This window comes from Centroberyx affinis, unplaced genomic scaffold, assembly GCF_046629955.1.
Source record: "Centroberyx affinis isolate AG114_WGS23_722 - 3 ecotype Tasmania unplaced genomic scaffold, CSIRO-AGI_Caff_v1 ptg000382l_1, whole genome shotgun sequence".
Lineage (NCBI taxonomy): Eukaryota > Metazoa > Chordata > Actinopteri > Beryciformes > Berycidae > Centroberyx > Centroberyx affinis.
The window spans coordinates 53,952-124,149 of NW_027279051.1; the positions used below are offsets into that span (position 1 = coordinate 53,952).

The window sequence follows — 70,198 nt, forward strand, 5'->3', positions numbered from 1 at the left end:
ACAAAACCAAACAAACCTGGGTCATTTTCACAATCCAACCCCAAATCAATGGTGTCCCTGTCTCCTATCGGTGCTCCTCCTCCTCCTGCATGAACACCCCCCACCTTCCCCTCCCCCTCCTCCTGGTCACACCTTCACTACCCAAGCAGAAGAAAGTGTGTATTGCCTTTTTTTGGAGCACCAACACTGACAATACAGTCTGAATATGATGCATGAAGTCCAGCGCTACTCAGAAAACAAACTCAAATTCCAAACCTATATATTTTTTTTCCAGTTTCTTTTTAATCTCACAAAACACATGAATCTGAAACATGAGTTCATTTTCCTTCTGTGCAGCTAACAATCTCACCATTTTTAAAAACAGGGGAGAAGAAAATAATTTACACATCTCTTTTTTTTTTCATCATATCTACAAAAATAAAATCAAAGACAAAGACTAAGGCTTTACAGAAAAAAAACAAAAAATTAACATATATAAAACAAGGGGGGCGTGATCTCTCTATATTACATGAGTGAACAAGATTAAAAAAAAAAAAAAAAAAGACAATGAGATGATAGTTAAAGACGTGTGTATGCATACAGTAGTTTGCACCGTGCGGGGAGTTTCTCTGTGCAACATCTTACAAAAGGAATCGTTTTAGCTTCTTCAGAGCCAGTTAGGACCACGACTTAGATGTCATTATATAAAGATAAATGTATGAAAAAAAAGGAAACATTTAAGAGTATAAAGAAATTGAAGTGTAGAGGTAGAAATCGGAGATGAAAAATGCTGTATTCAGGTAGGAGGAATGGGGGGAGGGCAGATAAATGGAAAAGAAAAAGAAAAACAGCTCGAATTCTCCAACCATCTCAGACTGAGCGCGCCCATCTAGGATTACGAACTGTCTTTAAACGCATCTGAGTGTCTAATTTTGTATTACACTTGAACACAACATGTGTTTAAGGTGTGTGTTGAGACATGTTGACATATGACGCACTGTCTGAGATGCTTGATAATCAGCAGCCAAGGCTTAAAGAAAAAAAAGAAAACGAAATTAACTGTGTTCCCTTCAATGCTCTTGGAAGAGATATTTCACTTTGGTAGAAACATTTTGACATTTTAGTGGAAATACCTCTCGGAAGTTCACACATGGTGCAACAGGAATATTGTCTGTCCTGGGGATCAGTAACACTGCTCTCGTTTTCCACTTGGGATAAACCTAGTCTGCATTTCTTTTTCACTCCTATACACGACTGGACAAACCCAGGTGGAGTCATACTTCTCTTAGGGGGGTAAAAAAAAAACCCCACCTGGACCCCAGAGGCAGATACAGTCAGAGGGTTCAGGACTCCTTAATACCGCTGAGGGCGTGTTGGCTAAAGGGGGAAAACGTTCCTCCAGCGAGTGAAACATCACTTGAATGGTAGAATCAGTTTTTGGGTTCAGTTGTGTGTGTGTGTGTGTGTGTGTGTGTGTGTGTGCGGGGGCAAAATTAGCGCTGATTGTGTTTCAAATGTTAAGGAGCTCTCGGATCGGCTTGGTTTGGTAGTTTCTGTTAAAGAGCCTGGGGAACTCAGTAAAGCGCTCCTCTATTAGTGTTAATAATATTTGAAACCAGTTCAAATAAAAGAGGCAGTCCAGTGTGCTTCTGCCCAGATAGATATGAGACAATGAGGTGCTCAGGACATATACACTATTAAAAAAAAAAAGCAAAAATATATTAAAACCGGTCTAAAAAAAAAAGAAGAACTTCTCAACAAGCAAACATCGAAAAATGACTTCCAAAACTTCTTTTGATGTTTTCTTAGCGAGTAGAAAGTCATTTCTTAAGGTTTTCTGGATAACAAGTTCTCTTCTTGCAACAGTTGAAACATATTTTGCCTAGCTCTAGTGTGGATTATATTAAATCAAAGCGATGACCTTTGAAAGAAAAAATAAAAATAAATCACTCAGCTTTAGTGTCTGGTTCCACAAACCTCAACAAAGGCTTTACTAAAGGGTTACACAACTTTTTCAAAATAAAGCACATTAAATTACACTCCTATATACTTTACAGCAGCAGTTAAAAGAAATTGCCCTTCACCTAACCATGCTGCGATCAAGAGAACAGGAGCATATAATGTGTTGTTATTTTCCCCCGACTCGGACCGTGTGTGTGCACTTAAATCTTTCAAATTAGATTTTTTTTTTTTTTTTACAGAGCTTTTCTTTTCTCCCAATAAATATAAGTTATTCTGTGCAGAGAGGGGAAGGGGGAAGGGGGAAAAGGGGGGAGGGGGCGCTAAAGATGCTACTTGGTAAAGAGCGTAGTCCCTTCATGGCTTTGGAGGGGGGGGGGCTAGAAGAATATAAACACTATGGTATTACCAGTGGGTGGGGGTGGGGGTGGTGGTGGTGGGGGGGTGTCGGTTCACAGTATTTACACACACAATACAGCGGAGAGAGGCCTAAACGATTCACAGGCAATTTTTTAAAAGCGATGTCGACAGGCAATGTTACCAGCGATTTTTTTTTTTTTTTTTTTTGGCAGCAATTTGATTGTGTGATAAATAAGTTTTCACTGAATATTCAAGTTTCAACGTTTCAATCCGTACTCCCCGCCCCCCACCTTTATTTCCCCCCCTACTGTTGTCGTCCTCGTTGCCGGCAACATTGCCCGTCTTGAACCTCGCTCCAAAACACGCCCTGCGTCGGTCGCCGCCTCGGCGAAACCCGAAACGCGACGCCGCGATCAGAGGAGCTGTGCGTCTCCACTGAGCGCGCTCCGTCGTCACGGCGATCCCTGTACGTCTCTAGAGCAGCGCTGATGACAAGAAAAAAAAAAAAAAAACAGACAGCGCTTCAGTAGTAAACAGCGCAGTAGTGTTTCTATAACTTAGGCAAAGTTTTATGAACAATCTATGATCAATATGAACCATATGATGATCGATAATGTTGCATTGATGGTTCCAAACAGCCATCCCATAGCTTAGGAGAAGTAGACATACGAGTCGGCATGGCTGCCCCTGTGGTGTTCCCAAAAATAGCACAAAAAACGTCAACAACTAGTGTTTCTCCAGTAGTGGGGGGATATGAACGCGTTACATGAATGAAACGGTTGAAGTGATGTTGAACTTGGGTTGTGGGGCTTCCTGGACATGAGAAAACCCCAAAATTGGCGATTCTCTGTTATCTGTTGCTCCGGTAGAGATGACTGGAGAATTGTGTATTTTTTTCTCTCTCCATTCACTGCCATTGTATTGCGCAACAGGTCCGAAAACCACACTTCTAGCACACAAACGAATGCAAACAAAGCAGATTCTGACAACATATAAAAAAAAAAACTAGTCATGCTGCTGAATTGTGTTTAAGTGAATCGCTTTCTCTGTGTTATTAAACCTTCCAGTTTGAACAAGTGTAACACTGAAATCCGGGCACTTAACCACACATGTACAGTACTAGTATTTTTATGCATTGTCAGAATCTGCTTTGTTCACATTTGTTTCCTCCATACAATGGCAGTGAATGGAGAGGAAAAATAAACACAATTCTCCAGTCGTCTCTACCGGAGCAACAGATAACAGAGAATCACCGGTTTTGGGGTTTTATCATGTCCAGGAAGCTACACAACCCAAGGTACTAGCAAAGCTCAACATCACTTTAAATGGTGTGTGTGTGAGATATTGGTATCCTTACTGACAACCCAGTGCAAATAACCTGAATTATATAGACACAGTCCTTCGGCCTTGGTGGCAGGTGAACTCAGTGTAAAGCATGAAGCGATGAAGGGGGGAAAACCCCCCGGAGGCCATGTTGGCTTCCGCTGCGTGTGCAGCATCGGCCCGTAGTAAAGCCAGTGGCGTCTGCAGTCCCTGACCTGTCCACTGTGGAGGACGTACGTACGTATGCATGACAGTGGGATGCATTGTGGGTAAAGTGCTGGGGTGACGGGTCCCTCGGATATTTCCTTAAAATCGACAGTTCAACACTTTTCTGCTCCCTTCCTTCAACCAGCTCTCCAAACCAAAATATACAACAACTCAGTCCTTCGAAACGCAGCCGAACAAATCCCCACCTTGGTCGGTTTTTTTTTTCTACTTTCCGGTTCGAATTCTTCCAACTTTTCCTCTCTTTGCTTCTTCACGCCATCCTTCCTTCACTCTTTCAACGTTTTACTTGTCTTCCGCCTTTTTTTTTTTTTGTTCCTTCATAGTTTTTTTTTTCCTCTCTTCCCCTGGACTCCCTCCTGCTCCGGAGGAGGTCAGAGGTCGCGCCGACCTCAGCGTTCCTGGGGCGTCCTTAGCGGTCCGTCCAGCTTCCTGGTATCCCGGGGGCAACAGAAACAGTAACGTCTACGGTCCTTCCTGGGTTCTGCTCCATTGGCCAGTGCATGCAGGGATTGGGGTGCGAGGGGAGGCGGGGCTAGGGTGCCCGAGTCTGATAGTGGGTGCATATGGGTGCGTCTGTATGCCAACAGTCAAAGAGTGTGTGTCTATCAGTAAATCCACTCTGAGCTGATATCAGAATCCAGTAGACTGGATCTTGGGTTCTGCTGGACTTCCCTCCTTGCCTGGATGGGAGAAAAAAAAGAGAGATTTATAACTTAAGTGTGTAAAGCAATTGACATCAAAACGTTGTCACTGTTGAATGTTGGTACATCACAGAAGACAAACATGGAAGTGATCACTTTGACCTTTGAACCCCCCCCACTGAACTTTTGACCCCTCTCGCTCACCGTCTCCTGAGCCGCGGTCCAGAGATGGCGTCCTGGAGACGGTTGCCGGGTGACACGACTGGTCCTCTGACTCCTGACTGACAGAAGGCTCTCTGAGGGTTTTCAGAAGCTCATGATGGGCCTTCTCTATGTCCTGTGGATGGGTGAAGAGACACAATTAATTGCAGCCTCTGCGATTTGGAAATTGCATAAGTTCATATTGTGATTTTGATTTTTTTTTCCGATTAATTGTTCAGCTGGACACCCCAACACGACTCACCTTCAGCTGGTGCAACTTGCTCATCAACCCCTCGATGGTGTGGAAAATCTCATCCACGTTTTTGATCACGTGACTCTGGTGCCCGGTCTGCGATTGGCCCGTTTCCTCTTCCTGTTCCGGTTGCATAGCCTCTGATTGGTCGGGCGTTTCCTCCTCCGGCTGTGCCTGCGGTGACATCACTTCCTCCAGAGGCTGAGGGAAGTGGGTGGCGGTGGGGGTAGGAGGGTCGTTGAGGTCATCGGTGACGCTCTCTCCTTGCTCGGTAGGCATCACCAAGTAGAATGTGTTCCCTATAGCAGAGAGACGTGAGTATGAACGTGGCATAATGACACTTAACTCACCACTGATGCATACAAACTAATTGGTGTGTGTGTGTGTGTGTGTAATTCACCAGTAAACTGGGGCAGAACTCTGTAAAATTCTGCGGCTAATTCTCCCTCAGAACAACAAACACAAGAAAGGAACGCTACATGTTGCCTACAAATAGATAACAAGACCCAGATCCATAATTTACTTGAGAAGCAGATTTTCAATTTTTGTGTAAGCAACAGATAAAGCGCATATTACATGAGCAGGAGAGATCTGGATCAAACAGAATTTGCTCCTTTGATATGCTTATCTCACGATACGATTCGATACGCGTTATGGGCTTCCTGATGTGATACAACCACAATACGATGTAATAAATAAAACCTCAATGACAACAAAGTCTGACGGTCTGAAATGATGTTTACTTCTGAGCCATAAATCTTTCTAGCAATGGCATTGGCTTGCTAGAGTGTAAACAACAATTTAAAAATGCCATTACAAAGTGCAAATAATATAATTTCAATGGAGAGCTTGAGAAATTGTGATGGGCAACTACAGCAGAATAAAATGTAGCTAATATTGTGATTCATTTTTCCGCCCCACGATACATATTGTCACATTTTTCCCAAGGTTTGGTAGAGTATAGAAAGACATGAATCAAACACATAAAGACAAGGACGTGCTTGTGTGATGAAAACTACGGCACTGGGCCCACTAGGACTACTTGTCATTACCCTGCGTAGTGGCCTCGCCACTCGGCTCGGACGATTGGTCGGAGGGGAGGGTGACATCATCAGTGATGTCATCAGGGATAGAAGGAGAGCCCGCAACCACAGCTATGCACAGAGGACAGATGTGTGACGAAGAATTGTGTGTGTGTGTGTGTGTGTGTGTGTGTGTGTAACCAGAAATGGGAGGTGTTTGAATGCATGTGAAAGAGAAGTGTGAGGCAGTGAGGGAGGAGGAGTTGAGATACAAGACCAAGTGTAGCGTGAGTGTGTGTCGTCGTGTTGTGAGGAGCAGGCAGAAAAGGAAAAGGAGCAGAAGAAGTGTGTGAGAAACAAAATAAACGAATCACAGAGAGCAGAGAATACATGCGGAGGAAGGCAGCCAATGCAGATACCCAGATTTTACCCACAAACAGATAGAAACCACATTCAGGGTGAATTCACTTTCACTTCAATCAATTAGGAACATGAACTCCAGCTGCAGCAATTGAGCATTTACGCCTGATTACTTTATTTTACTTTGGAAAATAACGTTTTAAAATTTCCTTGAATTGACTGAATTGAGAGGGAATAGCCGACCCTGCCGGAGACTTAAAGATGATTATTTGATGACGGGTCTCTTTCTGAACGATTACCTTTCCTCACAACATGAACACTGGACTGCTCTGCGTCCGAGGGCGGGGCTTCCTCTGGCTCAGCCTCCCACTGGTCGGTGCTGAAATTGAGGACGGTCTCCAGGGACTCTGGCCTCTGCCTTTCGGTGAACGAGCTCCTCTCATTGGCCGTCTCGTTGGTGGGCGTGTCATCTGAATCGTGGCTCCACCCGTCCTCTTCCAAGTCTCGGAATATCAGCTGCCTTAGTGCTTCAACTGTGAAGACACAAGAACAAGCACGACACATGAAGCAGAGGATTTCTGAGAGGCTGATTACTAAGCAGAGAAAAACGCCAATAACAATTACTTGGCTACTTTTTTTTCTTTTTATAATTACAGGCTTACACTTAATGAAATCTAAAACACACTCACTTTGGAAATTTAGATTTAGATTGAATTAAACGCATGACATAAAATAAGACAAAAAAACTAGCAGTGAATTAGCAGTGAGGTTATAGTAGGCCTACTAATCAAGCTAGGAATAAGCGATTATTGCTTCCTTCTCACCGTCTTGCAGAGCCGCCTCTGCCACTCCAACTGCCTGTCTGTCACCAGAGAGGAAAGCTTCTGATTGGTCTGTAGGTGTGGTGGGCGTGAGCGCGTCGTCGTTGTTAGAGGAATTTGTCTCCATGGAAACTGACCCCTCCGTCATAGAGTCGTCTGGGAGATTTGAAACAGTCGGAGGGAACAACAACTCACCGAGTCAGATACAGAGATCAAACGTGATTTTTGGATCGTTTCACATAAATATATACACACATAGCGGATGGTGACAGATTCATATTTGTGGATAATGATTACATGGTGCATCTCACCTGACTGGTAGACATGTCTGCCAGTTGAGACTGGGGAAGCGTTACCTAGACTCGGAGAACTGTAGGTGACAAAAGCACAGAAACACAAAGCTCACATAGGCTGTCACCAAGTTAAATGAAGTTAAATTACTAAATTAAGACTTTTCAAGACCCTTCAAATTCCACTTAGAATGAAATATAAGAAGAATTGAAATTAAGTGAAATAAACGTGAAAATTAAAACACTCAGAATATAGTTGATTTCTCAGTGGAAAAAAAAAGTTCCACAATATTTTTAAACTTAGGCTTAAAATGCTATATTTAGTTGTATGCAAAATCTTTTAAGGCCTTGAGTTTAGATATTTTAAAACGTTTTCAGGACCTACAGACACACTGTCACACAAATAAAGGCTTTTATGACTTAAATATTAGTAGGAATTTCAATTTCATTAAAATCAGTCAAAAGTAGACCTATAAGAGGCTCCACCACACAGTCAATAGCTGAGATGTGAGAGAAAAATATAGAAGTCACAGAGGCATAAAAGAGGGATGTATACTGTAACATTTTATTCATAGACGGAGTCACTCACGATATAGGTGTGGATCCGTAATTGGTCTGGGGTGACGAGCCACCAGCCAATGAGATGGTCTTTTCAAGTAAGTCTTTCCAGCTGGAAAACAGAAAAATCCAACATCAGCACCTACAGCAAGTGTACATCACGGCAAAATAGATGTTACTGTATGCTGAAAAAGAGCTTGTGTGCTCAGCAAACCCCTCTGGAGGTAAATACAGGTTTAAAAAACAAAAAAAAACAAAAAAAACCCTACAATATCCAGGATTGCTTACGTGTTTTTCTCTGATGAAGTCCCGGCCACCAGTTCGTAGATCTGCCTCTCTGTGGTGCTGATGACGTAGAGGGCCTTGTTGTCTGGGGAGAAATCACAAGACACAGGGATGTGATCAGAGACACAGCAGGGAAACAGAAATGAATGGGAGTTAGCGGGAGCTTGTCTTGCTACAAGGTTTTACCCCGCTGAGTAACCTGTGTATACCTCATGGTCACATTACATCGTTACCAGCATCATCATCTTACTACAAAACATACTGTGGCCACATTAGGATCATCATATTACATGAAGGCCCTGAGTCTCTATGTGTTTTCCATTTCAAAATATGATGCTTTTCCCCAGATCTGAATGACTTCTCATTATTAATAATACTAATAATAATGTGATGCTTTATTGATCCTTGTAGGGAAATTATCTTTTCATCTGATAGCCAGCAGTTCCTCATGCTTGGAAAGCCTAGCATAACAAAACGAAGTGAGGGCAAACTGCAGTGTGGAGTGATGCTCATATTGACCTATTTTGTTCTGGTATAAAAACCAGAGAAGGTAAATTACAGTAGAGAGCGCAGACAAGTCCAACATGCTTAGATACAGTTACAGGGACTGAAATCATATTTTTTTTACTCTCTTAGCCGCAGGAATCTCTAACCTCACAGACTGGCAGATTACCAGACGTCTGTCCAATAACGAGTTACTTCTGAGTTCATGTGACTATTGTTTACAAGCCCTAGCTCACTTGTAATTGGGCAGTGTGAACCTAAACAAACCAAATACAACAATGAAAAAAAACCCTTTCTTTTATGGTTCAGACCAAAGAAGACGTTCTGTACATGTGATTGCACCCTCACCTGTGGCAACAGGGCGGACCAGCAGTGAGTCGAGCCTCACCAGGGGGCTGAAGGAGGTCTTGGTGTCTCCGCTGCCCCCTCCGCCCCCACCCAGCCAGCGGGACGGACAGCGCAGCAGCAGCCGGTCGTCTGGGCCCCTCTGGAGCAGGACCAGGCAGTCTGACAGCAGCAGCGCCTGGATCTCTGATGGTGGGGATTAACAGAATCAGAATTCACTTTATTTGCCAAGTACAATAAATGTGCTGGAATTAGTCTGGGCACAATATTCAGATTTCATTTCCAAAACACAAAATGTATCCATTCTGGGGGAAAAAAATAAATAATTATCTGAAGTTCATCATTTGATATAACATAAAAAGGAACCAGTGTGTCAAAAATTATTTATTTTGTCTATAAGATAGTAAATTACCTATCATAATTTAAGAAAGCACACTAATCTGTCTGTACATTTTGTACTATGAATCATGTTGTAAGAGGAGAAAAAGATCACTTTTTCTAATTTCTTTCAATTTTTTTCTAATTTTGGAACAAATTCAATATCTTTATTGTCCCAAAGGGAAATTGGTTAACATTTCTTCATATCAACAGCTAGTACAGGGACAGTGAAAGACTTTTAAAAGCTTAAAATAGACACAAGGTCAGAACACACGATAACATAACAACAGTAATCTCATGAACTCTATTCAATCTGAATTGTACTCAGTTCTCTACTGACTGAGCTGACATGACGTGGGTCAAGTGCGGGAACTGTCCAAGCTTTGAGCGATGATGTTTGGTGACTACCACGGATTAGATTTAGAGGAAATGACCATGAGTTTAAGGAAAAAAGGAAAGGAAGCCTAATGAGTCTAGCCTAATGTCCTGGAATTTGTTTTGGTGTTATTGGTGCAGGAACACGTTGACAACATAAGCACATAAATGGCTAAATACTGAATACATACCTAACGTCTTATCTTTGCTGACTTTCCAGGTGAGGGGACCTTCATGAATCATTCTCTTCGTGGTCAGGTCCAGACTCTATGAGAGAGAGCAGTAACACAAAGCACCATTACACAGGAGTGAGATCAGGGACACCACAGAGCAGGAAAACCTTCTATTAGAAATGAATGTCAGCGCTGCAAAAACCCCAACGAGCAACGAGAAAAATGAGTGAGGAAAGGAAGGAAGAGGAAAGATGGAAAGAACAGATTAAAGAGCATAAACAAAGCGGTCACCTTGAACTGAGGGGCGGCGTCCAGCCTGCGCTGGTATTGGCTGAGGTGTTGCCGGTGTTCCGTTTCCCTGACGACCTCGTTGACAGCCTGCAGTATCCTGCGGCAACAAGCCTGGGCGCGCTGGAGCGGAGGGAGGTCCGATGAGCCGGCTGTAGGAAGACAGAGAAAATCGCTCTTAAAATCACATCATAGCAGAAACAAAGAAAATTTTATCATCCAAGATTAAATAAATATTTGTGTGTGTATCAGTCAGCATCCGTGTGTGTGTGTCGTCCTTCCTCACCCTCTGTGTGTTTGATGATATTGTCCAGCAGCAGAGGGTACTTGGTGAGTCTCTGCATCTCTGACACCAGCAGGTCTTTGAGCTGCAGCCTCCTACAGTGGGGACTGGCCTCACACTCCTAGAAATCAACACATCAACAGGTAAAGAACATGACAGTATATGAGGTGAATGATAGACCAGACTCAAGAAACAATGTACGTGAAATCAGGCACAAAACCTATTTGCATGGCCCTTCACATCCTAACCACCCCATGGGAGGGATTCAACTTTTTAATCCACCAGCTAAATTGAATAATGGATTTCAAATTCACCAACCATTTTGTTCATTTATATTGAATTTAGCCAATGCTTTTATTCAAAGTAGGGCTGCACAATTAATCATAGTTACTTGTATAACCAATTTTATGTTTCCACTGTTGTGTAATTAAGAGATATTGAAGTGTTTGTTGTTCCTAAAAGTGGATCACTGTCATTTCATTTGAACCAGATATTGAACAAGTACAGATTCTGTGCAAAGTTTGCATTATGGTTGTAGTTGCACCCTGAAGTAATATACATAGTAATTATTTATTATTTGAATTTTGAAGGACCACAATAAGAGTAAGACAGCAACAGTGAAAACAAGCAGTTGCTGCTTCTTTGAGAAATTCTGCACTGAAAAAAGTGAAAAAGTGCAAATATACAGTACACAAGAGAAAGTTTCTTGATATTGAGGAATCATCGTAATCACAATATTTTGCTACATAATCAGTATTAGCATTTCTGCCATAACCATGCAGCCCCAATCCAGAGCAGCTTGCAGTGAGTGAACACGTAGCAGTTCAGTGTCTTGCTCAGACTAAGTGTGTATCGGTGTGTTAAATGGCTGCGGTGTGCGTGTTACCTGGATGTTAAGTATGTTTGTGTGTGACTCCGGGTTTTACGAGGATGTGTGTGTGTGTGTGTGTGTGTGTGTGTGTGTGTGTACCTGGATGATGTGGGCGAAGCGGGGGTCTTTGCGCTGCTTGTTCTTGATGAGCTCCAGAGCCTGAGACTGTTGGCTGCACAGCTGGGACGCCTGTTCCTGGAACTCCTCCCCAGCCACACCTTCAAACTGACACACACACACACACACACACACACACCCCACTGTTAGCACACTGTACATACTTCACATAAAAATAGCTTTCACATTGTAACAAATTTGAAGGGATGACATGAAAATAAAAGGATGGAGAACAGAACTGATGGCAGGGGTTTTTAAACTCACCCTGGCCAGCATAATGTCCCCGATGTCCTGAACGATGGGAGATTCTCTTCGCTTCTTCATCGCCTCACACAGACTTGCTGCAACACAGTGATATGAAAACAACATTGAGGCACTGAAGGACCTCGCTCAGGGAAAATAACTAAATTGCTCTGCCACAGCGGCAACTCCAAAAATCTCACTTGTTACTCTCAATTTCTACTTTCTACCCAAAACGTTTGGATACAGCAGATGTTCCATAGACCTCCAACACAATCACCAAGTGGCTGGTGGAACTGACCAATCAACCATCAGCCAAAATTAATTGTTTTTCAAACACTACCTAAGATTGTCCGTGAAACTGTCTACTAAAAGAAAAAGGAAAAAAAGACACTTAAAGCTGAATTAATTGGCACAAGTCACGACTATTCTTCTAGTCTAGTGGGGTAATTAACTGACACCATATGTCTCCAAATTAAAGCCTAGAATACATATTGACATGGCAGAGCTGCAGGCAGAGATTAGCCTTTACAAGCCATGACCTTCTTACTTACTTACCATTCCTTATTATTATTATTGACCTTGCCATTTACAGCCCTGAATACATATTGACTCAAATTACAACTCACTTCATTGTGCAAACAGAAACACTGGCAGAACAATAAAAAACACACACACTGAGCGATACACAGATTCAAGAGAGACACAGAGCAGCGTTCCTATAATTTTCCATTTCGCAATTCCATACTCTTTCCACACCTGAATTTCTTAATTTAATTTCAATATTTTGGTCAGCAGCTAATAAAATGTATCATTATAATGGCATTATAATGTTCCAGAATTACATGTGTAGTCAAATGTGTGTCATAGACTAAGCAGCATATTTCCCATGTTTATCCATTGGATTTTATGGAGGTTATGGTCTCAGTACCTAATTTCACTTCTTCTAATGTTTGTCCTTATGGCGATTTTCATAATAATCATGTCATCAACGGGATATAACAGTTATGAAACGGGGTTGTTTTCCTAGTGATTGACAGATTGCCTGCCCAGTGATCGACAGGTCATCGATTATGGGCCAATAGGCGTGTAATAGGCCAGTAGGGGGCGCTGCGGCTCTGCAGACAACCCACAACTCACTTTGGCTGCACTGGCTTCAAAAAATATCAACATGGCAGCAAACAATCTCCAGGCTTCAAAACGGCCCTTCAGAAACCTATGGGTGACAGTCTTTGATTTCGAATACATATTCTACAGTACACATAGATTTTCAGACTCTCCATACCTGCGTAGGAACCGTGATTCACACTTGCACGCACACATAGACACAGACACACACACAGACACACACACACACACAGAGGAAGACTGACCGTGGAATTCGTAGACTTGGGGCAGGTTGGGGAAGATGCAGGCCAGCTCATCAGAGCTCAGCACAGACCTCATCTTCTGGAAGAAGACCTGGTCCAGGACCCTCAGGGTCCGCAGGTGGGACGCCTCGGTGGTGAAAAGCTCTGAGAGAGGAGAGAGGGAGGAGGAGGAGGCAGAGAGGGGCAAAAAGAGAGGAGGAGAATGAATTACACCGTTTAATACTTTATAACCTATAACGAGCCTCCGATTCAGTCCTGAAGTATCCTGGTTCCAGACTCCTGAATGACTGACTGTCAGTCACTAGTGATTGGTTCAGGGAAAATCAATCCCCCCTTATATTGACTTTTTTCCAGCTGTGTGTGTGTGTGTGTGTGTGTGTGGTGAATTTGAACTGTACCGTAGATGACGGCCTGTCTGTCCACCTCCCTGGGGCTGAGCGTGGCGAGGAGCTGAGGAGGCACCGTCTCCTGCCAGTTCTGACCGTCGCACACCTCCTCCTCCAGGGCCGCGGCGTCCGGCAGCAGGGCCAACGGGGACTCCACACTCCTACGCATTCACGTTTCGCCAGCACGCACACACACACACACACACACACACACACACACACACACACACACAGACACAGACAGATGAATGAACAGTCACAGGAAAGGTACACACACACACACACACACACACACACACACACACACGTATGGACAGAGAGACAGACAAACAGAAAGACAAACCGTATGAGTGTGAATTTATACTAAACTGTTTCCAATGGTAACTGGATTATTGTAATTGAATTATGATCTTTATCATCAATCAACAACATTCTACAGTGATACCCACTTTTGTAGCTTATTCTACAAAAAATAATTAATTAAAAAAAGAAAATAAAGAAGGTGCAATAAGGTTGGGCAATACTTGTCAACCAATCGGCCCATCATACAGACCCACACGCATACACACACATTGTGCGCGGTGTAAGCACTTGAATTGAAATGTAGCTTTTAAATGCACAAGGAAGGGGCATTGTTACATTTTAAAGTACAGTATAAGTTCTTGTGGTCAAAAAAAAAAAGCTCAACAACTATCCGTTTGCGGTGCATTCGCAATAGGAAGCAGTAGCACAAGACTCTCAAATGTGGAAGTGCACACAGAGACAAAACCAGCTCGACCCGAGGACGGCTCTGGGAAATGTCGGGTGTGTTTTCACTGCCTTCTGTTGGCGCTAAATACATTTTAAATGACCAAACTTCAACGTAATATAAATTGGCAGCAAATCGGCAAGGGAGTTTCCGCCACAGATCCCTGATGCGTTCGTCCAATTGCCCAACCTTAATGTGCAGCTTGAGAAACAAAGCGGGAATGAGCATTTTCAATTATTTTCAGAGATCGTGCGGTTATTGTTTTCCCCCTGTGCACCTACCCATTTCCGTTTCAGAGCACGTTGGCCCCTTGGGAAAGATGTCAACATAGAGCTTTGTATCAATCAATCTCTGATCAATCAATCATCATCTATGCGGGGGGTGACGTGGGAACTCACCTGCGTCTAGACCGAGGGGTGTATGGGGGTGTAGGGTTCTCTAGGGACCTGAGTATGAGAGAGAGTGGAGAGAGAGATGATATGAAGTGAAACCCTACGGCGATCCCCTGCAACACACTGTGTATTCCAGGGGTGTTGTGTACGAGAGATATTTGGGGTGTAACATTTTATGAAAGGGAAGGTTCAGGATTCTTAGAAGCTTATTTCATTGAGGACTATTAGCCCCCTCAGAAGGATGCCACAACAGTTTTCGCACCCGAGTTTCATCTCTGAGAAATTAGCACAACTCTCCTGCTGGCATTGGTTAGAAACACTAGTGCAAGTCAAAGGGATATGAAAGCTTTGAAAGCTTTCTCAGAGGCAAAGACTCTGGTGTGGAAAAGTCCTGAGGGGGGCTTGGTTAGTGAAACACTTCTAAAAACCTTACTTTTAATGAATGAGTAGTGAGATTTACTCTGTGTGCATTGCATCCGTACCGTGCAGAGCTGCTGGACGCAGATGACGAGGCGCTGTGCTGCAGCGGCCTGAGGCTTGGCCCCTCCCTCTCCTCCCCGCAGTCCTCCATGTCCACGTCGCTACGGGAACGGGGGACAGACTCCGCCCCCGCGGCCCCGCCTCGCCGACGCCCCTCCCCCTGAGCCTTCAGCGACTCGCTACGAGCCAGACGCACTGAGACCGTAGGGCTGAGGGCGGGAGGGAGGGAGAGAGAGAGAGGGGGAGGGGGAGAGTGAGAGAGTGAAAGAGAGAGTGAAAGAGAGAGTGAGAGAGAGGTTGAAAGAGTGAATGAGAGATATAAAGAGAACAGAATTTAAAATGCTTTGTAGGATTTCATCACTAATATATCACTGTGAACCTAGTTGCAATGACATATTTCAAATACTCGCAATTGAAGGCATTCATTGCTGTTACAAGCAGAAGCCCCAATGATCTGCTCTGTATTTTTATTTGGTCCATTCTTTAAACAATCTACCAAAGAACAACAATGAAGAACAAGATATAATAAAATCTGAGAAAAAGTGAGCAGCTCAAATAAAACCTGGTGCAAAACACTGAAGCATCACATCACATCTACCTGTCCATGCTCTCTTCTCCCAGGCTGCTGGAGGAGAGTCTCTGGGGGTCGGCAGCGTCGGCCCCCTCCTCCCCCGGGATCTCCGTGTGGTTCTCAAACTGCTGAATGATGTTCCTCACACTGCCGGGACGGACTGCAGGGAACACACACACACACAGATTACTTCATTGTACAGTAGAATAAAACAGCACACAAGCGGGCTGACACGGGGGGGAAAAAAAAACATTTCCATTGTACATAAAATTAAAGTGGAACTCAAAATAAACCTCACACACAAACTACGTATAGTCTCCGAAGAACAGCTTAGGTGGGAATGTTTGTTGAGTAACAAAATTGAACTAAGGAAAAAACAAAAGGAAAAGAAGAAAATATGTACCTTCGGTAGGCGACAACGGGACATGGAATGCTACAAAACAAAAATGAACCAAAAAGAAACAATGGAATCAGAAAAAACAAGAAACCAACAAAATGTTTATAAATAAATTAATTAATTAATTAATTAATTAATTAATTAATAAACCTGCAATAAATCTTCTTACAGAAATCAATAAAAGGGGCAAGCAAAGGATGGGGAGAAACCAATATTGTTGGACAAATACGATGAATGAGTGCATTGTGTGTTGGAGCCCCACAACATATCAGTGTGCTGATATTGTCAACTGATACTGACCTTTCACAGATACATTGGAATTTACATTTCTGACACTGATAATGTACTAGAAAGACCAGTGTCAAAACAACTTTGAGAACAAACAATTTGAAACAAAATCTGTGAGCAAGTGTGAGCATGTTTTAGCATTTTAGCATTCTGGTCATGACTTTGGTCTAGATATGAGGTTATGATCATGAATTATGTTTTTCTTTCTTCCCCAATTATTGTCATTGAATGGAAAAATCATGGCTATTGTATGCGGGTGTGTGTGTGCATGTGTGTGTGTGTGTGTGTGTGTGTGTGTGTGTGTGTGTGTGTGTGTGTGTGTGTGTGTATGTATTTACTGGACTGGGAGGTGCTCCGGGGTTTGCCAATGTACTTCAGGATGGGATTCCTCTTTCTATCCTCTCCATCTTTCTCTTTCTTGCTGCTGCTCAGCTGTAAAGATAGGAACCATTAAGCTGAGTCATGTCAAATACAGTATATTCAGAAAATGTTACTCAGTCATTTATCAGTAAAGTGCATTGGGAAAAAAAGTGTTTAGCTGTCAAGCTTCATCAGGTGTCATGCACACTGCAGGCCACACACAGTGCACAGGACACCTGCAACTTCTTAGCATCAATATTCACTAGTGCTTTTAACAAAACAGGTTTGTCACAAAGTGCAAAAACTACCAGTTGTATGGACTCGGTTTTGCCTTTTAAATGGATATATGCAAAGATGATTATGAGTAGAATTTACGAATAACAGATCAAAGATGAGTGAATAACCAGTTTGTACCAGTTTGAGAGAAATGATAATCCAAAACGGTAGAAAATGATACACTACCAGTCAAAAGTTTGGACACACCACATTTTTCTGTATTTTTACTATTTTCCACATTTTAGAACAATAGTAAAGGCATCAAAATTATGAAATAAAACAAAAAAAAAACAACTTCACTGTTTATATTTGTCTAAGAAACAAGTTTCAAGCATTTAAGCATAAGCCTTTACATCAGAATGGCCTTAAGATAATGAAAAACATAGTGCATTCAATAAGGTGTGTCCAAACTTTTGTCTGGTAGTGTAGGTGAAAAACAAAATTGGAAAATGAATGGGAGTGTTGATGAGTATGAGCTAATCTGGAGTTTCACAACATTGACACAAAAATGCAGGCTATCTTAAATTTGTTCTCGTAAAGTGTCGTCAATTTCTCTATACTGTTCTGTAGGGCTGGGTTTAAAAAAACGATTTTCCGATTCAAATCAATCTTCATTTGAATGATCCGATATCGATTCATAAAATCGAGAGATCGATCTTTTAATATATGCCCAATATATGCCTGTAGAGTCTGTAGAGTTGCACAACTTGTACTATATTGTGTTGACTGCTATAGTGTGTTGGTCATGTTGCGTGCATTAATATAACGTTCTCGTGCATTAATATAACTGCTTAGGGGTCAGTTCTTAATGTAAACATTAATATTTTTAATAATGCACCAGGTTAGAGGGTTCCTTGTACAATTTACAGCATTAGTTCTCTGAGAATCTCTTTCATATCCAAGCAACATTGATATTGTAACTGAAATATCCCTAACCGAATCGATATTGAATCGAATCGGGACCGTGTGAATCGGAATTGAATCGATTCGGGAAATCAGTGGCGATACCCAGCCCTACTGTTCCGCACAAAGGAAAAACAATGTAAGGGCGAAAAATCAGATGCCCATACTTGAATGAAAGATTTTCTTCCACATTTAACTCGATTTGTAGGCCTGGTGTTCCCACACAACAGCAGAAAACATTGTCACGGTCACCAGCAACAACTTCCCCACCCATAGGAATAAAATCACAGTCGTCAATACAGACAGAGTTGGGGTTTTTTTTTGACAGCCCTGGAGGGCGGCTGCCGCTCTTACCTTCTTTGTCTTGGGGAAGAAAGCCAACCACTTCTCCTTTTCCGTGCTCAGACCTGGGAAAACCTTGGAGTCTCTCAGCTTGATACCGGAATGACGTAGGTAGAGCAGCACCGCCGACGCCAGAGGAGAACTGGGTGGGAAGAGGAGTGAAGGGGAGGAGAGAAATGGAGAGAGACAGAGAAAGAGAGAGAGAGAGCAAGCGTGATGGGTAAACATGCAAAAAAAGAAAAAAAGTCAGGAGGATAGAATGGGAAAGAAGGGGAAAGGTGGGAAAGAAAGAGAGACAAAGAGAAGGTGTTGAGGCAGAGAAGCGAACGCTCAAACCGGTATTGCTGTTAAATCATATTCCACCTCCACAGACAAGACACTTCCTTTACCTTCTGTCCTCTTCGTGCTTTGATCTGGTGCGGGAGCGGAAAAGAGAGACATAAAAAAGGCTGTTAATTCCCTCCACAACCAAACAGCAGGCTTTGAAAGAGATCTCCAGTTTGCTTCCTTAAAAGTTAAATCCAGTTCATTCAGGTGCAAACACTGGTGTGAGAAACCGAGATTGTTGAGTACAGCAGTCATGTGATGGGTGTCAGCCTCTGTGTCTGTGTGTGTGTGTGTGTGAAGTCGATGGAGTAAATGTCATGTGGCTGCCTGGGTTCGCGGTTGTGGCAATGACCTTTGGTATGGTAGCTTAGGTGCGCTCCCTCCGCCGCTTTGTAATAACATTTTTATTGGTCTGCTAACATCTGACCCTGTCGCTAGGCAACACTGGTTCACCAGTCTGAGTGTGTGTGTGTGTTCCAGTTATGATGTTACTATTTAAGTCCCTGTCAGGGCCATATACGCAAGTAAACCCATGTATAATTGGCTAACAGGTGGTTTCAGGCCCGGGGCAGGTAACTAACTTTTTTGTCCACCAGCTCTAGTGGCTGGTGTATCCCAGAATCCACCTGCCACTTTCACTATTTTACCATCTCACTATTTTAGAGAATTGGAACCTGGACCCATTTTTATGAAGCTTCTCAGAGCAGGAAATCAGTCGTAACCACCCCCAAATAAAAACTAACGCACACACACACACTGAGAGAAGCTACAGACTCACAGTATCTCCCAGAGGGCGGTGACCTGTCTGTCCACCACCTGTCTCTCTTTCGCCGGGTCTCCGTCCAGCTGCTGCAGGTCTCCTTCTCCAAACAGAGAGCCAAGGCCCATCATCTGCTTGTTCCTATGACACACACACACACACACACACACACACACACACACACACAAACAGGTCAGCATGGCCTCTTAAAAAGGGCGGTGATAAAAAACAGCACTCGGTTAACTTTTCCTGGATAAATAAGGTTAAACAAACCAAACACAACAGCAGCAGCAAACAGGAGTACAGTACCTGTAGTCCTGTATCTGGTCCTGGATGTCTGGCAGCACCAGCTGCTGCAGCTCAGACAGAGGCCCTCTGATGTCCTCCTGGGCATGAAGACGACTCTCTGGAGGGACGACGAACAGAGAACATTGTGTCAATGAATGACAACAGAAAACACAGTTTCCCACATACGGGACAGCCACCACGCTCCCTCTTTGGTGTAAACCGGTTACAGCAATTAAAATTTTCAATGTGAGAGACTTATTGGACATATGGGGCATAACAGGTCTTCGATGAGATGCATGTGTGTGTAATATATACTGCAAAGAATGTCGTCCACAATGAGTCTTACCTATATCTGTGAGGTACTCCTCTCGTACTTTGATTTTCAAGGGCTAAAAGAAAAAAAAAAACGATGAACCTGAAATTAATCGCTGCCATCGCAGGAGGTTACAGTAACGAGATGAGATGCTGTGCAGGGTTCATACACAAATTTCATTTTAAAAATCCATACTTTTTCCAGACCATAATTTCTTGACTAGATCTGAAGATTTTTGTCAGTGTTCAACAAGCTAATAATGGCTAGGCACAACGACTAAACTAGGCCATATTATTCCAAAACTGAGGATTATTCTTCACAACAACCAAAATCTAATCTTCACTTCCAACAAAGATTAAATAGTGATTAAGCAACTTTTCTTTTGGTCAAATTTAAGTTTGGCTGAGTCCTTCCAGTTCCCTGCTTGGTGCCTATTAATTTATGTAGGAAATATATAAATATAATCTATTAGACACTTGAAAATGAACATTCATGCAATACTATTTAACAGATCAGTTTTTATTGCATAAATGCTGAAATGTTCCAACCTCTTGTTGGAACAAAATCAAAATCACTTTGGCAACATCAAGAAGAAAGTTTACAGTTGCGGTTGACTGACATCCTGTGATGCCAACCGGTATTTCTCTTTTTTTTTTTCCCGGCCACAATGTGAACACAGCATGAATGCCACCACACCGCAGCAATGGGATACAAAAGATATATGTATAAGGGATATAATCATGTAAGCATGTTGGTACATACAGCATCTGGGTCCAGGAAGTGGGAGCAGATCTGAGGGGCGAGGGAGCGGGCGTCTTTGGGGCTGGAACCCAGGTAGGCCTCCACTGACAGGTAAAACAGCTATCACACACACACACACACACACACACACACCATATGAGATGACACATATATATACACACATTAGGCAATGTTCAAACAAATTAAGCAAAGCCTCACAGACCTTTATGCATAAGTAATGCTCTTATCTAGAGTGACTTAAGGAGTTCAACAGTACAATATGTTTAAATTCCTAGATGACCTACATGACAAGCAATCAACAGAGATCAGCAGAGAGACAGGCAGCTAGACTGAGCTAAAAAGAATAGAAGAAGGATAGAAGATGTAGAGAAAAACTCCAGCACTTAGTTTCATTCCACTTGTCTTCTATAAACAAGAAAAACCCAGCGGCAGTTTAAGCAGGGAGTTAAACTGACCAGAGGGTTGGGGTCCAGCAGCTGGGTGAAGACGTATCTCATGAACACCGTCATGTGGGCCGGCCGAGACTTCAGCAGCTCTATGTCCTGGAATGGACCGTCCATCTGGGAGAGAGAGTGAGAGAGGGAGGTAGGATAGAGAAACAGAGAGAGAGAGAGAGAGAGAGAGATAATATATGGATGGAAAGATGGAGAGTAGGAAAGAAAGGAAATACAGAGGAGACAAAGGGAAGACAGCTACAAATTAGATACACGCATCGGCAGGATGAGCGTAGATTGATGAATGATTAGACTGATCGGGATGCAATAAAAAAGTCTTTCTCACCTCATTGAATGCATAGCCGTCATCTTCTTCATCCTCTTCCTCGGGGCCAATAATCTGGGGCTTTCCACCCTTCACACACACACACACACACACACACACACACACACACACACACAAAGATGTTAGGAACATTTGGTTGTAATACAAAGTGAGCGAACAAGTGATATGAGGGACACAAGAATAGGGCTTAGTATCCAAAAATAATGTAATAACCATGTAATAACACCTAGGTATTGAAAAGAAAGAATAAGAAAAAAATCAAATCTGGCCATTCTAGAAAATGCTGCTGTCATGTGAAAACCTTGTAACTTTTGGTGATTTTCATGTTTTCACTTCAACTGAAGGATTTCATGGTCTTCTATGGGTTGAGAAAATTCATTGTTGGGTTTATAAAATCTTTACAAACCCAATTGGATAAATTCAACAACGAAAGGCGGTCAAGCTAAAAACAAAAGAAAGAAAGAAATTTACTCTATGACATAATGAAATGTGCTTGCATTTAACAAAAAGGTAGTGAAAAAAGTACTGGAAGTATTGGAATCGTGGGAGTTATTGATACTGAAAAATTTAAAACAATACTCAGCTCTACATAAGGGGGCTAGCAACTATGTGTGTTTTTACATTGTGTCTGATTGTGTGTATTTGCTTTTGACAGTTATGTGTGTGTGTGTGTGTGTGTGTGTGTCTCCATCTCACCGAATCAGAGAAGGCGCGAGTGTCGGAGCCCTGCCGTCGGTGTTGGGGGGTCCTGAAGGAGGAGGATGAGGGGGAGGAGTGGGGGCTCTCAAAGGCCTGGGGGGGGAGGAGGAGGAGGAGGGGGGGAAGGAGGAGGGGGGCGGGATGAGTGGGACCATCACATACACAAACACACAAACACACACAATCTCACCAGTTTATGAAAAGACGAATTGTACAGCCTACCTCCATGTCTCCTTCGCTGGAGTCCACTGATAATCGACCTGCACAAAGCAATTATAATAGTAGTAATGTAATATTGTATGCCACTTGATGCATGTTGTTATCCAACATACTTTAAATACAGTATCAGAAATGTGTACACTTTCAGTTTATGTGGCCCCAGCGGGAACCAAATCGCTAACCTTAGCGCGCTACAGCAAAACCATATCAAACCAGATTAGATTAATATTGAACTTTAATTATTCCCCTTGGGGAACCTGGCTGGCCTGGGCTCAGGTTGCAATGGGATACATAGGATATAAATAAGAATAGAGCAATTGGGGTTTTACATATATGTGTAACACGCAAAAAAGAAAATCTTTTGGAGTTTAAAGAAAACTCTTTTTGGCATTAACATCGCTGTGATATCATAATATCATACTGGTCTAGGGGCAGGAGTATCAAAAGGTATCAAAACGCTTACAAATGCAGGATTCTTCTTACTATGAGATCTTTTTACAATTTCTGTGAGTTTTCACCCAAAAAGTACACTGAGCAGAGCATGATTCTATTTTGAAAAGAACATGACATAAACAAAATATAACAGAAACTAATTTAATCCCGAAATATGCTTCCTCATATTATTATACTTCACATATATATATATATATTTAACACAGAAAGGCAAAGTTAATGTTTAGAAACGGTATTGAATTTAAAGTATAAAGGTAATGGCATACAAACCTTCTCCTGCTATGAGATAGTTGGTGACAGATTCTGATCGGGTTCCCTCCTGCAGAAGCACAACAAAGCATCAGTGACATTACAGCACCAACTGCGAAGGTAAAGTAGACCTAAAAGAGCTGCAGTTCCCCAACAACAGATGTAACAAAATATTCCTGTGACCCTGGAGTGACTATATATGATGGAGAAGTGCTAGGTAAAGAAATAAGAGCTGAGGAGAAAAGGTAGATTCAAAACAAGAGCATATTAGTAAGCAGAGGAGGGGAGGATTCAGTGGAGAATGTTTTTTAGAGTGTTTCTGAATAGTGCTGAGCTGTGATCAGTTTGCCTCCAACTTCATAATTAAGTCATTTCGTCATATGACCTGACCAGTGATCTTGGATCAGTGCTTGAAGTTTTTTAGGTTTTTAATAATTATGTGTCCTGATGTCAGATGTGAGGCTCCTACATTTATTTTGCTGATCAAATTCCATGAATTCTTTTTTTATCCAATATTTGTTGGCTGTAATTTTATTAATGTATGCATGTATGTGAAAGCATGTGTAGCTATACATTTATGTTCTTAACGTGGACCCCAGGAAGAGTAGCTGTTACCTTGGTAACAACTAATGGGGATCCAAATAAACAAATAAAAAATTTGTTGGCATCTCTGCTCAAGCGTTGCATCGCTGTTTTGGCGACAACTAAGGTTTGATACTCATGTACTCAGGAAATCTAATATTTTGTTTGTTATCCCTTCAAATTGAACTAGCTCTACTAGCAGCGAAGCTTGACATTAGACACTTCATTAAAAAAAATTAAGGAACAAATTTCCAGGACGTTTCTAAAATGTTTTCAACAGAAAACCTTTCAATGCCTGTAAAACACAAGTTTAAAATTCCATGAGTTTGATGTTTTCCATGACAGTAGGAAGCCTGTGGATGAGTAAAAAGGCACGGCCTCCTCACCAGATCTTGCTGAATCTTGACCCTGACTTGGTGAGTTCTCCTCTTGGCACTTTCAATCCGCTCCTCCAGAGACGGCGAGGGGTTCCGCGACAGCTCCTCTATCAAGTCCTGCCGGTTGGTCGGTGTTATTCAGGGTTAATCACATGAGTGATTGGCCACAAAGACAATTCAGATGAAAAAATCGTTTATCCTAACTGGTTAAGCGACAGCATGATGTCCCAAAGGGGTCAGTGTCTAGCTCGAGGACACTTCAGCAAGCACTTTATGAAAACAAAGTGACAGCTTGTGTGTGTGTGTGTGTGTGTGTGTACCTGGAGCTCGGCCTCTCCCTGCTGCAGCATTTTCCTGAGGATCTGACTGGCATGTTTCTGTACTTCTGGGTCCTAAAAAACACATTTACAGCAGAGAGAAAGGTCATCTTGATTTTTCCTGTATTTTAAGATTTTACATGATGATTTTGCATAATGCATGCTGATAGTGGCTGGGAAATTAGGTAATATCAATCAACAGCTAAAGATTACTCTTTAGCTACTTTTGGTCCAATTCTAAAAACTGTCTTGAAAATGTTCCAGACTTGAAAGACCTTCACATAAACCCTGGGGGGGTGTATGTTTGTGTGTGTTGTTTGTGTCTGTTTCAATCACCTGTAGTGGTTTGGGTCCAGTGATTCTTTGGGAAGGGGTGCTGCTCAGTCCAGAGGGCAGCGGTGGAGGGGGAGGGGGCGGGGCCTCCCCACCCAGAGACGTCCTTTGATTGGGCAAGAGGTCTGTGGGGAGGGGCTCTAGGGGTAGAGAGGCGGCCGAAGGGGGCGGTCCTTGTAGCGTGAGGGCGACGTACGTCCCAGCTATGGGGTGACAGAGAGATGGAGATGGAAGGGAACAGAAAGCATACCGAATGTATTAAAACAATGTAATAACATCAGCGGAAGAAAAGCACGAAGAGCGCATCAGGATATCACCCAACTTCACAGGTGCTCATGGGTTAGGAGAAACTATATCACAAATTAAACAAAGGGAAATATACTTCTGGAGTGTGCAGACTATATGAATCCAGGCACAACTGTGAGTCACGTATAAATCGCCTTTATTTCCGAGGGCAAAGGTGATAAAAACACACTCCTACATGTTTCAGTCTTCCTGCCTGGATTCATATACTCTACATTCCAAAGTGCTACAGAAATAGTTCATAATTTTTTTATTGATTTTCTTTTTTTAACATTAATTATTGCGGGGGACTTATTTCACAAGTTGTTTGTACTCACATTTGATGAGCTTTACCACCTCTTGATGGGACATGGCGGACACCAGCGAGCCGTTCACCTGAGAGAGAGAGAGAGAGAGAGAGAGAGAGAGAGAGAGAAAGAGAGAGAGAGAGAGAGAGAGAGAGAGAGAGAGAGAGAGAGAGAGAGAGAGAGAGAGAGAGAGAGAGAGAGAGCAAGCGATTGAGAGAAGGATGGAGGAAGTACACAGACTATTTGACCCAGGTGTATAATAATAATAACCTTTATGATTCGGTCCCCTTCATGGACTCCTGCCTTCACTGCCGCACCACCTGTAAAGGGAAACACAGGTGTATACAAAAGTCAACACCAAGAAAAACAAAAACTTTTCCATTCTTTAACAGACATTTTGTGCAATTACCCAAACTTTGCAAATTTTTAAATTAAATTTCCATACTGCACATGAACCACAAGCACAGTCCATATCCATGTACTATCAGTTAAACTTGTCGATCTGAATATCTGTTCTCATGAAAAAAATCATGAGAAATTATTGTTCATGGCATTTGTAAGCTAGAGTCATGATGAACGTTTTTTATTCCTACCATAATAACAGGACAAGTAGGACTATAAGTTCACATGAACACACAAACTGTGTGTGTGATGTGTGTGTGTGTGTGTGTGCGTCTCACCCGGTCGGACATTCTGCACCAGCTTGACCCTCTCACCACACACTGTGAAGCCGAAACCGAGCTGGTCCTTCTGCACGACCACGCACCTCTGGACAAGACCAGGACCTGGGAGGGTGGAGAAGAAGAGGAGGAGGATGAGCGAGAGGAGGGGGAGGGAGAGAAAGAGAGACAGAGTGAGATATTAAATGATTTTAAAATTCCATTAAATGTTGACTTGCAATAGGCAATCCCAGCCTTTCATACAAAACCAAAGATTTAAGCATCGTTGTAGCATTGTTTATTAAACACTGTTCATTTACTATTGGATTTGGGATAAAATACATGAATTGATGATTCCTGTAATTCTATTGTTTGATTGTTGATAATTTAAAACGTGTTACTGATGTACTGATCTTGAATATGATGGTCATGTTTTTTTTCTATGACTCCCTTCTCCTAACACCGGACCCTAATTGATGCATTTGGAGGAACAGGCCTATATAAGATCAGTGTCACTGTCACAGCCTGTAACCTGATGAAACCCATTGTGGGCGAAACGTTGTTGTTTGGTGTGGAATAATTTAAGAACGGGAAATCAATATTCTGTGTGCCGGCACTTTTTGGCTTTAATGAAATACAGTTGTGAATGATTAAAAACATCTCAACTTAATAGAACAATTAAACAAACTAACGAATGAGGACAAATCAAGATGACAAGCAAAGACACCAGTGAAACACATCAAGGAGCAGCGACAAAAGATTTAAAGTAGGGAACAAGCTGAGGGAAAAGAAATAAACTGTAACAGCCCTGATACAGGAAATGAAACAGAGTTGGAATCTCGTTTTCCACCTACCGGTGCTCTCAGCGGGGACGTCAACCGTCGGTTCCCTCTGCTGGGCGGCGGAGGACTTGCGCTCCGAGTCCCCTATGGTCAGGCTGCTGAGCCTGGGGCGGGGGGGTGAGAGACAGAGGCCGAGCATGAGACGCTAATAAACGAAAGGCTGCAGAACAAGAACAAGCTGTGGGAGGGCTGGTTGCATTGGGAGAGGGGAGATGGAGCAGGCCAGAGAGAAAAGTGGAGAAGCTTAGAGGGGAGAAGTATATAGGGACAGAGATATGGGGAAGGAGGGAGGGTGATCAGGGAGAGAGAGTCAAGGGAGATGCATGGTCAGATATGTAGGGTAGAGACTAGAGAGCGAGAGATTGAGAGAGGGAGAGATCGTCTGAATAGCTTGAGAAGCAGTCAGAAAGCAGTCGATAGGAAAACTCACCAAGCAGCAAAAGGGCTGAAAGCGTGGCATGACAGAAAAGCAGGGGGAAAAACACAGACAGAGGGCAAAAGGGACCAAGGAAAAGAGAGAGAAGAAATTAAGAACGAAGACCAGCCTCGAAGCAAAAAGAATATAGAGACACTGACCGAGAGAACAAATAGAAATGCAAATCCAAGATCAAATCAACCCCACACCCTTTACACTCTTACAGATTGTCCACACTGAGAGCAGCCACACACAGGACTTTCCAAAGAATATATTTATTTAAGGGCGTATAAAGAAAGGTCATACAGTGTAAACACTGAAATGATTTGATAGTGTTCTTGAGGCCCAATGACTGGCCGGCTTAAAACTGAGAAATGCGCTGCTGCAGCTGCACAATCTGTAGGCGTAACGACCCTCCCACCCTGACAAGAGCGCTCACTGGACAGCTGTCCTACCTGAACAGGTGGGGGTTTTTCTTATTGGCTGCCCTGCTGTCACATGACACACACACAGACACAGGGAAGTAGTGGGCACGTGCACAAGGACACAGAAAAAAGTTGACGGCAGGAGAAACAGGAAAGGCACATGATCAAGACAAACAGACATCAGGACAGACGATCACAGCAACAGAAACACAGTGCGGGGGCTACATGGTCGGTGTGACGGCGATGACCGACAGCGACGCACAGAATGAACTACGTCAAACGCTTCACAGCAGGCCAGGGCGCTGAATTACACACAGCAGCTGAAGAGTCACAACATTCAAGAAACAAATGGACATCAAAACTTACAAATAACAGAAATCTCAACATCACACTGAAGTCTTTCGCTTAAAATTTGGTTCAAGTAAAACTACTCAGAAGGCCACTTTTGTCATGTAATCTTTTCCCCGTCTCCCCATCCGAAGGCAGTTTTACTACCTTCCAGACAGCAGCTTGCCTGACTAGTTCTTCCAGTGGCCGGACTGAGTGATGGGACCTTGCTCAGATAATGAAACATTGATAGGCTGTGCTGGGAGAGCTACATTTTTGGGCAAGGTGCTAAAAAGCACCGTTATGCAGAGACACTTGTGGTAGTAAATCAAAACGCAAAGTGCATCTTATTGCCACACAATCACTAAAGATGAGCCCTTTTTCACATGACACCCTGCCCCTTAAATCTAAAGTTGAATGTGCTGTGGCTTCTTTTGGTACATATTAAAAGATGAGTCATAATGTAATGCAAAATAAATGTATTTATTCTTATGTTTTGCACTGATATTTTAGGTGCATTATTGGTGGAATGTACACCATACTGATATATGTGAATGGCCAATATCGAGCTATCAGTATCATAAAAATCTGAAGATTTAGCAGACAATAACAAGAGCACAAGACAGGCCAACATTTACCAGCACTGCACCTTTTCTCCCTTGCTCTTATTTCTTTATCCAGCACCTCATGATCATTCTGGGGACACAGAAATATTGTCTGCGGTGGCTTTGAGGCTTGTACCTGTCCAGTGTGGAGGTGGGTTGGCGGAGACTCATGTCTGCAGCCTGCGGCGCTCCTCTGCTTACTGGTGCGGGATCTCCACAGGTCCAACTCTGTCACTGGACCACCGTCATCGTCATCATCATCATCATCATCATCTCTTTCCTCTTCCAAGTTTTCTCAGTCCACACAATGGGGCTCTTGGCTGTGCTTTGATAGGCCTTAGTCTGAATCTTCAAGTTATGTGCGTCAGCTACTGGGAAGCTGGTTCAGATCAGAGAGGCCACTGAGGATGCTCCTCATGTTTTCATCCAGCCTACTGGTTCAGGTTGGGTGTCAGTAGGTTGTAGACGACAGACCAAGTGCTGCCTGGTAAAATAATGTTTAAACTATTACACAAGTCTGACTCTCTCCCCTCACTACCCTTCTTCACTACGTTATATTGATGTATATGCAGATACTTGGTTTAAAAATAAACATTAAAACTAAGGAAATTGTTAGTGTTAGCAGCTTGATGTAGTGGGTTAGTTGCAGTCGAAACTGGATAAAGGACAGCTTGCTTTTTCAGAGGTCATCAATTATGAATGAGTGGCGGATGCCTTGCTATGCTCCAAGAGGTCAACAACTTCCATGCCGTTTACTGTCTATGAACGTAAACCTAATCAATTGAAGACAAATTCAAACTGATAGCTTTAGATCACAGTTCACCGACATACAAATATCACCACAGCATTATCCAGAATGCCTGCAATGTGACTAGGAAATAAGAACCTTGCCTTATCTGACAAAGCATCCAGACCGGTTTACTTGTGTGTCTTGTCCCATGTAGGCACGACTCTAGCTCGCTTGTTTTGTCAGTCATATGCTTGCATAGATCACATCAAAACCTAACATTAGTGCCTAAGATTCGTTTGATAGCGTTATCAGCTGGACTAACTGAATATGCAATGCAATTTAATAAAAATAACGTCAGCTACTTGATTAAGAAGTCCAATACCATACCACTCAAACACGCTTGCAAGCTAACTGTAACTAGTAGCAGTTTGCAAGCTAACGTACTGTAAACAACAACCTAGCCAGCTGCGGCCGTTGGCTTTGCATTACTCGCTGACCAACGAAGTGGGCTAGCTAGCAGGTTAACCGGTATTAGTTTTGCTGTGGGGCTTATCAAAATGAAAGCACTACGCAAAACAAATGTTTAAGGTGCAGCTTCTCGACTTTGAGTTGTGACTTATCTAGCTAAGAGTGGCTAATTAGTTAACTAGCAAATGATAACGACCATCTAAAGAGGCCTGCTAGGTCTAGCTAACGTTAGCTAGCTGTAGTTAGCTCTACGGCTGGGCCAGTGTCAGTCCGCGGCATGGCTTGGCTACAAAGGCCGACCTAAAGCTCTGTGGTGTCGGCTTTGACCTGCGCTACCGAGTCGGTCCTGTTTGAAGGGACTATCGAGCTAGCTAGCCAGCTATGCATACAAAATGAAAGTCAGCATGTCTTTCGTCTGCATGCGAATATATGATTGTTGAAGCAGTCGAGATGATCGATGTCCAGTCAGATTCCAACTCGGATATGTTGACGACAAACCCAATGTCCTGTTTTGGTGCAATACCAACCTAAAGAAAATAAAGCTACACGTTAGCGAACTAGCAAGTATGCAGTACGATTCCAGCAGAGCTCCTCCTTGGGTCTTCTTCAAAACAACTCACAGTGGTGCATTTAGGATTTGTTTGCCCTTCTCTTGATCTGCCGCAAGACTCAAATGTCAGTTCTAGTCCTCATTGCACGCCATCATTATTATTATTTAGTTCCAGTTGATGAAATAATGATCTCTGCTGTGTTATTATCCTGCTGTCTGGTCTGGCTGCTGATCACCATGTCCTCAAAGATCACACAAACACAGCGCAACATCGCCCTCATCTGGATGGACTTCGGTACGGCAGACAGATCTGCCCGACCACATTCACAGTAATGCATCCAGTAAATTAGTGCGACAGACCTTTAAGACTTTCTCTAACTTTCGCTTTAAGTGCCTTGAGAAGGGAAAACATCATTGTTTTATGTAATTTGTATTGGGGGTTAGAGTCGAGCTAGAGTCCATTTGAGTGATTCATCCATTGATCATTATGGGCCTCTACAATTACAAAACCCTTTTATCATATATCTAATTATGAGAGAGAGAGAGAGAGAGAGAGAGAGAGAGAGAGAGATGGCCCTAAACATTAGTAAACAGCTATTTGACCAGACTGTCCCAACCTTGGGATGTGCGTATAAAATGTATGATAGATTTAATAGATTTTTATCCTTCCTTTGAAATTTTATCATGCATACTATCATATAGTAAACACAAGGCTGCATAGTTAAAGACAAATAATTCATTGTTGGGGTCAGTTTTCCATGCTCAATATGGTGTCACTTGCCATATAAGCATGGGAAGCCCTATATTAGATTGAGGCTATAGTGATATCAAGTCACTCATGTCGATGGATATGGAGGCTTTACTTTCTAGACTCATGTTCAACAATCATACAGGGAGAAATCCATCGTAGAAGAGGCAGAGATATGTTTTGTTTTTTTTATGGGAAGCTTTAATCTCTTGTCCAACATAATTATTAGTTGAGTAAAATGTGGGAGAAAGAACTAGAGACTGAATCTGTGTGGTCTGATGTTACTGAGATGGCACAAAAAACCTTTACCAGTAAGAGGCTCAGAGAGACTCACTACAGGATTCTCCACAGGCTACAACTTCTTTCTTGAATGAAATAAAATGAATGAAAATGAATAAAAATGAAGTGTGAAGTGCCAAAGGAAGTGGGAACATATTTCTGGCCAATGTCCGTTAGAACACAATACAAAACAGCGTAGTGCCGTGCGGAAATTAAAACTCAAGGACTCCTTCTGCTGGGGCTCAGTTTGGGCTTAATTGATTATTCATTTAGTCTATAAAATGTCAAAAATAATACCAGAGCCCAAAGCGATTCTTCAAATTGCTTAGTCTGACCAGCAGCAGCAAAAAAAAAAAAAAACAAGTAGCCTATTAATTTTATAATATGAAACAACATCAGCAAATCTTAGCATTTGTGAAGCCTTTATTCAGCAAATGTTTGGTAGTTTTACTTGACAAATGACTAAAACTCAAAATTATGAATAATCTCTCTGTCGATCAACTTAATTAATCGACTAATCGTTTCAGCCTAGTGTCAGTGCCATCGTAAAAGGTGTTGACAGTCTGTTTTATGAAGTATGGCATCCTTTGTTGGTTTACTTACCTTGATATCTTGTGGGCTTGCTGCTGACTCGTACCAGTCTTGAATGGCAGCATCCTTGCAGCTGATGGTGTTATAATGTGGTGGCAAACCTTGATACTCAGCTCTTGTTGGAATTTGAATGTGGCAGACAGTGTTGCTTTTTCCCCCCGTCTTATGGGACCCAGTGTGTAAAGTGTGCTGCTATGTCGGTGGATGTTTGTGTGCTGTCGTGTCATTTCTTTTGTTATGTTTAAATTTGAGAAAATTAATAAAATGTCAAAGGAAGAGATATGAATTTCTTCATACACAGTAGCTTCAATAGACCAGAATGCAAGTACGTTGTGACTGAAACACTGCGCTTCGCTACACTTCAAACCACATCCATTACAAAGTACAGATATTCTAGGCTCTATACATTGCAATTGAAACCGGCCACTTGGACAAATGTGGAGCCATTAGCAGTAAACGGTCAATCAGCAGAGAGGAGTAATCTAGTTTTACTTTGTTTCTGCACTCAAAGTAAAGGTTTTTAATCCAATTAAAACAATCTGGAGTCAACTCTGTCCTCTCATCCTTTTTAGAATTGCATGGAAAGATGTTCCAGTGTTCTCTTTTGTAAAACAAGCAAATAAACAGACAAAAACTCAGAGCACATTGTAAATTACAGCCTACTTTTTTACTTTTACTCAGGTAGATTTTTACACCAATCATTTTATTTCTGCTAAGGTACAAATTCAGCAAAGTAACAGTACTTCTACTTCTTTTAATACTCTTTCCACCCCTAATTCTGGGAAATGTAGGAAGTCACCAACTGAAGTAGGCCTTCACAACCAGTCAAAAGTTTGGACACACATGTTTTTTCTTTATTTTTTACTATTTTCCACACTTTAGAATAAGAGGAAAGACATCAGAACTATGAAATAACACAAATGGAATTATGCACAGTGACCAAAAAGGTGTTAAACAAATCAAAACTATCTTATATTTTAGATTATTTGAAGTAGCCGCCCTTTGCCTTGATGGAAAGACGAAGGCTTTGTAAAGAAATTCATACATAGGCATCAACTTCATTATTTATTTGTCTGAGAAACAAATTTCAAGCATTTAAGCATAAGACCTTTAGATCAAAATGGCTTCAAGATGATATAAAACATAGTACATTGAATCAGGTGTGTCCAAACGTTTGACTGGCAGTGCGGATGAGGCATGACTGAGGGAAAAGTGGGCACCCCAAAAAGTAAATGATAGCCTAACACTTCATCACAAAATAACTCCTCCATGGAATGCATTGAACAGCACAGAATGATAATATCTGACAGCCTGATAGGATTTTTGGACTCACTCTCTGTAGGCCTACTGTATATGACATGAATAGGTTTGAGATCCCTCTGCCCTAGGTAACATGTAAGAGGGATTGCCCAACTGAGGCTTGAAGAAGGTTTCAACACATTACCAAATATGGTCCGTGCGGGGCGTGGGATAGAATCTACTGTGCGTTCTTGGTGGATGAAAAGTGGATGCGCCCGGCGCGTCAAGTAGCCTACGCACGGTGTGACATGAACTTTGAAAGCGCATACAAACATGAACGATAACCCGGTAAGAGCAACCTTCAGTTTAGCGATTTTTTTTTAGCATGAGTTTATTTAGCATGAACCAGTCGGGATTTATCATGTTTCTATTTTTGGAGCGGTGAGAATGCCTCGGATAAGAGCTGACCATTATGGCACAGCACTGGGCGCGGTATGTCCGCTATTCGGGACGGAAAAACTCTTAAATACTCCTATAATATTACTACAGGGACTTACAGTATCTGTGTTACTCAGCACTGAGTTTATAATGGCCTTATTGAACTTTTTGGTACTTTGTAAAATCTCCTATGGTATCACTATATCCGAGTATTCCTATAGACCTGCAGTTTTGCTGTGATATGTAGATTGTCCTAAAATGTATTGATTTACCATAGTTCTGTTTAGTAAGAGTGCTTCTCTCTCTTTACTCTTTATCCAGACTCTCCTCCTGATCGAAGATTATCCCAATAAGAGCGATATATTATATCAGCTGTAACATTTTTCCTGACAGTTTTTCAAATTGTCCCATTTCATTTCTTATGACGATTTAGCCGATTCTCCGAGGTTTGTGTCGCCTATTCTAAGAACCGATATTCTTCGAGGCATGCATGATATGAGTAGCCAAATATCAAACCAGAAAAGCGTGGTTTCCTGTCAGCTAGCAAAAGCAAGATGAGGTTGCATACACCGCTGTTCACCATGGGCAACCACATCCTGTCAACCGCCACGCCAGTAATGTCAGAGTTTATTTTTCTCGTACTGTTTTTCTCCGACACAAACGCGCATCCACCTCGAAAACCAGCATGACCTACAGTATATGCTTAAAACAGATACAGGATGCAGGGACTTAATTTGGGTGATTGGATTGAATATGGTGTTTGCAGATGTATCGATGGAGATCTCCGTCTAAAAGTAGGTAGGCCTATAGGTCTAACACTAGGCTATATTCCCATCATGGCTGAGAAAGTGTGTAAGAGTGCTTGTTTGTAGGCTAGGGTGTCTTGTTGTTGTTAGTATGGGTTCCTGTGGACGTGCCATTAGACCATTAGCGCCGCTTCCTGTGTATGAGTCCCAGAAAGGGAAGTGTTGAAATGAATGCCTAATAGACTGTGTAATGAAGCATTTATCGGGGTAGGTCAGCGTGGAAGATAAAGAATTAAAGCTTATATTTGCATTTACATTTTTGGGAATTAGACTGACACTTTAATCCATAGCGATTTTCAGTGTGTGCAATAGTAGAAATGAGTAAACATGTTGTTTCCCTCAAATGATACCAGCATCTTTTTGACCAGTCAGACAAGATACATCATCCCTCCAAGTTTAAGCAAAGATGGACTGGCGGTGTAGCCGTGACAGCCATTCAAAGTTAGACATTTTGACATTCAATTATAGCGCCCTCAGGCCCATCAGTGTAATATTTTAAATACCAGAACTTTGTGCCAAAATGCATCATCCCTACAAGTTATGACAGAGTCGGGCCAGTGATGTCTGGGCATATCCCTGGTGGCAAAATGAACAACTCTGTAACTTTTTTTCCTGAGAGTTTACAATAAATTCTATCTGTCTCATGTGCCAAAAAAAAGCCTAAAGGCACCTTTTCAGCATACACGAAACTCCTCTCTCCCTCAGTTATCTCCGAGTTAATTATATAACCTGTGGGAATGTGCACGTTGTAACCTGGACACTGGAGGGCACCAGTGTTCAGCTATGTGTAACCAGGAGTTAGACATGTACAACTCTGACTTCCCTCTTATTTTGAGGGACTTTCCAAGCCCTTGCAGCCAATCTAGCCACATTTCCACGGCCTGAGCACAGGTCACAGCAGGAACTGCTAGCCAAGGTTCCTCATCCATGCCTCAGTCTTGACACATGTTCAGTTTGAGCCTGGACACGCTCAGTCAGGGAGGGGCAACTTCCCAAAGTCAATTCAAGAGGACTGGAAGGTGTGTGTGTGTGTTAGAGCACGTACTATTGTCAAATTAAAAACTCAACGACCAAGTAGAAAGCCTGCAATAATCAGAACAATAGTCAGGATAATAAATTTGGCACCTAAGATCTCGTACATTCATGAAAGAGAAGATTTAATATAACATTTCCCTGATATATCAAGCCTTCATTAGCCTATAATAAGCCATAAGGCCTTCAAAAGCCCTTGGATAGTGTTCAGTAAATCATTTGAGGCCAGTAATGTATGATTTGTGACAGTTGAGTCTTTAAAACAATTGGAAACACCACAAAAAACACTAACGCGTCAACATGGCTATACCTGCTATACTTGATGGTTATACACATACCTGCTTTAAAGCATTAGGGCCCAGGAGATATCCCACAATGGTGTCTAAAATATGTTCACATGCATGGAGTAACCCGGCTACTGGCCATTTTCAAGCTGTACATGAAGCTTTGATACCCTACAACTGAGTATCCCTGTTGCCATGAATAAACAAATTAAAAGCATATTCCGGTCAACCTGCATTGTCCTGCCCACAGACAGAACAGTCCAACCTCAAAACAGTATGGAAAGCTGCAGCTGCCAAACCTTCCCCCTGGGTTACTTCTAAAATATGGGAAAGAAATAATTATCCCAATAGTAATCTTCTTGATGCTGACAAAAAACCTGAGGTCACAGGCAATTATACTTTCATGACATATTTTTAAGTTACATGCCCAAAAAAGGAAAAAAGTCTGAAATATATGTAAATATATACAGTATATAGTGACCTATAGATTGGAGAACACTAAGCAGTTGCACATTACAGACTACTAAGCGTACATTAATTAATAAGGACTATGACTTTTTTTTAAGCAATGAAGAATAAGCTGAAGGACATGTGTCTCTGAGTGAACCAGTGTAATAAGTAAGCTGAAATCTCAGTTCCCTCAGAAATGAAACCCACACAGAGGCCCATATAAAGTGTCTGACTGAAAAAGTTATTCCTTTTTTGCATTTTGCATCTAGAGTCCAAACACATACCATTGTTTTTGGTTTCATTTTGACTAAACTTTGCTCTAATTTTACACTCTCTTTATTTCCCCTCTCTGCAGAATATGTGACAAACATCAACAGAGTATGTGACAAGCGGCCAATATATGACCACCTCACATATATAACTTAAAGACTCATCTTGACCAGTCAACCCCCTCTCTGGACTACACAAGCCACTTTCAGCTGCTGACTGACTGACATCCCATCATGCCACTGGTTGTGCTGCCCACTTCCCAGTTGCTCTGGGTGCGTGTAGCTGCCCTGCTGTTCAGCTGCGTGGCCTTCAGTGTGGCGGTGCACGGAGCCGAAGTTCATGGAGGCATGGCTGACTGGTGCATCTTCTGCTGGGCGTTCAGCTTCGCCGGCACCCTGCTGGTTCTGCTGGTGGAGCAATTCGGCCTCCAGGCCAGAGCCCCGGTCTCCTGGTCCAACTTCCCCATCACTATGGCCTGCTACGCTGCCCTCCTCTGCCTCTCCGCCTCTGTCATCTTCCCACTCTTTTTCCTCAAGGAACAGAGGAGCTACGGCGAGGCCCGTGACCATCGCATCGCCTCCACAGTCTTCTCCTGTCTAGCAGCGGTAGCCTACGTGGGGGAGGTGAGCCTGTCCAAAGCGAGGCCGGGAGAGGTGGCGGGTTACATGGCTACGGCTCCGGGCCTGCTGAAGGTGTGCCAGACCTTTGTGGCCTGTGTTATCTTTATCCTGGTCAGCAACCCCGTGTCGTATGACCAGCATCCGGCGCTGAAGTGGTGCATGGCGGTGTACTGCATCTGCTTCATCCTCTCCATGGCTGTGGTGGTGCTGTGTGTGGCCGAGTGCACCGGCTGTCTCCCGATCCCGTTCTCCAAGTTCCTGTCAGCGTACGGCCTCCTGGCGGTTATCATGTACTTAACCGCTACCATCATCTGGCCCGTGTTCCAGTTTGACAAGAGATACCAGGGGAGAAGCCAGGCGCCGCCAAAACTGATTGCCGTGGCGGTGCTCACCGCGCTCAACTTCCTGCTTTACCTTGCTGACCTGGTCTACTCTGCCAGACTGGTGTTTGTCAGTGTTTGAGAGGCAGGAAATGAAGGAGCGAGGAGGTAGACAGAATAAATGAGGAAGAACATGGACATAAAGGGGCCAAGAGCTTCAGTAGCAATGTAGTGAAGCTGAGTTACTGATTTGCTGTCAAAGAAATCACTCACTTTTTCTTTTTTGTCATAGTTTTAAAACGCTGAAATGATGTACTGCTGAAAGATGCCATTTAACCTCTAGTGTGACGTGACCTTTGTTGACTGTGCAACACAAAGTATAGTGTGGAAGATCCTAAATTATAAATAATAAACACCATATATGTATATGGTTGTGACCGCACACTCGAGGCCCAGGACTAGGATTTAATGTAAAAGAGGATCTTAATTGAAGACCGTCATGAGCTACGCATACACAACCACATACATATGTGGTATTTTTTATTTATAATTTAGGATCTTCTTGCAGTCTCCAGCACCTCCTGACCCTAACTAGATGCTGTGCACAAAGCTTTTTGTTTTTCATTATAGTGTGAAAGATCTCAAAGTAAAAATATAGCCGCTAGCAGCGATGGCTGGGTTCATGCCAGTACAGCAGCCCGAGCTGAAACGTGGAATTAAGCTTACTGTCAGTTTTACCACATGAGGGTGTTGAGCCATCAGGCCCCAAGCTATGAAGTTCTGATACTGAAGAATGTAATAGCAAGTTAAAATGTATCAATATCCAACTTGGTATTGGCTTTACTGTGTTTAGCTGTACACTCAACATGCTGCTGTTGGGCAAAATCTGAAAAAAAAAAAATGTCATAGACCACACCCACTTTCACTAATGATGACCAAACTTCAGAGTTTGACTAGGACATGGTCCTAGAGCATGTGTATGGAATTCTATGCAATTTCACCAATTGAATTTCTGGCCTATGTGGCCTTTGGTCAATCTTTGAATGGCTTTGCACACTTGTTCATTTATTATATGTGAAGATGTTGTCCAAGTTTCATGATGATTGGACCATCTATCACAAAGTTAACACAATTGAGCTATAGGCCACGCCTCCTCACAGTCCTCACTAGAGTTAATATCTTCAAAATGAAAGTCGATATCAAAAATCTGTGACAACAATTTAATGAGCTTGGTCCATAGATGCTACTGACCGATTTTGGTGGCAATTGGTCAAACGGTGTGGGACGAGATGTTAAAAATGTGTTTTTCAAAAAATTCCAAATATCTCAAAAGTTTTCCAGGCAGACCTTGAGGGTCTTTGAGGCAAATTTGTAGAGCAAGGATAGCTGGACATGTGTAGCAACTTTCGTCTATATAGCGCCCCCCATCTGGCTGATGGGGGTGATATTTCTTGTGGGCCTAAATAAAGCCATACTAGACCATGGTGCAAAGTTTGATGGCTCTAGCATTTACCATCTCACGGGAAATTGAGCCAATGGAGAAAAACAATAAAAATAAAGTACCAGTACAAAAAGATGAATGAAAGAGTTTACATGATAGAGTGACAACAAAAAAGTAAGGGTGAAAGCTTGGTAAAATCCACTGAAATCAAAGCAAAAAGCAAAAATCTACATTAATTCCAGTATAGCAACTTTTGAAAGAATGATATTTGAGTAAATAAAGTTTTTTCTTACACCATGACATCTTTTGTTATGTAGCATCTATGATGGAACATTGTTTATGATTGATGGTGCTTATACTGCAGTATAATGAGGCCAGCATAATACAGAAACAAGTGCAAAATGCTTGTCTCGTTCTCCCACCATGCAGCCAGTAATGAGGTCAAACAGGTATCACACACAAAAGAAGACAGAAAGACAACAGGAAATATAAACCCAGTTAGGTCGTCTAGTAGATCTGAATAACTGTCACTCTGCACTGTTCTCTTTTCTGACAACATGGACGGTGAGTTAAGGTTTCTTCTTTCAGTCATAATCTGTTTAGCACATTGAGCACTACAATTACTCTGACACATGCAGAATAGAATAGACATTTTGGTTCAAATCACATTTTTTGACCCTTTAGCTGCTACACTTAAGATGGCTGCGGTATAATTTTTGTTGACATTTCTGTGAATAGTGATGCTCTCAAAACCCATAGCTGATAAGTAAATTATCCTCAATGTTATTTTCCACTATGAATCACTTTTGAAACATATTTTTATTGTTGGGAGCTAAGGTCAGGCATTAGGTTTATCCAGTTAAGACTGAGCTTTTCTCTTCCTTAGGAGACCTGGCCAAGACTGCAGTGGTACATTTATTTAGACAACAATAAAAACATGTCATACTAAGTAACAAACTAAAGAGAAAGTGAGAGAAACCGAAGCAGAAACAGAACTGTTTTAAACATTTTAATAGCACAGATACCTCTGGATACTGATATTTTGAGTGGTGAATGGTCTATGGGTCATGCTGATGCCTGATGAACCTTTTATAGTTGTTTTAATAGATAAGGTTTTCATTCCAACCAGAGACTACAGCAGGTTATTTTTTCACTGATTAGCACCTTCAACCAGAGAGGAGGAACTAATCAGTGAAACCAGCCGCTGTGGACTTTGGTTAGAATGAAAACCTGACTCTCGGCCCTCCATGGTTTTCAGTAACACTTTACAATAAGGGTCACTAAGTTAAGGGTTAGTTAATGCTTAATAAGCATTAACTAACTAATGTGTCTGGTAATCATTTACTAATGGTGTTCATGTTAACTAAGGTATTACTTTATACATTATTTAATAGTCATCTTTATAAACTATTAAATAATGTATACATTAATACCTTAGTTAACATGAACACCATTAGTAAATTACACATTAGTTAACTGTTAATTAAGGGTTAGTTAATGCCCTTAACTTAGTGACCCTTATTGTAAAGTGTTACCTGGTTTTCTATCCCTGCTCTACAATATACTTTACAATATACTAGATACTGTGGATCACACTATTCTTCCTGCTGGATTGAAAACTGTCTGGTAACAGCTCTCAATCTGTTTGTACCTTATCTGAAAAGTCAAGCTTTCAAAACTGGTCAATAACCAAAAGCTACTCCAATCAACTGCTTGATGGAAATTTGGTAATTTCACTGCATGAGGCTCAGAAAGCTGATTAATTATCATAGTAAAGGCATCAGTGCTCATTTCCATGACCATATCATCAGAGCCTATGGCAGCCATCTTAGATATACTGAAAGAGAGTGTGTCATTTCTGGTCACTGAAACTGTGAGAGTGGGAAAGAGAGAAACCTCAGTTGAGAAGTATATAGAAGTGGTACTGTAGTTTTAGGAAGTGTTATTATCATTTTCTTCCTATTTTCGCTGGTTTTATCAAACAAACGTGTGATTCATTTTTCAATTCAAACATTCCTGTCTCTTAAGTAGGAGGCCCCTAAGGGAAAAAATAGTGAAGGACAGTGCATAAAGGCTAATAGCCAAGCTAAACGTACCTACGGAGAAGTGTCACTGGTTTCCAGTCTTGCTTTGCGAGAACTTTCTCCCGCTGAAGGTTACATGTCCCACAATAACAAGTGAAGAGGGAGGTAGCCAGTTTACTAGTTTAACAAGTTTACTTGCTCGCTTCATTGATTCTGCCATTATGAGAATTTTTTTCAGGAATGGGAGGGGGAGAGGGCCACTTTTAAACTGCGAGGAGACTAGAGACTAGATTCTACCTTTAAATCCTGTTTGATTCACAACATAACGGCAGTGGTGGAACAAGGGTTTTGTCTCGGGGTATGGCGGGGCAATAATACTCAAGGGGCCCCACAAAAGTATTTTATATTTTACAATAGGGATAATAATCAAAAGAGTTTACAACATTATTTCGTTTGTCAAGTGCACACAAGGCGATATTACACTAAGCATGTAGGTTTGAAGCGGAAGACCTAGAACTTTCACATACCGGAGACACATCAAAATAATTTCAATATTCCCTCAAAAGTGGCTCAACTTCCTCCTGCTAGAGGAAACATGACATGATAAAAAGGTCAGCCCTCAAAATATCATCCATTAATATTTACAGTATTATACAAATGCCTGGGTGAATACTTATGGATCCCCTAAGGGGACATGGGGGAGAAAAAACACTAGATGGAAGAAAAAAAAAATGTAGGGGGAGGAAAAAAAAAATAGATAACATAGTCTTGCGTTCTCTTGCAAAAGTATTATGTTCTCCCAAGAAACATTTAGTGTGGAAAAAAATTGTGTGGCCAAAAAAAAACGAGGATTGTAAATACATTTAATGCACCATGTTAAGACTTGCTTACAAACTGAATATCATTGTGTACATGGGTACCAGTTAGGAGATGGCCATCACTTTTATGGCATCAACAGCTTTATCAAAACCAGGAATATACTTATTTTAGCTTTATTAACTTTCTTCACCATCTAATCACCTGAGCTCCGCTGGCCTGTCTCCTGTCATCTGAGGCTACCCCTCCTGCCTCCATTTGGCTGTTAAATAGAGTTGTGCATGTATTTAGAAATTACAAGACTGATAACTGTCTTTTTAAATGACTATATTCAGATTAACTGAAAGATAATGCATGATACACCACTGCAACATATATATATTCCATATATATATTCCTTCACTCTCTGGTAGCAAAATTTACACTATTACACTACTATTTCAGTTACAAAGATGGATCATGTGAAAATGACAATAATATTTCTGTTTACAAGTTAATTGCACTTGAACACCTTGTTTTATCACTCATATTGGGAAGAAAATAAGCCAGAATGCCATTTGTTTAATGTGGCTTCCTTGTTGGGTGGAGTTTTCTGTTTTTAAGCACTGTGATTGGCCCGAAGGTCCGAACACCACCCAGTCGGCAAACCTTGGTGTAAAAACAAACTGAACCAGTTGTTTAAGTGCCCAAAACATGTACAACCACGGTACTGCTCCTCCAGAACCGGAACACACGTTCGGTCGTCAAATTCACTCCTGGAACTCACCTATGCGCCCCTCACACGTTCCTAAGTCTTTTGATCAGACAAGGGCTGATTATCAAAACCAAGGACGCCAAGTCGATTTGTGTCCTTGTGGAGAACGTTCTTCCCAAATTGTCTTGGAGAGAACGATCTTCTCATGAAAGTAAGCACAGAGAAGCGTCCTCACAGTTTGAGATGGACTGATTGATTTAATTTTCCCAGCTGTTAACCGGCTCTGTACTGTGGACTACAGTGCTGCTTGGTCGCAATGAATCTTGGGGCTTTCAATTTGTTCTTGTCGGTCAAGTCACCATCCGATGCATCCTCGATATTTTGAGGTTGGCAAGGAAACTTCTATCCGTCCTCCGTCCTGTCGTTCTTTTGTTTTGGAATCATGCTTCGATGGTTAGATATTACGTAAAATGTGTCATGGAGGACACAAGAACGCACAAGAACGCGTATTGATAATCAACTAAGATCAGGGTATCAGGGGGCACCGGGTTGCCCCCCTGCCCCCCCTCCTGCTCCACAACACTACTTGCAAGCGATACACTGAGCAACCAATTACATGTCGGGATAGCTCGAGATGCAAACCAGGCTAGCGAGGAGGTGAAATAGTTGAGCTCAAGTCAATAAAATGCAAATAAGCTAGATAGATAGTAATCGTCACAGGAGAAAATTATAACCAGAGTTTCTGTCCTGTCAAAATACTGAACTCAAGAGACATACTGAGCCAATGACATTTCACAATGACATTTCCTTAAACAATCTTGTGCTGGGATAAACGTAGTTACATAACATAATTAACATAATTAACGTAATTAACAGCTACATAACAGTAGGCTAGAAGGCTACATACAGCAGGAAAATCAATAAAAAAAGAGTGAAACTCTATGTTGCGTCAATGATTTGAACAAAGCACAAGCTCAAGCACAAGCTTGATGCTGGTCAGTTGCCACGGAAACGCAGACAAGTGGCCGAGTAGACAGGTGGTGGTGACGCCACGTGAAATCTTCTCTTGCAAGCGTGGCTTACTTGCCACCGCGCTACTTCAATGTGACACTACTTCCTGTTTATGTTTGGATCTCCTTCACGTAACCGTGCTGCTGGGAAAATGTAATTTTAACACGTCACGTGCTACCAAAACATAATAGTAGTAGTAGTTCAGCATTAGCTAGTGGAGATGCTTTATGACATTTTTAAATTATTTGACTTTATTGATCCTTTCATTTTCAGCCTAATCCGGGCAATTGATGGACTTTTTAGCCAAAGACACTTTTCGCATGTACCTACAAAACATTCAAAGCAAAGCAACGCATTAGCTAATTTTCCAGAGCATGCTAGCAAGCTATTATCAGTAAAGAGTGGCATCCCTCTTCATAGTGAATAATGTGTACACAAACTACTCTTCCTGTACGGAGCCATATTTTGCACCGTAGCAAAGCACTTCCAGGACCAAAGTGACAAGGTAATGTACAGTATTACTGATACAGAGTCATTATTCTCTTCTAGTGCCAAATACAAGGAAGATTGTCCTGATGGGGAAAACTGGAGCTGGGAGAAGCAGCGCAGGAAACACCATATTGGGAGAGACTGTGTTCAAAATCAACCATTCTGCCGACCTTCAAACAATTCGTCAAGCAAAGTCCAGATCTGTTGAGGGAAGAAGCTTTACTTTGATCGACACTCCTAGATTCTTTGACACAGACAATTCTGAGGAGCAGCTGCAGCCTGAGATAGTGAGGTGTATCACAGAGTGCGCTCCTGGGCCTCATGCTTTCCTCATTGTGCTGAAGGTGGAGCAATTCACACATCAGGAGGAGGAAGTCATCACTAAAATGACCCAATATTTCTCTCCAGACGTTTTCAGATATGCTGCAGTTCTCTTCACCCATGGTGAGCAGCTCCCTGAAGGAATGACAATTCAGCAGTTTGTCAATCAGAGTGAAGCTCTGAGTGATCTTGTGGAGAAGTGTGGTGGCCGGTGTCATGTCATTGATAATAAATACTGGAACAACAACCAGCAGGATAACTACAGGAGCAACCAGTCCCAGGTGGCAGAGCTGCTCCACACAGTAGACAAGATAGTTGAGGAAAACAATGGAGGCTGCTACACCAATGAGATGCTGCAAGAAGTGGAGGGAGAGATACAACAGGAGGAAGAGGCCAACAAGGAGGCTGAAAACAGTGGAAAAACGTGTTGCAAAGTACTGGTCGGCGTAGTAAGTTTCGCAGTTTTGCTGTACAAGATTTTGAAACTGTCAAAGATGCTGTAGGCAACACTCAACAAATTGAAATTGCCTGTCAACTGAGACGGGCAAACTTGATAAATTGAAAATCTTTTACTCAAAACACAACCATGCTAGCTCAATCTATTTTTTACTAAAACATTCGCCAGCTAAAATCATGCGGTTGCAAACACACGCTGTTATAAGATCGCCCATAACAATGGGCGATCAAGTTTCACTCTACACTGGAGAGAGATTTGGGCAAACTTGATAAGTACTACCAAACCTTTTATGCAATACACAGCTCTGCTAGCTCAGTGTAGGTCTTCTTCTGAAATATTTTTTTTGTCACATATATTTTAGCTACCGCAGTTTCAGAGCCATAGCTCGCTAACAAGTTGACTGGCTGACATGAATGTGGCTCCTTCTTGATGAACACGTCTTGTGTCATGGGAAAAATAACTCACTTCCTTATACTTTTTGTCTGTTTTTAATTTCCCACTTGTTTTTCTTTTGTAAAGCATTTAGTAACACTTCTTTTGAAAAGTAAACCGAGCTGTGTGCTACTGCCTCCTCGCAGAGCGCTTCTCTCAGACCATTTGAATTACTCATAGCTAAAAAGGTGTTGTGAAATTTTCACCAAATAATACAAAAAGAAAGTTGCCTATCCCAGCCTTAAGTGCAACAGGAGCAGCAGCAGCAGGAGGAGCAGCAGAGCTGAAGGGACGGTGTTAGGTATAACTGCAGGAACAGGAGCAGTACTAGGATGTGTTAGTGTAGTCTAGTCATGTTTATTTATATAGCTCTTTATCACAAGCATGCTATAGGATATGATGCAGCTGAGGGGGCAGAAACACGAGAGAAGGCAGCTGAAACTGTCTGGGACAAAGCTGAAGCTGCCTGATGTAAAGTAAAGGATGTTTGCCACAGAATATCACAACAGAATCAAAACAAATCACAACAAGTGATTCTAGAGAGAATGGTGAAAAAGGGGGAATCTAAAAAATAAACAAAATGTCAAACCTCATTACAGCTTACATGTAAATCATGTTGTAATCAATCTAGCACCAATGGGCTACTTGTATTTATTCTTCGGTGAATTCAAAAAATAATTGTTTCAAACCCAGGTTCAGTTAAGCTGCAGGTTGTAGTTTCTCACCTCATGTCAGGCCTTGTGTTTGTGCGTCAAACTTCAGCCACTGCTTCCTGTCAGTTGCAAAAGCAAACCACAGAGTATCAGAGACAGTCCTGTTCTAGTCAGTAGTCTAGTCAAAAAGTAAATGATATAAAAATATATATATATAAATAAATGATGAGAAGTGATCAAACTATAGATGATCTGAAATTATGTGAAAGTGATTGTTTGGAAATCTGGAAACTTTACATGAGTTTGAAGTGTTGGAAGATGATGATTTTACATTGTTTTTCTTTTATCTTATTACATTAAATGCTTATTGCTTTGTTACAAATGAATGATTCAACAATAAAACAGCTGATGGCTCACAAGTCTTTCATGTGTCTCTTTTTTCATAAAACCATTAACACACTGCTGCTCTACCAAATCACAGGATGAAAACAGTTCTTGTGCCAATGACAGTAAAGTCACAGGCTTGATCCGTAATATTTTTTAGAGAACAGAGTAAACTAAAACCCATTTGCCACGTTTACATCCATGGAGTAACCTATTGGCTATCGGCCATACAGCAGTTAAGGTCTTATTCATGTTAATCTGTTTATCTGAACCTTTGATACCCTGTGGTTGAGTATAGCTGTTGCCATACAGAGAGTGTGATCAGAAGAAACTGATGCATGCTTTAACACTTAGTAGGCTATAATGTGCAAATTCTTAGTGTTCCCCATAACTAAAAGACTCATCTTGATCAGTCAACCCTCTCACTGGACTACACAAGCTACTTTCAGCTGCTGACTGACTCACTCCTGCTCTGTGCAGTGACAAAGAAGATTATGGCCAGAGAATAGTTTCCTGTCTGAAATACAATTTTATTCCATTTCATTATATTACATAGCCTTTGATTAATTTTATAAAATGAATCTACATTTAACCAGATGCATCGAATTAAGATTAAGCTTTTCTTTGCCTTTGAAACCCTGGCCAAAACTGCAGTGGGACATTTAGACAACAATAAAAACTTTCCATACTAAGTAAGAGACTATGGAGAATGAGAGAAAAAGAAGCAGAGACAGAGACGGAGCCCTATTCTTCCGGCCAGATTGAAAACTGCCTGGTAACAGCTCTCAATCTGTTTGTATCCTATCTGAAAGCCAAGTCTGAGGAGCAGCTGAAGCCTGAGATAGTGAGGTGGATCACAGAGTGCGCTCCTGGGCCTCATGCTTTCCTCATGGTGCTGAAGGTGGAGCAATTCACACATCAGGAGGAGGAACTCATCACAAAAACGAGCCAATATTGCTCTGCAGAGGCTTTCAGATATTCTGTTTTCCTTGGTGGGGCAGGGATGGTCGGATTAGCTGTTACTGTTGTGCGTAACATTTCAGGGGCTGAGAAAGAAAGTATAGAAGTAGCAGCAAATATAGGAGGAGCAGCAGGAGCAGTAGCAGTAGTAAAGATGTCAGCAATTGCAGATTTTGGAATATCAGTAGTAGCAGGAGCTGTTATAGGATATGATGCAGCTGAGGGGGCTGAAACAGCAGGAGAGGCAGGGAAGGCAGCTGATGATGTCTGGAACACAGCTGAAGCTGCCTATATTAAAGTAACAGATCTTTGTCACAGAGTGTCACAGCAGAATAAAAACAAAAAAGATGAGTGACTCAGGTGAAAACAGGTGGTAAAAACAAGTGGTTCTAAAAAATAAATAAAATGTTCTAACCCATTATAGTATAACAATAATTGTTTCAAACCAAGGTTCAGTTAAGTTTTAGGTAGTAGTTTCTCACCTCATGTAAGGCCTTGTGTCTGTGATTCAAACTTTAGCCACTGCAAAAGCCACAGAGCATCCGTCTGATCACTGTTCTACTCATACAGAGTAAATTATACGTAAATGATATTAAACTGATAATGAATAAATGACAAGAAGTGATTATGTATAATATATTATGATAATCAAAATGAATTCTATCAGAGGAGGCAAAGCACATTCATCATGAATTATAAGATCTGTGTGTGATGTGATGACTTCAATATTTCTGAAAGATTAAAGTGATTAATGATCTGAAATGATCTGAAAGTGATTGTTTCGTTTCTCCTCCTATGGGGCTTGACTCTCGAAATCTGGAAACTTAACATGAGTTTGAAATGTGTGAAGATGATGATTCATTCTTTTTATTTTATTATCACATTAAATGCTTATTGCTTTGTTACAAATGAATGATTCAACAATAAAACAGCTGATTGCTCACAAGTCTTCTCAGGTGTCTCCTTTTTCATGAAACCAATAACACTTGCTGTTCAGGCTGCTGCTCTACCAAATCACAGGATGAAAACAGTTCTTGTGCCAATGACAGTAAAGTCACAGGCTCCACCTCATACTGGCTATTTGATTATACATTTTAATATCCAGACAGAATCTGAATTTCTGCGGTTCCACAAAATAACAAACAACTATTCTTGAAGATGGGGCTTTATCTCTGATTAGCTGTGCTTTCTACTGTTGTCAGAGGTTTCTGTTCTCTCACACTGGATACACACACACAAACTAATGGCTAATAGTCTGCCAGAGAAAAGAAGGCAATTTGTTTGATTAACAAAATTAACATTGGAACAGATTCTGTCACTGGTGTCAGACGTCGTAACTAGGAGATTATAACGCTGGTACTTATGCTGCAATATCATATAAAGAGATAAGCGGAATGGGGTTTGTTCACAAAAAATAATGTCATACTTTCTTGATCTCTGTCACGAAATTCTCTTTTTGCTTGTTTACTTGATTTGCTTACTTACTTAATTTAGTCTCAACTCTTTTTAGGGTTTTCTGTATCCTGTTCATACACTTGACAACATTAAACTAAAAGATAAAGCTGCTCTTTAAAGCCCCGCCCCTCTGAGCAGAACCAGGAAGTCCAGCCCCTTCTTTACCCAAGTCTTTACAGAGAAAACGAAACTCTTCTCTGCCTGTGTGAAAGTGGTTGTCAGTAAAATGGCTGAACAGCAGCAGCAGCAGCAGCATGGAGTTGTGCTGGACCAGGATCAGTTCTGCTGTTCAATCTGTCTGGACCTTCTAAAGGATCCAGTGACTGCTAACTGTGGACACAGTTACTGCAGAAGCTGTATTGCGGGTTGCTGGGACCAGGAGGAAGAGAAGGGAGTGTACAGCTGCCCTCAGTGCAGGGAGAGCTTCAGTCCCAGGCCTGTTCTTCGGAGGAACAACATGCTGGCTGAGGTGGGCTGGAAAAATAGTACTGGTAGGAGAAGTAGAGCTAGAAACAGTCGTGTAGTTCGTGTAGTGCTGCTGGAAACAGTAGTAGTGTTACTTTATTTATTCCACAGTGGGAATTGCCTCATCACTGTGGTCCATTAGTTTAACATTTAAAGGAGACATAGAAATGTGTTATTTCTCACTGTACTTTTGTCACACCCCCCATGTATTCCACTTGTTGCTCGTCAGTGAATGACCTCTCCTCCTTTTCTTTTCCTCCCAGGTTGTGGAGAAGCTGAAGAAGACAGGCGGCCAACAGGCTTCTCCCTCTGCTGCTCTGGCCTGTGCCGGCCCAGCAGATGTGGCCTGTGATTTCTGCACCGGGACCAGACGCAACAAAGCCACTATGTCTTGCTTGACGTGCGCGGCCTCTTACTGTGCAGCTCACCTCCAGCCTCACTACAGCGTTCCTGTGCTGCAGAAGCACAAGCTGGTCTCAGCCACGGCCCCGCTGCAGGAAAAGATGTGCTCTAAGCATGACAAGCTGATGGAGGTCTACTGTCGCACAGACCAGCAGTGTGTCTGCTATCTGTGCACCATAGATGAGCATCAGGGCCACAAAATTGTGTCAGTTGCAGCAGAGAGAGCTGAGAGACAGGTAGGACCAAAATAAGTTGCTGACAACATCTGTGGCCTTAAAACATATTCACTGGCAAATAAATGTTTTCATGTTTTTGCTGTTTGGTTGAGCTACGACTCAAATGTCCAGTGTAACATTTATGGTGTTAGAAATGCAACCAGCCACAGAGAAAACACTTCCTGATGCACCAACCCTAATATTGTCTTCCAGAAACAGCTGATTGTGAGTCAGCAGAAAGTCCAGCAGAGAGTCCAGGAGAGAGAGAGGGAGCTGAAGGAGCTGAGCCAGGCTGTGGAGGATCTCAAGGTGTGGAAGTGGGAGCACAGTATATGATCCCATGTGTCTGCTGAAGGACTCACAGCCATGTGGGCACGTCTCGTTAAAGGCTTGGCATTCATTACTGGAATCAGTTCAGTGTAAAATGGCACTGAGGAATCTAATCTATTTGTTTTGGCTGCAAAAATGATGTAGAATAGTCTCAAACTCTGTCTGTTCTCGTGTGTTTTCTGTAAACAAGCATCAACTGTAGACTTTGGTGTTGAATGTAATGTGGAGCTTCATTGATCCCCATAGGGAAGTAGTGTTTTCTCTGTCCCCTCCACAGGGAGGTCAGAGGTCAGGCTCAGCTACAGAACAGTGCCACTAGATCTGGTGGGGTTTCAGTGTCTTGTTCAGTCCCATTTTAGCAGGGTGGATGCTTGTCGACACGGGGGCTTGAACCCAAGTGGTCCAGCTGAGGACGGCAGTGTCTCTAAGCGGCGGGCCGCCCTGCCGCCTTAAAAGAAGTGCACTTTGTAAAGCAGGCACCATGTGTGTGTTTGTACTAGCAGAGTTCTGCCCAGACCGCAGTGGAGGCCTGTGAGCTGATCTTCACTGAGCTGATCTGCTCCATCCAGAGGAGGCGCAGTGAGGTGAAGCAGCTGATCAGAGCCCAGGAGAAGACTGCAGTCGGTCAGGCTGAAGAACTGCTGCTGCAGCTGGAGGAGGAGATCGCCAAGCTGAGGAGGAGAGACACTGAACTGGAACAGCTGTCGCATGCTGACGACCACATCCGTTTCATTCAGGTAACACACACTTTTCAGTCTGAGTGGACTTTAACTCCTTAAAATTAATGTATTATTTCAAAGATAGTTTAATTGAATTGAATAATAACATTGAATAATCACAGGGTTTCCTGCAGTGCTTTATAGCCAAGACACACTCTGTCTTTACTGTAAAACCCCCAAACTCCTTTATTTGAGTTGATTTTCATTGAGGCCAAAGCAATGTTGAACAAATTGTCCAAAAGCGACATCTGTTGTCCAAAAATGGCATCGTGACAAATGATGAGCATATTATCTTGGGAGATCACATTGTTTGAGCAAAGTTAATTGTTACAACTTAAAGGAAGATCCACCCCAAAACACTTTAACACTGTTACAGTTATTGATGATGTATCTTGCATTTCTGGGCCCATTTTGTAGTTTAGTGGTTTATTTCTCTTATTCCTGTGAATTATTGGCCAAGTGTAGACAATGTGACATCAGGTCACAATATATCCAGCGCAGCTATAATGGAGTTTGATAGCAGGAACATTTTCAACACTCTAAAACATCAACAGTAAACATCAGGTTTTGGTGTCAGTCCCTCAGAATCAAAGAGTGAGAGCTTCTTTCTAGATTCACAATTTTCACCGACATTCAACAGTCATACAGGGAGAAATCCATCGTAGAAGAGGCAGAGAGACCAATTTACCAATTTGGTATTTTGTGCTGTTAGCAAATAATACAAATAATAATTATAATTATTTTCTTCATGCTGTTGTGAACCTTGACTTCGTGCTGCCTTCCTCCCTGCATTTTCGGGTATAACGTTACTTTGTTTGCCTTCAGGTAAACTGGAAGAGAGAATACATTTCCATGTTTTATATTTGTTTAAAATATTCTATCCAATAATACCATACTTCTTCTTGATATTAATATTATTTTTTGTCTCAATCATGGTGGCCTGGTGGGCACCAGGCCACCATGATTGTCTTTTTTGAAAAATGTTCAATTAATCCTAATTTATTCAAAACACAGAACTGAACTCATAGCTGATATGTAGCAAAATATAAACAGCATTATGAAAGAAAGAAAATAATTTACTTCAACTACATTCTTTATCATGACACACATATCATCCTTATCAGTATTTTGTTGTCTATATTCTTTTCCTCTACTTGTGTGTGTGTGTGTGTGTGTGTGTGTGTGTGTGTGTGTGTGTGTGTCTTCCTGGACTCTCTCCAGAGTTTCCAGTCTCTCTTCAGTCCCAGTGAATCTCCAGACTTGCCTCGTGTTGTTGTTGCTCCTCTACGTTACTTCAGAGATGTGAGTGACTCTGTGTCTGACCTGAGAGAGAAACTAGAGAGCATCCTGAAGGACACATGGCCCAGGATCTCTGCCACAGGTAGCTGACAGGAATAGAAATATCCATTCAGAGGAATGTAGTGGCTTTACACATGTCCAGTGCTATTTAGGAAGTGATGATTCTGTTTTGTTTCTTTATTCTAGTGTCTTCTGTAGATGTTTTACTGCCACCAGAGCCACAGACCAGAGAAGACTTTTTACGCTGTAAGGAAATTATATTTCACTCTGTACAATTCTACAACATATTAATGCATTAATAATTACCTGAATGGCAGCAGGTTGATATCAATACTCACTTTGGTTTCTGCTTTGCTCTTCTGACAGATTGCTGTCCTCTCACACTGGATGAGAACTCAGTCTACCAACGTCTCTCCCTGTCAGAAGACAACCGGAGGGTGACATTTGTATCTAATAACAAAGGTTATCCTGCTCACTCAGACAGGTTTACTAGTTTTCAGCAAGTGTTGTGCAGAGAGGGTTTGTCTGGGCGATGTTATTGGGAGGTGGAGTGGAAGGGTTCCACTCTGTCTGCAGCAGTTTCATACAAAGACATCAGCAGAACGTCAGATGACTCACTTTTTGGACGTAATGACAAGTCCTGGAGTTTAGACTGCTCTGAAGATGGTTACTCTTTCCAACACAATAATGTAAAAACAGAAGTGTCAGGCCGTCATTCCTCCAGGGTCGGAGTGTACCTGGATTATGAGGCAGGTACTCTGTCCTTTTATAGCGTCTCTGACACGATGACCCTGCTCCACAAAGTCCACACCACTTTCACTCAGCCGCTCCATCCTGGGATTGGACTGACATTTGTTTGGCATCAAGTACAGTTTGCAGAGCTGATCAAGTTATGGTAGTGAAGGAGCTGAATATCTAACATAACTTTTGTACTGCAAATCAGGTCAGACTGATATATTGGTTTGCTGGTATTGGACTGACATTGGCCTTTCAATAAAAATTGGATATGGGCCTGTCAGTGTTGTTCACTGCTGATATGATGGAGGAGAGGATGTGATTTTACTCAACAGCTTCAGGGAGGCAGACTGTAAAACCTGTGATGAAACCTGCCTCACTCTGAATTAAGGAGCTGCTAATTGACCTAAAATAATTTAATTAACATGGCTTTCAATGGAGAGTTTTTAAGCTATGGTCTTAAAGCTCTTTCAGAGGCTTTTCAATCCTGCCAATCCTCCCGAAAATGCTGAATCCTTGTAAGTTTTTTATTTTTATTTGTTGGCATGAAAATGGTGAAGCTTAAATACAGAATATCAGCACAAAATATTGATATCAGCAGCTTCAATACAAAAATATGTGTATCAGCCTTCAAAACCCATATCAGTCGAATCCTAACTGTAAATAAATTAGTAAAAATTGTATACAAGTTGAAAGAGCAGAACTGCCTTCAGAGACAAAGACTTGTTTTGGAAATGGTTTTCTTTCTCTTGTTCCATTTGACTTTCCCAGTCAAAGTAAACTGAATGTTTATTGGGACAAAATGGCCGCTGAAAAGTGTCTGAAGATGGGAGCAGTGACATCGAGTGAGAGCAAACGATAGTGAATTCAATACCTGCAGGCACTGGAAAATATTTCAGCCGAGCCAAAATCACTGTTATTCTGTTTTTACTGTTTTGTAGAGTCCATGTATGTTTCAAAGAAGGAGAAAGAAATCAAACTATTGAGACACATCATTTATTTTCACATTATGTCTAGTCTATGTAAGAGAGGATTTGTGTATTTTGTAAGATGTCTAATTTAGAAAATAATTGAATAAATAAATGCATTGACTCACAGTTCATCATTTCTGATTTTCATTAGTACATTAGCAGAACCTTTATGGGAAGATCAGCCTTAACAGGCTAAAGTACATTGTTTATTATGGAAGATTTGATCTGGTTTATGTTCATGAACTGATGCTGAATGACAACATCTTCATCAAAATAGAACAATAAAACAATAAAAAATTAAACCCAAATACAAAGAACAAACACTCCTTCACTCTCTCTCTTAAATAATCTTTCTGAAATTATGTTTGTGTTCAGGTGTAGAAGGTGTAGGACGAGACCAGAGATTGTAAAACAGTCAAGTTTGTGTGTGTGAATGAATAAATGAATGAATGAATGAATGAATGATTTTTTTTTATTTACGTGTCATGCCACTTAGGTGGCCCATCCCACATGGGATTACAAGACACCGATAAAATAATCAAAATTTGACTTTGCTGTATTATAGCTGTAAATAACACTCAATTCATTACAGTAAGCACATTAAGTACATTCCGGTACTATAATACTCCTAATATGACAAGAACATATCCATGGAAAAGAAAAAAAAATGCTTTTTCTAAATATTCAGCAATTAAAAAGGTTTTGTGTTCAAACAACCATCATCATCATCAGATCATTTTTTCCCTCCACTTTATTAAACAGTCTCATTCTCAAATCGTGGTAATGTGGGCAACACAAAACAAAATGGATCTCATTTTCAATCTCATTAAGCTCACACAAATAACAAAGTCTCTCTTCCTCAACAGCACCCGCCCAACGACCTGTTTCAATATGGAGTGGGAGTATACCTGACCTAATCTGGGCACACAGACATCTTTTTTTCTCTGACAGGTTCTCCGTACCAAATTCATGTTGGATTTCACAAAATGTCCTAAGTTTTGGTTTACTCCTTACATTGGAAGCCCATTTCATTCCTGATTCAACAGACATTAATTCTTTAAACATGCTGATGTCAAGTTTTGTGGTGTTGGTATACAAATCCTCGCAGCCTAATCTCACACAGAAACTGTGTAGCTCCCTTGCCCATACCCCAATTGTTTCGATGTCCCCCAAAAAAACAAACACTAGTTAGTCTGTTATCCTTCATCTCCAGTAACCTGCTCCACAGCCTCATCATACAGACACTCAAGCGCTCCTCACAGGATTTCCACCCCATGTCACCATGTTCATCATCTAGGATTGGACATACAGTACACAGGCTTGATAGAGTTTGGTGTATGTAGAGAAACCCATGTCTCTCAGCATCTCTGTTTCACCAATAACACCACCAAGAGCTCTGCTAGCTGACTCAGAGAGAAGTGTGGTACCTTTTACAAAACTCATATATTCATCCAAGTATTAATCCTATAGGTATTTGTAATATTTTGTGTAATTCAACTTGTCCCCCCCAAAAAATATATATATAATTGAAACTTAAAAATACTTTTCCTTGGGTTTCCAAAATGCTTTATTTCTGTTTTCTTTTCATTTATACTCATTCTCCATTTACTGCATCACACCTCAGCACATAACATTTTTTGCAGATCCTCCTCTGAATCAGCCAGCAGAATAATATCATCAGCATACTGACATTTTCACCTCCGCACTGTACTCCACATTCTAGTGACTTAATCTCATTATCAAACTCATTTATATACACAGCAAAAAGAGTGGGTGACAAAGCATCACCCTGTTTGACCCCTGAAGGCATGTGTGTGTGTTTTATGTGTAATTGTTAACAGATGGGGGACACATGGGGGGAAAGAAAGAACCAAAAGAAGAAAAACATCTACAACATCTTGTCAGTCTTCCTCTCTCTCTCTCTCTCTCTCTCTCCCACCCGTCCTGTTAGAATAGAGTGCTGAAGGCCACCGTCTCTTCTTCATGTTGTTGAGATATTTTAGGCCCTCGCTCCTCCGGGGGTCGGGCTCCACCTGGATCACGAGGCACCGACTCTTTCCTTTAGCGGTCCGACAGCTTCTCTTTCACAACGACCCCACAGTTTGCAGACGGCGTTTGTGCAGCCGCTCTTCCCTTGATGTGGCTGTGGAGCTGAGAGAAATCCCACGTTCAAAAGGTAAACGATGTTTTCACCAATTTGGCCTCGAAGCCAATAAATATTAGATTTAGTAATCATTTGATAGTCTGAGGTTTTCACAAGTTGCTGTATGTTCCCAGTATGATCTTATTCTACTGCATATCATTTTTGGCTGGACCGCAACAGCGGGGCCAGCCCTACAAATGCAAATGTCTGTCACTCACTGACTGACTGACTGACTGACTGACTGACGAAGTGATGAAGTTACACCATTGGTCGGCCGTGGCACGTGGCACATCATAGGATCACAGAGCCAGAAAGTTAAGTTTCGTTTTCTCCCCCATCTTGTTTCTCCGCTGAGATCGGGAGCCTGTTTCTCCCACACAGTAAGCAGGCAGACCAATATCATGCGTGTAAGCTGAAGCTAAAGTAGAATCTATACAATTATATCATATCGCCATTTATGTTGATGCATATGCGCGAGCTCAGTCCACCTGAAGTCCTCTGTTCTGTTGGCGGAAAGAGAGACACAGACAAGCATGGAGGTTTCGAAGCGCCAAGGGCTTGCTGCCGAACTTCAAGGAGTTGGGGCCACGGTTCTGGCCAGTGCCGATAGCTGGGCGCCGATTTGTTCCCGGTGATCCGGCCAAGATTTCGCCGGGGGTCCTGACGCCGCTGTGTCACCGGGTGTCTGGCAAACAACGTTTTCGGCACCGATGGGTACCAGAGCGACTGCCGCTTGGATCGGGAGGATCAATGCGGGCCGTGTGCGTGGTGGAGAGGAGAGCGGTGGAGATACCGTCCACACGGTCCAGCCATATACTAGGTTTTGACCTAGTCTTATTTCCTGTATTTTTCCTCTTGACTAAATGGCTGAGCTGTTCCCAGCAGCCTAATGTCTGCTTGCAGCTATATTCACTTTACAACTTTCAACCAAAAGATAAAGCTGCTCTTTAAAGCCCCGCCCCTCTGAGCAGAACCAGGAAGTCCGGCCCCTTCTTTCCCCAAATCTTTTCAGAGAAAACAAAACTCTTCTCTGCCTGTGTGAAAGTGGTTGTCAGTAAAATGGCTGAACAGCAGCAGCAGCAGCAGCATGCAGTTGTGCTGGACCAGGATCAGTTCTGCTGTTCAATCTGTCTGGACCTTCTAAAAGATCCAGTCACTCTCCAGTGTGGACACAGTTACTGCAGACGCTGTATTGAGGGTTGCTGGGACCAGGAGAAAGAGAAGGGAGTGTACAGCTGCCCTCAGTGCAGGGAGAGCTTCAGTCCCAGGCCTGTTCTTCGGAGGAACAACATACTGGCTGAGGTGGGCTGGAAAAATAGTACTGGTAGGAGAAGTAGAGCTAGAAACAGTAGTAGTAGTGCTGCTGGAAACAGTAATAGTGTTACTTTATTTATTCCACAGTGGGAATTGCTTCATCACTGTGGTTCATTCGTTTAACATTTAAAGGAGACATAGAAATGTGTTATTTCTCACTGTACTTTTGTCACACACCCCATGTATTCCACTTGTTGCTCGTCAGTGAATGACCTCTCCTCCTTTTCTTTTCCTCCCAGGTTGTGGAGAAGCTGAAGAAGACAGACAGCCAACAGGCTTCTCCCTCTGCTGCTCTGGCCTGTGCCGGCCCAGCAGATGTGGCCTGTGATTTCTGCACCGGGACCAGACGCAACAAAGCCACTATGTCTTGCTTGGCGTGCGCGGCCTCTTACTGTGCAGCTCACCTCCAGCCTCACTACAGCGTTCCTGTGCTGCAGAAGCACAAACTGGTCTCAGCCACGGCCCCGCTGCAGGAAAAGATGTGCTCTAAGCATGACAAGCTGATGGAGGTCTACTGTCACACAGACCAGCAGTGTGTCTGCTATCTGTGCATCGTAGCTGAGCATCAGGGCCACAAAATTGTGCCAATTGCAGCAGAGAGAGCTGAGAAACAGGTAGGACCAAAATAACTTGTTGACACTTGTTGACAACTAATGAACAGGAGGAAGCTATATGAGATAAAATGCAGACTGCAGCCTGTTTGTTTTTGGAAAACTACTTAAAGTTCTGAAGTCAAACACATTCACACATCATTAATTTATCATTCTGAGTCCAATTATTTCCTTGTAAAATCCCACTGTAGTCCCAAAGGTCAAAGTACATCTGTGGCCATAAAACATAATCATTGACATTTATGGTGTTAGAAATACAACCAGCCAGAGAAAACACTTCCTGATGCACCAATCCTAATATTGTTTTCCAGAGACAGCTGATTGTGAGTCAGCAGAAAGTCCAGGAGGGAGTCCAGGAGAGAGAGAGGGAGCTGAAGGAGCTGAGCCAGGCTGTGGAGGATCTTAAGGTGCGGAAATGGGAGCACAGTATATGATCCCATGTGTCTGCTGAAGGGCTCACAGCCATGTGGGCACGTCTCGTTAAAGGCTTAGCAATTTACAATTACAATTACAATTTCCCATTTGGCAGACGCTTTTATCCAAAGCGACTTACACATAAGATTTTCATACAACACAAGCAAGGTTCCAGTCAGGAGAGAACAACGAGAGTAAGTGCCATAAAGCTAAGTTCTGGTCCAACAGGACATAGGTGCTACGAGGCAGCGCTACAAGGCAGTGCTATGAGGCAATGCATAGAGTGCATAGAGTGCATAGAGGCACTTGGTTACATGGTCCATTAGGTGAGAAGGTATTCGCTAAAGAGCTGGGTCTTTAGCCTTTTCTTAAAAATTGAGAGGGACTCTGCGGATCGAATGGAGTTTGGTTCCACCGAACCACAGAAAAGAAGAGTCTGGCTAGAGACTTAGGGCCGCTCCTCGGCGGCGCCTGGTCATACAGGTTGTTCTCAGAAAGGACACCCTGTATGATCCTAATCAGTCGGTTAGCTGCCGGTCAGTCCTCTTCTCTAATGTAACTTGACCTATCGGCTGCCTTTGACACGGTTAACCACCAAATCCTCTTCTCCACACTCACTGAGCTTGTCTTCTCAAAGCAGCAACCAAAACGGCTCCGACCTACCTGAACTCCCGCATTCATTAATGGAATCAGTTCAGTGTAAAATGGCACTGAGGAAGCTCTGAATAGGAGCCAAATGTTTGCACAGGGCATTTTATCACCATTTACACTTTCAACATTACAGGCTGATGAATGGACTGATATAGAAGATCTCTAGTCCAGATTTGTAACTTTTCAGTAAAATAGGTAGAATAGTCTCCAAATCTGTCTTTTCTCATGTGTTTTCTGTAAACAAGCATTAACTGTAGACTTTGGTGTTGAATGTAATGTGGAGCTTCATTGATCCCCATCGGGAAGTAGTGTTTTCTCTGTCCCCTCCACAGGGAGTTCAGAGGTCAGGCTCAGCTACTGAACAGTGCCACTAGAGCTGGTGGGGTTTCAGTGTCTTGTTCAGTCCCATTTTAGCAGGGTGGATGCTTGTCGACACGGGGGCTTGAACCCAAGTGGTCCAGCTGAGGACGGCAGTGTCTCTAAGCGGCGGGCCGCCCTGCCGCCTTAAAAGAAGTGCACTTTGTAAAGCAGGCACCATGTGTGTGTTTGTACTAGCAGAGTTCTGCCCAGACCGCAGTGGAGGCCTGTGAGCTGATCTTCACTGAGCTGATCTGCTCCATCCAGAGGAGGCGCAGTGAGGTGAAGCAGCTGATCAGAGCCCAGGAGAAGACTGCAGTCGCTCAGGCTGAAGAACTGCTGCTGCAGCTGGAGGAGGAGATCGCCAAGCTGAGGAGGAGAGACACTGAACTGGAACAGCTGTCGCATGCTGACGACCACATCCGTTTCATTCAGGTAACACACACTTTTCAGTCTGAGTGGACTTTAAGTCTTTAAAATTAATGTATTTTTTTAAAGATAGTTTAATGACATTTCCACATCATTGAATAATCACAAAGTTTTCCTGCAGTGCTTTATAGCCAAGACACACTCTGTCTTTACTGCAAAGCCCCCAAACTCCTTTATTTGAGTTGATTTACATTGAGACCAAAGCAATGTTGAACAAATTGTCCAAAAGCGACATCTGTTGTCCAAAAATGACATTGCAACAAATGATAAGCATATAATTTTGGGAGATCACATAGTTTGAGCAAAGTTAATTGTTACAACTTAAAGGAAGATCCACCCCAAAACACTTTAACACTATTACAGTTATTGATGATGTATCTTGCATTTTTGGGCCCATTTTGTAGTTTAGTGGTTTATTTCTCTTATTCCTGTGAATTACTCGCCAAGTGTAGACAATGTGACATCAGGTCACAATATTTGAGTTTGATAGCAGGAAAATTTTCAACACTCTAAAACATCAACAGTAAACATCAGGTTTTGGTGTCAGTCCCTCAGAATCAAAGAGTGAGAGCTTCTTTCTAGATTCACAATTTTCACCGACATTCAACAGTCATACAGGGAGAAATCCACCGTAGAAGAGGCAGAGAGACCAATTTACCAATTTGGTATTTTGTGCTGTTAGCAAGTAATACAAATAATAATTATAATTATTTTCTTTGTACTGCCTTCTCCCTGCATTTTCTGGTATAAACGTTACTTTGTTTGCCTTCAAGTAAACTGGAAGAGAGAATCAATTTCCATGTTTTACATTCTGTTTAAAATATTCTATTCAATAATACCATACTTCTTCTTGATATTAATATTATTTTTTGTCTCACAGGCAAACCAGGCCACCATGATTGTCTTTTTTGAAAAACGTTCAACTAATCCTAATTTATTCAAAACACAGAACTGAACTCATAGCTGATATGTAGCAAAATATAAACAGCATTATGAAAGAAAGAAAATAATTTACTTCACCTACATTCTTTATCATGACACACATATCATCCTTATCAGTATTTTGCTTTCTGTATTATTTTCTTCTGTGTGTGTGTGTGTGTGTGTGTGTGTGTGTGTGTGTGTGTGTGTCTTTCTGGACTCTCTCCAGAGTTTCCAGTCTCTCTTCAGTCCCAGTGAATCTCCAGACTTGCCTCGTGTTGTTGTTGCTCCTCTACGTTACTTCAGAGATGTGAGTGACTCTGTGTCTGACCTGAGAGAGAAACTAGAGAGCATCCTGAAGGACACATGGCCCAGGATCTCTGCCACAGGTAGCTGACAGGAATAGAAATATCCATTCAGAGGAATGTAGTGGCTTTACACATGTCCAGTGCTATTTAGGAAGTGATGATTCTGTTTTGTTTCTTTATTCTAGTGTCTTCTGTAGATGTTTTACTGCCACCAGAGCCACAGACCAGAGAAGACTTTTTACAATGTAAGGAAATTATATTTCACTCTGTACAATTCTACAACATATTAATGCATTAATAATTATCTGAATGGCAGCAGGTTGATATTAATACTCACTTTGGTTTCTGCTTTGCTCTTCTGACAGATTGCTGTCCTCTCACACTGGATGAGAACTCAGTCTACCGATGTCTCTCCCTGTCAGAAGACAACCGGAGGGTGACGCCTTCATTGAACAAAGGTTATCCTGCTCACTCAGACAGGTTTACTGATTTTCAGCAAGTGTTGTGCAGAGAGAGTTTGTCTGGGCGATGTTATTGGGAGGTGGAGTGGAAGGGTTCCACTCTGTCTGCAGCAGTTTCATACAAAGACATCAGCAGAACGTCAGGTGACTCATTTTTTGGATGTAATGACAAGTCCTGGAGTTTAGTTTTCTCTCAACATGGTGACTCTTTCCAACACAATAATGTAAAAACAGATGTGTCAGGCCGTCGTTCCTCCAGGGTCGGAGTGTACCTGGATTATGAGGCAGGTATTCTGTCCTTTTATAGCGTCTCTGACACGATGACCCTGCTCCACAAAGTCCACACCACTTTCACTCAGCCGCTCCATCCTGGGATTGGACTGAATATTCCTTGGTATGAAGGTGGAGCGTTTGCAGAGCTGATCAAGTTATGGTAGTGAAGGAGCTGAATATCTAACATGACTTTTGTACTGCAAATCAGGTCAGACTGATGTTTTAGTTTGCTGGTATCGGACTGACATTGGCCTTTCAATAAAAATTGGATATGGGCCTGTTAGTGTTGTTCACTGCTGATATGATGGAGGAGAGGATGTGATTTTACTCAACAGCTTCAGGGAGGCAGACTGTAAAACCTGTGATGAAATCTGCCTCACTCTAAATTAAGGAGCTGCTTAGTAACCTAAAATAATTTAATTAACTTTTAATGGAGAGTTTTTGAGGTTTTGTCTTAAAGCTCTGTCAGAGGCTTTTCAGCCCTCTCAAGAAAAATAAATCCAGAGAAAAAACTGAATCCTTGTATTTTCTTTGAATTTTTGGCCCAAAAATGGTGAAACTTAAATACAGAATATCAGCACAAAATATTGATATCAGCAGCTTCAGTACAAAAGTATGGGTATGAATATCAGCCTAACCCCGTAACCCTATCAGTCAATCCCTAACTGTAAATAAATGATTAAAATAGTTTATATGTTGAAAGAGCAGAACTGCCTTCAGAGACAAAGACTTGTTTGGGAACTGGTTTTCTTTCTCTTGTTCCATTTGACTTTCCCAGTCAAATTAAACTAAATGTTTATTGGGACAAAATGGCCGCTGAAAAGTGTCTGAAGATGGGAGCAGTGACATCGAGTGAGAGCAAACGATAGTGAATTCAATACCTGCAGGCACTGGAAAATATTTCAGCCGAGCCAAAATCACTGTTACTCTGTTCTTACTGTTTTGTAGAGTCCACAGTGTTATTTAGTGAGACTCCATGTATGTTTCAAAGAAGGAGAAAGAAATCAAACTATTGAGACACATCATTTATTTTCACATTATGTCTTGTCTATGTAAAAGAGAATTTGTGTATTTTGTAAGGTGTCTAATTTAGAAAATAATTGAATACATAAATAAATGCATTGACTCACAGTTCATCATTTCTTATTTTCATTAGTACATTAGCAGAACCTTTATGGGAAGATAAGTCTTCACAGCCTAAAGTGCATTGTTTATTATGGAAGATTTGATCTGGTTTATTTTTCTGAACTGATGTTGAATGACAACATCTTCATCAAAATAGAACAATAAAACAATAAATAAAATCAAACCCAAATACAAAGAACAAACACTCCTCCACTCTTTCTCTTTATCTTTCTGAAATTTGTTTTGTGTTCAGGTGTGGGATTGACCGGAGACCGGAGATTGTAAAACAGATTTTGTGTGTGTGTGTGTTAACTGTGTAATTGTACATGAAACAGATGGGGGACACATGGGGGAAAGAAATAACAAGAAGAAGGAGAAGAAAGTACAACATGTACAACATCTTGTCAGTTTTCCTCTCTCTCTCTTGGTGTCTTGGGTAATGTGACACTTGTTGGATCTCTTTAGAGGAATCCTCTTGCTGCTTGCCTGCTCCACAGGGAGGTCAGAGGTCACGGTCAGATACAGAGCAGCAGCCCTGTAGCTGATAGGGATTCACTGTGTTGCTGTGACGCTGCGTAGTGAACACTGAACAGCGTCTGACACTTCAGCAGGGCGGATGCTTGAAGCGCGCTCCTCTGGTTGAAGGACGGTCTCTTTCAGCGCTCGGCCTCCCTGCCACCCGTCCTGTTAGAATAGAGCGCTGAAGGCCGCCGTCTCTTCTTCATGTTGTTGAGATATTTTAGGCCCTCGCTCCTCCGGGGGTCGGGCTCCACCTGGATCACGAGGCACCGACTCTTTCCTTTAGCGGTCCGACAGCTTCTCTTTCACAACGACCCCGCAGTTTGCAGACGGCGTTTGTGCAGCCGCTCTTCCCTTGATGTGGCTGTGGAGCTGAGAGAAATCCCACTGTGGAGTCTCAGCCCAGAATGACGGCTCAGTTGGGCTTCAGCACCGCGGACGGCGCCCTCTCCCACACTGGAGAACACCGGGCAGAGTGTGGGAGGGCCGACACCTTCCTGCCCTCATGTGGCAGGGATGGAGAGAGCTTCCTTTCATGTTTAGGTGAAACCAGTCATAAAACAGAAAAAGGACTGAACTGTGTAAGCTGTGTCCCAATCACAGCAATATTTGCGTCATCTCTTTATTTGTGTTGACTATACTTCCTTACTTAAAATATATCAAGTTAATACACTAGACTATTTAGTGTGATTTCTGTTACCCAGTATTGTTACAAACTTAATTTAGCCTCTATTCTTTTTAGTCAGAGTTTCCTGTATCTTGTATATTTAGGTCGCCGGGCTCATAGACCTGGAAGCCTATTGTTATTGTATGTTTTCTTTCTTTCTGATTAAATCTGCCTTGTCATGAATGAAAATGCATGACACTTTGGTGACAAGAACAAAACTAGGTATACTGTAATATGGAGACAACTGGCCTAATGGTGACACTATAGAGTAACAGTTCAAAATCTAAAACTTTAACAAATCACAAACACACACACACACACAGAGAAACAGAGGCGAGACAGGTTTGCAACACAACAGTAACACAGCAGGGTTACAGCTTTTCCTCCTTCCAGATCACAGGTCTCTGGGTAGAGGAGTGTACAGCTGTCTTTCCTCCTGTCCTCTCCCTCTCCTCCAACACCTGTTCTGTATCCAGAGAGAGTCTGATTGCTGGTTGGTGTCAGCTGGGTTTCCTCCAGGTTACAGTGAGCTGGCAGTGGCTGTATCATTACCAACCACCATCCCCAACTGACGCCGGCTCCGCCCTGCTCTCTGGCTCCGCCCTGCTCTCTGGCTCCCTCTGATGGTGGTTAGGTGGCAGTGGAGGGGGGAGACACCACAGTGTGTGTGTGTGTTTGTTGTGCCTTGTGCTGTTTGAGCATTTAAATAAATTGCATTGCTTTTCATTACATGGTGCTTTTCTTCTCTGAAAAAACAAACCTTTATTCCTTTTTTCAAAAGAGATACAATAATGATCACCAATGATAGATTTTTATCCAATTGTTTGAAGTAGTTCTGAAATACAATGAATAATAGACACTATAGGCTTAATATTGTTTCCAAGCGTTCCCAAGTACAAGAGAAAGCAATGCGGTCTGAAAGATTGAATCAAATATAATTTTTACATTATCTATTCATCAAACAGTATCACTTGAAAACAGAAATCTCTACAGCATTTTAATGACTGTTATAAAGGTGAGACAGTGGAAAATGTCTACAGTGTTTAGATACATAGACCTTATGAAAAGGGAGTGAAACTGAAAAGGTGGCACTTGCCATACCTAAGCCTGAGTCCAAGATTGAACTTTGAGTTGTTTGCTTTCATCATTATATTAGAGCGCACAGGTCAGGCCAGAAATCTATTGGGAAGCCATATCTAAAACTAAATCACATGGAGGAGCACCCATGGGTGTCCAGTGGTCCCTCTAAGATATGTGTTTCTGCAGGATAGTTTGGTGTCCTAGAGCAGATAGTTTATCACACTGACCACATGATCACATCTTGTCAGTCGGTTTGGACGTTTTCTTGGCAAATAATAATGGATGAAGGATTCAAATGTTTATATTTCCTTAATAATTTGACTAATCTTAGTAAAAGTTATTTTCAAAAATGATTTTCAGAATTGTATCTTTTGAATTTGAATTCTGCCTTTACTGTCATGCAAGCCTTCACTCAGTGGCAGGGCCATGGGCTGTCCAGTGGGTGGCAACAGTTAGTGGCTATAGCCAAAATGCAGTTATGATAGACTGAGACAATATGTTCATCAATGAGTCAAGCCAATAAATATTAAATTTAGTAATCATTTGATAGTCAGTCTTTGTCACAAGTTGCTGTATTCCCAGTATTATCTTATTCTACTGCATATCATTTTTATTTCTAATAATAGGTAATATGGTAATAGTTCATTGTATGATGCCTGCTGATTACTCATACTACAATGCTAATCTTTCATGCCAATAGATTAATGATGATGCAGCTTATTGTTATGATCTCTAAGTTCCTTTAACAGTTTAAAGACATTATTTAGGCCTAGCAGGTTGCATTTTTCTCCTCCGTTTATGCTGTATTTTTCCTCTTGACTAAATGGCTGAGCTGTTCCCAGCTTGCAGCTATATTCACTTTACAACTCACACCCATAAGATAAAGCAGCTGTTTAAAGCCCCGCCCCTCTGAGCAGAACCAGGAAGTCCAGCCCCTTCTTTACCCAAGTCTTTACAGAGAAAACGAAACTCTTCTCTGCCTGTGTGAATGTGGTTGTCAGTAAAATGGCTGAACAGCAGCAGCAGCAGCAGCATGGATTTGAGCTGGACCAGGATCAGTTCTGCTGTTCAATCTGTCTGGACCTTCTGAAAGATCCAGTCACTCTCCACTGTGGACACAGTTACTGCAGAAGCTGTATTGAGGGTTGCTGGGACCAGGAGGAAGAGAAGGGAGTGTACAGCTGCCCTCAGTGCAGGGAGAGCTTCAGTCCCAGGCCTGTTCTTCGGAAGAGCAACATACTGGCTGAGGTGGGCTGGAAAAATAGTACTGGTAGGAGAAGTAGAGCTAGAAACAGTAGTAGTAGTGCTGCTGGAAACAGTAGTAGTGTTACTTTATTTATTCCACAGTGGGAATTGCTTCATCACTGTGGTCCATTAGTTTAACATTTAAAGGAGACATAGAAATGTGTTATTTCTCTCTGTACTTTTGTCACACACCCCATGTATTCCACTTGTTGCTCGTCAGTGAATGAGCTCTCCTCCTTTTCTTTTCCTCCCAGGTTGTGGAGAAGCTGAAGAAGACAGGCGGCCAACAGGCTTCTCCCTCTGCTGCTCTGGCCTGTGCCGGCCCAGCAGATGTGGCCTGTGATTTCTGCACCGGGACCAGACGCAACAAAGCCACTATGTCTTGCTTGGTGTGCGCGGCCTCTTACTGTGCAGCTCACCTCCAGCCTCACTACAGCGTTCCTGTGCTGCAGAAGCACAAGCTGGTCTCAGCCACGGCCCCGCTGCAGGAAAAGATGTGCTCTAAGCATGACAAGCTGATGGAGGTCTACTGTCGCACAGACCAGCAGTGTGTCTGCTATCTGTGCACCATAGATGAGCATCAGGGCCACAAAATTGTGTCAGTTGCAGCAGAGAGAGCTGAGAGACAGGTAGGACCAGAACCAGTTGTTGACAACATCCGTGGCTGTAAAAACATATTCATTGACAAATAAATGTTTTCACGTTTTCCTCTTTGTTTGAGCTATGACTCAAATGTCCAGTGTAACATTTATGGTGTTAGAAATACAACCAGCCACAGAGAAAACACTTCCTGATGCACCAATCCTAATATTGTCTTCCAGAAACAGCTGATTGTGACTCAGCAAAAAGTCCAGGAGAGAGTCCAGGAGAGAGAGAGGGAGATGAAGGAGCTGAGCCAGGCTGTGGAGGATCTCAAGGTGTGGAAATGGGAGCACAGTATATGATCCCATGTGTCTGCTAAAGGGCTCACAGCCATGTGGGCACGTCTCGTTAAAGGCTTGGCATTCATTAATGGAACCAGTTCAGTGTAAAATGGCACTGAGGAAGGTCTGAATAGGAGCCAAATGTTTGCACAGGGCATTTTATCACCATTTACACTTTCAACATTACAGGCTGATGAATGGACTGATATAGAAGATCTCTAGTCCAGATTTGTATATTTGGGTCTTCAGTTGCAGTGTGCAAGCTTCTCTTTTTAACACTGTGTGAATTCTCTGGACTTCTGCTCCTGTCAAAGACATTTCAGGCAGTATAATGGAGATAGTGTAAGTTTCTACATAGACACTACAGTAAATGTCCATCAGATCAGTGGTTCCTTTCCCCCTTTAATCCAGGTTCATTACTCTGAGGGACAATCCTCACTGTTTTACCACAAAAAGTCTTATGAATGAGCAAATAATCACAGCCATTTGTAATCAAAGATTTCCTTGTAACTTTTCAGTAAAGCTGCCATCTAATCCATTTCTTTTGGGTGAAGAAATGATGTAGAATATTCTCCAAATCTGTCTGTTCTCATGTGTTTTCTGTAAACAAGCATTAACTGTAGACTTTGGTGTTGAATGTAATGTTTTGCTTCATTGATCCCCATAGGGAAGTAGTGTTTTCTCTGTCCCCTCCACAGGGAGGTCAGAGGTCAGGCTCAGCTACAGAACAGTGCCACTAGAGCTGGTGGGGTTTCAGTGTCTTGTTCAGTCCCATTTTAGCAGGGTGGATGCTTGTCGACACGGGGGCTTGAACCCAAGTGGTCCAGCTGAGGACGGCAGTGTCTCTAAGCGGCGGGCCGCCCTGCCGCCTTAAAAGAAGTGCACTTTGTAAAGCAGGCACCATGTGTGTGTTTGTACTAGCAGAGTTCTGCCCAGACCGCAGTGGAGGCCTGTGAGCTGATCTTCACTGAGCTGATCTGCTCCATCCAGAGGAGGCGCAGTGAGGTGAAGCAGCTGATCAGAGCCCAGGAGAAGACTGCAGTCGCTCAGGCTGAAGAACTGCTGCTGCAGCTGGAGGAGGAGATCGCCAAGCTGAGGAGGAGAGACACTGAACTGGAACAGCTGTCGCATGCTGACGACCACATCTGTTTCATTCAGGTAACACACACTTTTCAGTCTGAGTGGACTTTAACTCTTTAAAATTAATGTATTTTTTTAAAGATAGTTTAATGACATTTCCACATCATTGAATAATCACAGGGTTTCCTGCAGTACATTATAGCCAAGACACACTCTGTCTTTACTGCAAAACACCCAAAATCCAAAACTACTAAAAGCGACATCTGTCCAAAAATGACATTGTAACAAATGATGAGCATATTATTTTGGGAGATCACATAGTTTGATCAAAGTTAATTGTTACAACTTAAAGGAAGATCCACCCCAAACTTTAACACTGTTACAAACAGTTATTGATGATGTATCTTGCCTTTCTTGGCCCATTTTGTAGTTTAGTGGTTTATTTCTCTTATTCCTGTGAATTACTGGTCAAGTGTAGACAATGTGACATCCGGTCACGATATTTCCAGCGCAGCTATAATGGAGTTTGAAATTTTTCAACACTCTAAAACATCAGCAGTAAACATCAGGTTTTGTCAGTCAGATTCCCAATTTTCACAGACATTCAACAGTCATACAGGGAGAAATCCATTGTAGAACAGGCCGAGAGACCAATTTACCAATTTAGTATTTTGTGCTGTTAGCAAATATAATACAAATAATAATTATAATTATTTTCTTTGTACTGCCTTCCTCCCTGCATTTTCTGGTATAAACATTACTTTGTTTGCCTTCAAGTAAACTGGAAGAGAGAATACATTTCCATGTTATACATTTGTTAAAATATTCTATCCAATAATACCATACTGCTTCTTGATATTAATATTATTTTTTGTCTCACTGGCCCACCAGGCCACCATGATTGTCTTTTTTGAAAAACGTTCAATTAATCCTAATTTATTCAAAACACAGAACTGAACTCATAGCTGATAAGTAGCAAAATATAAACAGCATTATGAAAGAAAGAAAATAATTTACTTCACCTACATTCTTTATCATGACACACATATCATCCTTATCAGTATTTTGCTTTCTGTATTATTTTCTTCTGTGTGTGTGTGTGTGTGTGTGTGTGTGTGTGTGTGTGTGTGTGTGTGTGTGTGTGTGTGTGTGTGTGTGTGTGTGTGTGTGTGTGTGTGTGTGTGTGTGTGTGTGTGTGTGTGTGTGTGTGTGTGTGTGTGTGTGTGTGTGTGTGTGTGTGTGTGTGTGGTGTGTGTGTGTGTGTGTGTGTGTCTTCCTGGACTCTCTCCAGAGTTTCCAGTCTCTCTTCAGTCCCAGTGAATCTCCAGACTTGCCTCGTGTTGTTGTTGCTCCTCTACGTTACTTCAGAGATGTGAGTGACTCTGTGTCTGACCTGAGAGAGAAACTAGAGAGCATCCTGAAGGACACATGGCCCAGGATCTCTGCCACAGGTAGCTGACAGGAATAGAAATATCCATTCAGAGGAATGTAGTGGCTTCACACATGTCCAGTGCTATTTAGGAAGTGATGATTCTGTTTTGTTTCTTTATTCTAGTGTCTTCTGTAGATGTTTTACTGCCACCAGAGCCACAGACCAGAGAAGACTTTTTACAATGTAAGGAAATTATATTTCACTCTGTACAATACAACATATTAATGCATTAACAATTAGCTGAATGGCAGTAGGTTGATATTAATACTCACTTTGGTTTCTGCTTTGCTCTTCTGACAGATTGCTGTCCTCTCACACTGGATGAGAACTCAGTCTACCGATCTCTCTCCCTGTCAGAAGACAACCGGAGGGTGACGTTTGTATCTTATGACAAAGGTTATCCTGCTCACTCAGACAGGTTTACTAGTTTTCACCAAGTGTTGTGCAGAGAGAGTTTG

The 70,198-nt window shown here is 42.1% G+C and overlaps 6 protein-coding genes across 8 annotated transcripts in view; 5 read left to right on the plus strand and 1 right to left on the minus strand.

Annotated features, from left to right (window-relative positions):
• Positions 1 to 3,612: 3,612 nt before the first annotated feature.
• arhgef11 (Rho guanine nucleotide exchange factor (GEF) 11) lies at positions 3,613 to 29,627 on the minus strand. The gene is made up of 40 exons (XM_071515944.1): positions 28,826 to 29,627; positions 26,930 to 27,021; positions 26,097 to 26,201; positions 25,687 to 25,736; positions 25,447 to 25,504; positions 24,830 to 25,029; positions 24,497 to 24,568; positions 24,186 to 24,293; positions 23,239 to 23,287; positions 22,519 to 22,556; positions 22,294 to 22,389; positions 21,598 to 21,666; positions 21,273 to 21,377; positions 20,818 to 20,916; positions 20,089 to 20,131; positions 19,764 to 19,860; positions 19,473 to 19,595; positions 18,757 to 18,780; positions 18,380 to 18,509; positions 16,825 to 16,918; positions 16,205 to 16,234; positions 15,829 to 15,961; positions 15,233 to 15,439; positions 14,757 to 14,804; positions 13,623 to 13,771; positions 13,228 to 13,368; positions 11,879 to 11,955; positions 11,597 to 11,722; positions 10,630 to 10,747; positions 10,347 to 10,495; positions 10,074 to 10,149; positions 9,133 to 9,315; positions 8,284 to 8,365; positions 8,027 to 8,107; positions 7,459 to 7,517; positions 7,151 to 7,303; positions 6,626 to 6,859; positions 4,954 to 5,243; positions 4,695 to 4,827; positions 3,613 to 4,529 (listed from the first exon to the last, which is right to left on the minus strand). Exons 1-40 carry the CDS (start codon positions 28,858 to 28,860, stop codon positions 4,480 to 4,482), a joined length of 4,206 nt encoding a protein of 1,401 aa, XP_071372045.1. The 5' UTR covers positions 28,861 to 29,627; the 3' UTR covers positions 3,613 to 4,479.
• A 3,900-nt stretch (positions 29,628 to 33,527) lies between these two features.
• Positions 33,528 to 39,255, plus strand: myadma (myeloid associated differentiation marker a). Of its 3 annotated transcripts, none has more exons than XM_071515945.1 (2): positions 33,528 to 33,642; positions 36,660 to 39,255. In XM_071515945.1, exon 2 carries the CDS (start codon positions 36,808 to 36,810, stop codon positions 37,654 to 37,656), a length of 849 nt encoding a protein of 282 aa, XP_071372046.1. In that variant the 5' UTR covers positions 33,528 to 33,642; positions 36,660 to 36,807; the 3' UTR covers positions 37,657 to 39,255. The 3 variants fall into 3 exon arrangements, with proteins under 3 accessions (XP_071372046.1, XP_071372048.1, XP_071372047.1); XM_071515947.1 differs by lacking the exon at positions 33,528 to 33,642 and adding an exon at positions 33,669 to 33,786; XM_071515946.1 differs by lacking the exon at positions 33,528 to 33,642 and adding an exon at positions 34,470 to 34,530.
• Positions 39,256 to 39,429: 174 nt separating this feature from the next.
• Positions 39,430 to 46,257, plus strand: LOC139641523 (GTPase IMAP family member 7-like). Its single transcript, XM_071515950.1, has 2 exons — positions 39,430 to 39,519; positions 44,050 to 46,257. Exons 1-2 carry the CDS (start codon positions 39,513 to 39,515, stop codon positions 44,811 to 44,813), a joined length of 771 nt encoding a protein of 256 aa, XP_071372051.1. The 5' UTR covers positions 39,430 to 39,512; the 3' UTR covers positions 44,814 to 46,257.
• Positions 46,258 to 48,866: 2,609 nt separating this feature from the next.
• LOC139641515 (tripartite motif-containing protein 16-like) lies at positions 48,867 to 53,310 on the plus strand. Its single transcript, XM_071515939.1, has 7 exons — positions 48,867 to 49,120; positions 49,380 to 49,754; positions 49,947 to 50,042; positions 50,567 to 50,800; positions 52,004 to 52,163; positions 52,268 to 52,327; positions 52,448 to 53,310. The coding sequence occupies exons 1-7, from the start codon at positions 48,878 to 48,880 to the stop codon at positions 52,978 to 52,980; spliced, it is 1,701 nt and encodes a 566-aa protein (XP_071372040.1). The 5' UTR covers positions 48,867 to 48,877; the 3' UTR covers positions 52,981 to 53,310.
• A 3,679-nt stretch (positions 53,311 to 56,989) lies between these two features.
• On the plus strand, positions 56,990 to 62,777 carry LOC139641522 (tripartite motif-containing protein 16-like). The gene is made up of 7 exons (XM_071515949.1): positions 56,990 to 57,232; positions 57,484 to 57,858; positions 58,167 to 58,262; positions 59,479 to 59,712; positions 60,857 to 61,016; positions 61,121 to 61,180; positions 61,301 to 62,777. Exons 1-7 carry the CDS (start codon positions 56,990 to 56,992, stop codon positions 61,831 to 61,833), a joined length of 1,701 nt encoding a protein of 566 aa, XP_071372050.1. The 3' UTR covers positions 61,834 to 62,777.
• Positions 62,778 to 66,050: 3,273 nt separating this feature from the next.
• The window catches only part of LOC139641520 (E3 ubiquitin-protein ligase TRIM16-like), a 4,723-nt gene continuing 575 nt past the window's right edge, over positions 66,051 to 70,198 (plus strand). Inside the window, exons 1-7 of the mRNA XM_071515948.1 lie at positions 66,051 to 66,308; positions 66,560 to 66,934; positions 67,127 to 67,222; positions 68,153 to 68,386; positions 69,600 to 69,759; positions 69,864 to 69,923; positions 70,041 to 70,198. The exon at positions 70,041 to 70,198 is cut by the window's right edge and continues 575 nt beyond it. Coding sequence (XP_071372049.1) covers positions 66,066 to 66,308; positions 66,560 to 66,934; positions 67,127 to 67,222; positions 68,153 to 68,386; positions 69,600 to 69,759; positions 69,864 to 69,923; positions 70,041 to 70,198 — 1,326 coding nt within the window. The 5' untranslated portion in view covers positions 66,051 to 66,065. The remainder of the gene's footprint in view (positions 66,309 to 66,559; positions 66,935 to 67,126; positions 67,223 to 68,152; positions 68,387 to 69,599; positions 69,760 to 69,863; positions 69,924 to 70,040) is intronic.

Coding starts and splice junctions, on each gene's coding strand:
- arhgef11 (XM_071515944.1), bottom strand. CDS start 28,860: ATGAGTCTCCGCCAACCCACCTCCACACTGGACAG. Junction 18,781..19,472: donor ACCGCCCTCTGGGAGATACT/GTGAGTCTGTAG, acceptor CTCCCGCACCAG/ATCAAAGCACGAAGAGGACA. Junction 8,366..9,132: donor GGTCCGCCCTGTTGCCACAG/GTGAGGGTGCAA, acceptor ATTTCTCCCCAG/ACAACAAGGCCCTCTACGTC.
- myadma (XM_071515945.1), top strand. CDS start 36,808: ATGCCACTGGTTGTGCTGCCCACTTCCCAGTTGCTCTGGGTGCGTGTA.
- LOC139641515 (XM_071515939.1), top strand. CDS start 48,878: ATGGCTGAACAGCAGCAGCAGCAGCAGCATGGAGTTGTGCTGGACCAG. Junction 49,121..49,379: donor GGAACAACATGCTGGCTGAG/GTGGGCTGGAAA, acceptor TTTTCCTCCCAG/GTTGTGGAGAAGCTGAAGAA. Junction 50,801..52,003: donor ACCACATCCGTTTCATTCAG/GTAACACACACT, acceptor GACTCTCTCCAG/AGTTTCCAGTCTCTCTTCAG.
- LOC139641522 (XM_071515949.1), top strand. CDS start 56,990: ATGGCTGAACAGCAGCAGCAGCAGCAGCATGCAGTTGTGCTGGACCAG. Junction 57,859..58,166: donor CAGAGAGAGCTGAGAAACAG/GTAGGACCAAAA, acceptor ATTGTTTTCCAG/AGACAGCTGATTGTGAGTCA. Junction 58,263..59,478: donor AGGCTGTGGAGGATCTTAAG/GTGCGGAAATGG, acceptor TTGTACTAGCAG/AGTTCTGCCCAGACCGCAGT.